Source organism: Pinus tabuliformis, chromosome 4_2, assembly GCF_031772625.1.
Source record: "Pinus tabuliformis cultivar Carrire ecotype Pingquan chromosome 4_2, CPIR1, whole genome shotgun sequence".
Classification (NCBI taxonomy): domain Eukaryota; kingdom Viridiplantae; phylum Streptophyta; class Pinopsida; order Pinales; family Pinaceae; genus Pinus; species Pinus tabuliformis.
The window spans coordinates 243,452,975-243,525,063 of record NC_142304.1 but is presented as its reverse complement, the minus strand read 5'-3'; the positions used below and the strand labels follow the sequence as shown (position 1 = coordinate 243,525,063).

Here is a 72,089-nt window from a genome sequence, read left to right as displayed (position 1 = left end):
TATTGCTTCTGTTGTTGTAGTTGTTGTTGCGATTGCTACTGTTGCTGCAGCTGCTGAAAGTTGCTGAAATATGCTGTGAAGGTCGTTACAACTGCTGAAAGTTGTTGAAATACGCTGGAGGAAATAGAGGCCGTATGAGGGTCCAACAGAACAGAAAGAGGGTGCAGCAAAACATAAAGAGGGATGAAGGACCAACAGAACAGTAGGCAGTCAAAGGGGAGAAACAGCCAGCAGAGAAATAGCCATGCTGAAGCATTCATTGTGACAATGAGAACATAAGCTTGAATAGAAAATTGTTCTTTATACAGAGTTTAGTGCAGCTAACAGAAGACTGACTAAAGCTGTGTGAAGACATTATCAGAGAGAGAAATGGCTATTGGATACTATGTGTTGGCAGTGTGCAAAGTTGTAAAGACTCATTCATAAGAAGACTGGTTGTCATTGATACTGTAGCTTGGAGACTACAGTGAAGCTGTAAATAGATAGAACTCAGCAGAGAAGAGTTATGAGAGCAGAAGGATTGGAGTCCTTGGGGTTGGTGCCTCAAAAGTGAGAAGGATTGAAGTCCTTGGGCTGGTGCCTCATAAGTAAGTAGGATTGGAGTCCTTGGGGTTGAAGCCTCAGAAGTAGGAAGGATTGAAGTCCTTGAGAGTTTGTGCTCCTAAGTCCAAGATTGGTGTCTTGACAAAATAGAGTTGGTGCTCTGGAGGTTGGAGACTCACCAAAGTCCAAGTTGGAGCTTGGCAACTGATTGCAACCATCTATATATTGTATTTATTTTACTACACAGTTTACATTAATAAAAGCATTTATTCTTGTTGTTCATCTTGGGTTCTGAATATATATGTTTTAACTGGTAAAACAATAGTGAGAAAAAGAAATACTGATTCACCCCCCCTCTCAGTATTTCCAACAATTGGTATCAGAGCCGACTTCTTCATTCTAGCCTAACAGCTTGAAGAAGGATCAACAACCATGATGAGAAATCATGAAGCATCAAGAAAACATCCTCTGTTTGATGGCACTAACTTTGGGTTTTGGAAGAAAAGAATGACTTACTATTTAATGTCCCTTGGACCTGAAGTCTGGCATTTTTGTCAAACTGAATACCGAGCGACTTCCACTCTTCCAACAGATCAAGACAAGAGGAAAGCCTACATTGCAAATGCAAAAGCCATGAACTCTATCACTAGTGGAATCACTGATTCTGAGTTTACAAAAATCATGCACTGTAACTCTGCCAGAGAAATGTGGGAGAAGCTAGTTAGTTTGTACGATGGAGACTCAAAAGTAAAAAAGGCAAAGCTTCAAACTCACAGAAGACAATTTGAAAGTTTGAAGATGGAAGAGGAAGAAGATATTGCAGCATACCTCCTCCGAGTAGCTGAAGTGGTAAATTCCCTGAAAGGATTGGACGAAAAGGTTGAAGAAAGTACTATTGTACAAAAGGTATTAAGGTCCCTTCCAGACAGATTTGACTCCAAAATAAGTGCTATAGAAGAATCAAAGGATCTTGACACCCTCAAAATGGATGAACTCCATGGAATTCTCACTGCCTATGAAATGAGGAAAGGTGGACCTAGCTCCAAAGATGCAGCATTCAAGGCCTTAAAGTCGAAGAAAGGGAAAGAAAGGAATGACTGTAGTGATGAGTCAGATGTGGAATCTGAATTGGCTCAATATGTACGAAAGCTGAAGAGAGGATCTAAGCTTAAAGGCAAGTATCCTCTTATCTGTTTTAAATGTGGTAAAATAGGTCATTATGCAGCAAAATGTCCTCATAAACATGACAGTGATGATGAAAGAAATTCTAAAAGAATGACATATAAAAAGAAAGGGTTCAATAAGAAAAACCTTCTCTCTAAGCAAGATGAGTCTGATGAGGATGAGTTTATGGTCATCAAAAAGAAATCAGATGAGGAAAGCGATCATGATGAAAGCCAAGAAGCACTATTCATGGCACTCACAGATGATGATGACTCGGGGCAAGAAGGAAATGTGGATGAACTGTTAATAAGTGCCATTGAAGAGAATGACAAAACTACGGAACAAAATTATCTCTCTCAAAGTGGAAAACGAGGAAATAAGAAGGAGAGAAGATCTCTTGAAAACAAAGCTTAAGGAAAAAGAAGAGACTTGTGAAGAACGTGAGGCCGAAGTAGTATCTCTAAGAAAGGAGTTGGAGCAAATTAAAAGGGGATGTAAAAGCTCTCTCATACTTGATACTATTCTGAAAAATCAAAAACCTCAACATGATAAGTCTGGAATAGGTTTCAAGGGAGAATCCTCAAGCACTAAGAATAGTGCGAAAAGCTATGCCGATGCACTTTCCTGCAACCCAAAAGATGAAAAAGTTTCTTATCAAAAGTGCATCCCTGATTCCAAGAATCAAGAAAGAGTTATTCCAAAGAAGAATGTGGAGTCGAATCATGGACACTACAACAAATACAAACGTGTACTCCACCAAGGGCCCATCAAAAATCCAAAGGACGAGGGAGGAGTAATTCTCAGAAAGGAAGGCGAATTAAACCGTGGTTGCTTTAAAACCATATTTCTTGGACACTGTTTTCACTGTAAAAACTTCGGTCACCAAGCTAGACACTGTATCGCTCGCAGAAGTGAAAAGACAATGCAAAATGACCGAGTAATCAACTCATATGCTCCCAAAAGACAGGGACAAATCAAAATCTTCAACTCATTCGATCCCTTAACTAAATTTGATCTCACTTGCTCTTTTTGCTACAATAATGGACACTATGAACAAAACTGCCCACTCAAAGGAAGAAAGACGAGCAGCAAGATCTCTGCAATGGACAAATGCGGCCTGGCTCTATTTGCGCAAAATAATGGAAACCAGTGGTTTGTGGATAGTGGGTGCTCCAGACACATGACAGGAGACAAAAGGAAATTTATCTCACTGAGCAAAAAGGAAGGGAATGTGTCCTTTGGAAGCGGAACTGGCAAAATTGCAGGAAGAGGAACAGTTACTTTGATCAATGGAAAAGGAAAAGCTCAAGATGCTCTGTTGGTTGACGGACTCAAACACAACCTTCTGAGTGTCAGCCAAATTTGTGATCAAGGACATAAGGTTGTCTTCAGCACCAAAGACTGTGAAATAAGGAACTCTATCTCTGGAAAACTTGTGGCAAAAGGAGTAAGAACACCAGACAATATTTATGTTCTGAACAAGATTCAGGAGAACAAATGCTACTTGAGTCAGGCAGATGAGAGTTGGTTGTGGCACAAGAGACTTGGACATACCAGCTTCAAACATCTGGTCAATATCAGCAAAATCAAAGCTGTACAAGACATCCCAAGGTTGTCCAAACCAAAGAAAGCAGTGTGTGTTCCATGTCAACATGGAAAACAGACCAGAACCAGCCACAAGACAAAGGAACACTGTACATCAAAGCCCTTGGAGATCATCCATGCTGATGTGTGTGGGCCAACTAGAAATCAAGCACTCCAAGGAGAAAGGTACTTTATGTTATTTGTTGATGATTATACTAGAATGATGTGGATATATTTCATAAAGTATAAATCTGAAACTTTTGAGTGTTTTAAGAATCTAAAAGCCCTTATAGAAAACGAAAAAGATTCAAAAATTAAGTGTCTCAGAACAGACAGAGGAGGAGAATTCACATCAAACGAGTTCAGTGAGTTTTGCAATATTCATGGAATTAAAAGGGAATTCTCGGCTGCCAGAACACCTCAGCAAAATGGGGTAGTTGAAAGACGAAACCAAACTGTCCAAGAAATGGCAAGAACCATGCTGTTAGCAGCAGACCTACAACCTAAATTCTGGAGGGAAGCAGTAGGGACAACTGTCTATACAATGAATCAAACTCAATTAAGACCAAATTGTGATAAAACTCCTTATGAGCTATGGAAAGGGAGACCTGCTTCGGTGAAGTATTTCAAAATATTTGGAAGAAAGTGCTTCATAAAAATAAATGATGGTTCACCTGGAAAATTTGATTCTCGGGTTGATGAGGGGATATTTCTTGGATACTCTCCACGGAGCAAGGCTTACAAATGCTACAATTTTCGACTGAAGAAAATAGTGGAAACCATCGATGTTAAGGTTGACGAAGATCTTCCAGAAAAGGAAATTGAAGAACAGGAAGATGACTTTCTCATTGAAGAAGAAGAATCTAAAGAAGAAGAGATAGATGATGAAGAAGAAGAAGAGGAAAGAGAACCGGCTTATACTCCTTCAAGGATGAAGTATGTAGAAAGATACCATCCAGAAGAACAGATCATTGGCGATAAAGTTGAAGGTGTGTAGACCAGAAGAAGGATAACAACCTCAACCAAGAGAAAAGCCATTGCCCTCCTATCTATGATAGAACCAGAAACATTCACAGAAGCAAGTAAGGATCCTCATTGGGTAAAAGCAATGGAAGAAGAAATATTCCAAATTGAGAAAAACAAGACATGGGAACTGGTACCTCGTCCAAAGGAGAAAAACATAATAGGAACCAAATGGGTGTTCAAAAATAAAATGAATGAGGAAGGACAGGTTATCAGAAACAAGGCAAGACTTGTTTGCAAAGGCTATTCGCAAATTGAAGGAGTTCACTTTGAACAGACGTTTGCACCAGTGGCCCGTATGGAAGCTATCAGGATGTTTTTAGCATTTGCTTGCTCGAAAGGATTCAAAATCTATCAAATGTACGTGAAATCAGCATTTCTAAATGGGGAACTCAAGGAGGAAGTCTACATGGAGCAGCCAGAAGGTTTTGATCTGACAGCAGGAAAGGACCTAGTCTGTAAGCTGAAAAAGTCTTTGTATGGGTTGAAACAAGCTCTTAGAGCTTGGTATGCAAGACTGGATAACTATCTCCAACAACAAGGCTTCAAAAAGGGAGTGGCTGGAAGCAATCTATACATAAAGACAGATCAAGGTAAGTTACTAATTTCTCTTGTTTATGTCGATGATCTGATTTTTGCTAGTAATAATGATGAAATGAGCCATGAATTTTCTCAAAGCATGGCAAAAGAATTTGAGATGTCAATGATAGGAGAACTTTCCCACTTCCTTGGACTTCAAGTATCTCAAACCAGAGCAGCATTGTGTATATCTCAAGGCAAATATCTAAAAGACATGCTCAAAAAATATGGAATGGAGGACTGTGCACCCATGAGCACTCCCATGACCACAAACTGCAAATTGAGCAAAGATGATGACTCCCCTCTAGTAGATGCAACTCATTACAGGTCAATGATTGGAGCCCTTTTATACTTAACAGCTACACGACCAGACATAATGCAAGCAGTAGGAATGGTGGGAAGATTTCAATCGGCTCCCAAACAATCTCATTTATTAGCTGTAAAAAGAATTCTCAGATACCTGAAGGGAACTTCTGATTTCGGTCTTTGGTACCCAAGGAACTCAACACTGACTGTAACTGCATACACCGATGCTGATTGGGCTGGAAATATAGATGATCGGAAAAGTACTAGTGGAAATGCATTCTTCCTAGGAGACTGTTTGGTATCCTGGCTCAGCAAAAAAAAGTCATCCATATCATTATCCACAACCGAAGCCGAGTATATCGCTGCAGCAGACTGTTGCTCTCAGATACTTTGGATGAATGAAGCACTAAAAGATGTCAACATATGTACAGATCAACCAATTACCGTTTATTGTGACAACACTAGTGCTATCAGTCTCAGCAAAAATCCAGTGATGCACTCAAGAACCAAACACATACCAATCAAGTATCATTTCCTCCGTGAGAAAGTAGCTGAACAAAACATCGCTCTGGAATATATCAGTACTAAGGAGCATATAGCTGATATTTTCAGAAAAACCTCTTCCTCGGGAAGCATTCGAACATCTGCGACAAAAGATGGGGGTTATTTCTTTATCATCACTCAAGTTCATTCATAAAGATGCAGCAGGACAGGGGGAGCAGCTTGACAGGGGGAGTTCGTAGCATTCTTTTGCCATTGATGTCAAAGGGGGAGAAGGCAGGAGAATATTGCCATCAATAACAAAGGGGGAGATTGTTGGACACAGATTGTCATTGATGTCAATATGGCAATATTCAAGAGGAGGAGACAGAGCATATCGGAGCCAAGAGGAGCAAATGGACCGAGAGGAGCAGATGGAGCAAGAGGAGCCAAGAGGAGCAATATATATAGAGCCATCGGTATATGCCAAAGAGAAGGTGCACACAGAGCCATCGGTGGAGCTGCAGGAGGAACCATATAGCAAGGAAGCATATCAGAGTCATCAGGAGCTATCGGAGGAGCAATGGATGCGTTTAAAAGCAAACAGAGGACGCAGAGAGCCATCAGAGCAAATAAGAGCAAACAAAGCCATCGGGAGGATTATAGTGTATATGGTATCAAAAGATAATTATATATATATAGCAGGCGGAATACACCATTGCTGAAACCGTTGTTGAACACTGTTGAAACCCCTGGAGAAAAGTTGTTGAAACACTAATTTCTCCGTTGCTGAAACACTGACACTTGTCAAAAATTTGCTGATACACCAGTTTCAGCGTTGCTGCAACACCAGTTTCAGCGTTGCTGTAACACCAGTTTCGACGTTACTGAAACACCAGTTTCAGCGTTGCTGTAACACCAGTTTCGGCGTTGCTGAAACTCCAGTTTCGGCGTTATTGAAACACCTCCGCGACGACATTATATTTCCGCGTTGATAAAACACCTCCGCGACGACATTATATTTTTGTGACACCATCAATCGAAGGTAATCATGAGGAAGATAAAGCGAATGGAGGAGGGAAGCCGGAAGGTCAAGCGAGTGTTGAGGAAGCCGAAGCTCAAGCGAGCGAGGAGGAAGCCAAAGAGCCATTGAGTAAGTGGAAATGAACGGACAAAGGCATGAGAATGTATAAAACAGTAAAAACAGGGAATTGTTGGGTGAGCTGCTATTGCTGTTGTTGCTGTAGTTGTTGTTTTTGTTGTTGTAGTTGTTGTTGATGTAGCTGCTGTTGTTATTGCTTCTGTTGCTATAGTTGTTGTTGCGATTGCTGCTATTGCTGCAGCTGCTGAAATACGTTGTGAAGGTCGTTACAACTGCTGAAAGTTGCTGAAATACGCTGGAGGAAATAGAGGCCGTATGAGGGTCCAACAGAACAGAAAGAGGGTGCAACAAAACAGAAAGAGGGATGAAGGACCAACAGAACAGTAGGCAGTCAAAGGGGAGAAACAGCCAGCAGAGAAATAGTCATGCTGAAGCATTCATTGTGACAATGAGAACATAAGATTGAACAGAAAATTGTTCTTTATACAGAGTTTAGTGCAGCTAACAGAAGACTGACTGAAGCTGTGTGAAGACATTATCAGAGAGAAAAATGGCTATTGGAGACTATGTGTGGGCAGTGTGCAAAGTTGTAAAGACTCATTCATAAGAAGATTGGTTGTCATTGATACTGTAGCTTGGAGACTACAGTGAAGCTGTAAATAGATAGAACTCAGCAGAGAAGAGTTCTGAGAGCAGAAGGATTGGAGTCCTTGGGGTTGGTGCCTCAAAAGTGAGAAGGATTGAAGTCCTTGGGCTGGTGCCTCAGAAGTAAGTAGGATTGGAGTCCTTGGGGTTGAAGCCTTAGAAGTAGGAAGGATTGAAGTCCTTGAGAGTTTGTGCTCCTAAGTCCAAGATTGGTGTCTTGACAAAATAGAGTTGGTGCTCTGGAGGTTGGAGACTCACCAAAGTCCAAGTTGGAGCTTGGCAACTGATTGCAACCATCTATATATTGTATTTATTTTACTACACAGTTTACATTAATAAAAGCATTTATTCTTGTTGTTCATCTTGGGTTCTGAATATATATGTTTTAACTGGTAAAACAATAGTGAGAAAAAGAAATACTGATTCACCCCCCTTCTCAGTATTTCCAACATGGTGAGCAGATGCTTGAGCTATTCAATTTTTTTTTGGCATTTTGTGGTCCATTTAAAAGTTTTCCCTTTCTTTTGTAAGGAGGTGATAGGGCAGGCCACTTTGGAGAATCCTTTCACAAACCGTCTGTAGTAACCAACTAACCCCATAAAGGATCTTATATCCGCTACGTCCTTTGGTACTAGCCATTCAATTATGGTCCTAATATTCTCGGGATCCACCGCAATTCCATCCTTCATAATAATATGTCCCATGTACTGAATTTTTTCCTTAAATAAATCACACTTGATGTACTTAACGTACAGTTGATGTTCCCGGAGGGCTTGCATCACTAGTCTAAGATGTTCCTTATGCTCCTCCAAATTTCGGGAATATATCAGTATATCGTTAATAAATATTAATACGAATTTATCCAAATATTGATGCAATATGCTATTCATCAAACACATAAAGGTCGCAGGAGTGTTGGTTAACCCAAAGGGTAATACCACAAACTCATAGTGACCATAGCGAGTCCTAAAAGTAGTTTTGGCTATATCCTCCTCTCTGATTCTGATTTGGTGATATCCCAAACGTAGATCAATCTTTAAAAAAACGGTTTCCCCTTTTACCTGGTCAAATGATTCATCAATTTGGGGTAAAGGGTACTTGTTCTTAACTATTAACTTATTCAACTGGCGATAGTCCATGCACATATGAAGGGTACCATCCTTCTTTTTGACAAACAGCATGGGGGCTCCCCAAGGCGACACACTAGGGCGGATGTAATTTTTATCCAATAATTCCTCCAATTGCATTTTTAGCTCTGTAAGTTTTGGTATGCTCATACGATAAGGAGCTCGGGACACTGTAGCTTCTCCTGGCATCAAATCAATAGTGAAGTCTATATCTCTCTTAGGTGGAAGCCTGGGTATCTCTTCCAGAAATACATCTGCATATTCTTGAACAACAGGAATACTATCCAAGGTGGTTGTCTTGTCCTTTCGATTGGCATACCCAACTTGAATAGCATAAACTTGATACCATTTCCTGATACATTTTTCCAGGTGAGAAGCGGTTATTGGCTGAACCTGCATAGGCCTCGGAATGTCTTGCATCTCCTGCATTTCTCCTCGCTCGTCCTTGTAGTAGATAGATTTTGTTTTATAGTTTATAATGGACTAATGTTTCTCCAACCAGTCCATACCTATCAATACGTCATAAGATCCAAGGGGAAGTATGTTTAGGTCTGCCACTAAAGGCTGACCTGCTATTTCCAGAGGGCAGTTATTGACCTTGGCCAACACCCGCCTCTTTGCCCCTGTTGCCAACTGTACTAGCCAAGGGTTTTTAAATTTAACAGACTGTAATTTACAATGCTCCACAACCTTAGGACTAACATAATTTAATGTAGCTCTAGGATCAATTAAAATAGATACGGTGTGATTAAAAGTCTTACCTTCAAACTCCACCATAGTCGGTTGGTATTCTGCTTGATGGTCCTCGAGAGTAGCATCAATTTTTGGAATGCTCTGGGCCACATCACCTACTATTGATGCCTCATGGATTTGTGAAACCTGTTCGATGCCTTTACGATGAGGACAATTTTTTAACATAATGTGGCCCCCCACATCCCCAACATTGTACTGGGGGTCTTGTTATTCCTTCATTATCAAATCTACCAGATTGCTCGCTGATTTTTGATTCAGATGGTGGCTTAATTCTGAGCTGGTTTTTGGCAGGTTTATGTTGTTTTGTCCCTTGGAAAACCCTTTAACAACACTGCCTTGATTTCCCTTATTGCCCATAGCAATCCTATTATTTTTCTTATCAACCCATTTCCTGCCTAGAATTTCACCCTTCTCCTTGCTTTGCTGATAGCATATCCTAGCCTTTCGTATAACCTCGTCCATTGTTTTTGGGTTATTAAACTCAATTCTCTCCCTCATTTCCACAGGTAAACTTGGGACGAAACGATGTACCTTGGCCTTTTCTTCACGTGTGCAAGGTACATATCGAAGCAAAGAGGTAAAACAGGTGATGAACTCATCCATGGTTTGCTGTCCAAGCCGCAGGTCATGAGATTCCCTTGCTTTCTCATCGTAAAATTGTTCCATCAAATATCTATCCTTAAAATATGTTGGAACTTCTCCCAAGTTATATTTTGTTCACTTACCCCGTGTACAATCTTGACCGCTTCCCACAACAAAGTGGCCTTCCCCTATAGTTGGAAGATACCCAATCGAGCCTTTAGATTATGATTGTACTCATATAATTGAAAGTATTTATTCATGTTAATTAACCAGACTTCAACTGCTTCTTCCATCTCTCCATCGAAGAGTGGCAGTTTTATTTTCCTGAATTCCCCTTGTAATTCCACTCACCGCCTTTTTTATGTGGGGTTCTTTGAAGCATTATCTGACTTCTCTTCCTGATTTTATTCCCCTCCTCTTGTTCCTTCAAGTTCCGTATGGTAGCCCTGTTCCTCTGACATTCGGCCCTGCTCAAGGCTAGGAATCGGCTGGCGCTAATTCTGCTTGTCAAAAAAGCTTTTCATAATTTTATCATGTTCCATGGTTAGCCTTGCATTGTCCTCCCGTAGGCAGGCCATCTCATTCTTTACTTCCTGAACTAGTTCTAATATTGTAAGATTAGTGTTGTGTGCCTCTTCTCCTAAATGTATCCATATTTCAAGATTATTTCAAGGGAATGTTGGAGGTCTTGGGCCAGCCATATTTCTATGTGGAACACTATCCGTCCGTCTCACAACCTGTTATTTCCTGTTCTCCACACGTTAGTGGGTTAACAATAATCAAGAAACTTCATGAAATAATAATTAATTGATCTTTACTTAGCACAACTGATAGAGGCCCCAACTTCGTAAATCTAGGCTCTGATACCACATGTCACACCTCGAGATCATACACTCAAAGGATAAAAGTAAATGTAATTTTTTTTACTAAATAAAACATTACTTAAGGTATCGAAATATCATATTATAATATGATAATAATAATAGTGAAATTATCATTGGTGTAATTACAGTTTCCTGTTAAATGGAATGTCACAACACTTATTTTCTGGGTTATCGGTTCTGATTAAAGGTCATCGATTAAAGGATTGAATTAATGTTACCCGTACCTTGGGAATTTCAACAATTCCGCATGTTGTCTGTCTTGGTGCTTAAGCGCTTAAACTGTTAGGATCACTTAACTTGCGGTGTGGTTTGTGGTTAGGACATTAAACTTGTTGGTTCGTCCTGGTATGTGGCACAACAGACCTGTCACTCCACTATAGTGCATCTCTAGCTCCTCGATGCTTCAACGGTGGAGATTTGGGTATGCAATACTATGGTTGGCTTCATTTGGAGGTTTACACATCCATACTGTCAGGTGTTTTGCCTCATTTACCACTTCCTTTCGTTATCAACAGCTCCACTTTTCCCTTCTCTACTTTGCGGCTAGCATTTGTCTACCGAACCATGGCTTCATTTGGGTAGGAAGACTTTCTGGAAATACAGTCATGGCTTCTCCTCTATAGAGAATTTCTTAGGTAATATGTTTGCAGCCACTTTCAGTTAAGTTTTGCATACAATCGTTGTTTTTATTAGCAGTCATTTAACAATTTTCAGCTTAATTAATTATGTTGCTAACATTGCTCCCATTTCTCTGCTACTGTAGGAGTCACAGCTACGGGTTGGATGTCCAAAAGTTTCTTCCATTCGGTGGTTACCCTACAGTCTCTCTGAATGTTTTCGGGTATGAGTTAGCTTCATCTTGTGTCTTATTGACAGGGAAGAAATCTGTCAGTCTTTTTTTTTGGGATTAGAGGCTCAACTCTCATAGTGTAATTGATTTCTTCTAGATTCGGTGAAAGACGTAAGCTCCAGGGTTTTGTAATGATTTTCAGGCGAAATGCCTTGTTAGTTTCTTTTAATTTATATGAACAGATATTACCCCCTTTGGGGAAGTTGACTACCAAGCAGCGAGCCTTGAGGTCATGGCCATGCCGGCGAGGTCTTCATTGCTTAGATTTTTGAAAAGGGGCTCCAGTCGTGAGAATTTAGTTTGGTCTGGTTCCATGGTGTATGGGAACTTTTTTCTATTTGGATACAGATCCATACAAATGTAATTTCAAGCTGCTGTTTTGTTGTAAGAAATATTTTAACAGCTTTTTCCTGAATTTTATACAAGTAGTCCTTGCTTCAGATTACAGTTATGACTTCTGCTTGGAATATGGAAATTTCCCAAGTTTTTCTCTCTATACATTTTACTTGATATATTGTTACAAATTTGCATTTCAATTTTCTATTCAAAATTAAATGTATTCCCAAATTCATTACCTGTACAGTTTTTATGGTAATTTCTTTCATGGTTTTGGGTACAGAATGATATGCTAGTTCTATACTATATAATCTCTATTTTCACGGTTTCACTTATTATGTTAATCTCCACAAGTCTTGCGACTCTGTGTTAATCACCACATCCTTGACTTGTGGGTTTAGAATGTCTACCTTTGCTTTTCTTTTGTGAGTTTAAATAACTGATATTGTTAGCCATATTGCTCGAGATTGTCCCTGTCGGTGCTAACCCTAAGGGGTTCCACCTCTGCACAAGGTTTAAGAACTCTCACGAGTTTAAATTTATATAATTGTAGTTACACTAGAAGGTTATATCTACGAGATTCTAGGGCACATACTCTTGTTTCACCCGGCTACTTCAACCCTTCCCATGATTCATACTTCAGCTCTCGGGTTCAAACCCTGATTACCGAGTACACGGTTTTCAATTACGTTACACCCAAGGGTTTGGCATTGGTTTAATCTTTTAAATATTTTCATTTTTGTTCTCCATTTTCATGGTTAATACTTCCAGCATGCGTTATTTACTTTACAAAGACGACAAGTAATTCTTACCAGATTTACTACTATCGTGGTTCTATCATAAAAAATTCACAATATTGTTTAAAGACTAGTACAAGAATTTATTCCATAGCTTGTGCTACCCCAGAAATGGGGTTTCTCCAATTCTAAATAAATGCAGACCTTACTGTAAACTTTTACTAGTATCTAAGGTAATCGCCGATTCGAGCTCCGCCTTCCAGCTTCTTTTTAGGTTTAAATAGAAATATTAACCTACTGTTAACTTGCTAGATACATTTTCAACATCTTTTCCAAACTCAGAATAACACACTTAATTTAATCTACGCAGCAAATGATTTCCAGTGGTATGACTTACCTATGCAGTGTTTTAAAGGAAAGAACACTAGTGGAAGTGGTCACCTCTATTTCCTACTGCCGGTTAGCCTCTCGTCCATGAGATTTTTTTTTCGGGACCAAATATCCCCACAAGTTTTCTTACAAGACCACAATATTCTGCAAGTTGCTTGCACACCATGCCTTTGCTATCTAGTCCTCACCAGACTTAGCAGTTCCTTTTCCCTTACCGCCAGACCTATTAGCCCAATTTTTCCTCCCCTACACTCCTTTTCTTTGGAGCATCACCCAGTTAGGGGAGGTAGTTAGGTTTTTTGGGCAACTGTCTTTTTTCACTTCTTTCATGAGAAGTTACAAAATCTGTTATTCCTCAATCATTTTCTAACTTTAGAAAATTAATAATATTATTTCACTAAACAGAAAATAACAATATTGTCCAATTTGTTTTCTTACAATGGTAAATAAAATATTTACAGTTTTTCTAGGGACATTACAAAAAGTAAATGCCATCCTGCTGCTCTTTCTACAGAAAAATACGTTTTAAGCAAAGAAGAACTTTTTAAAGCATGCTTTGATAGACAAGTTTTACTCATGTGGAGGATTTCCTTCATATATATTTTCAAATTCATTCAGGTGATAAAAATTGGCACTGGAAAATAAATAATGTTCTTCGATTAAGATACATTAGAATTTTTCAATCTCTATTTCTTAATTTTGAAGGGATTTATTTATTGTTTTGTCAGATAACTGTAGTCGCTACATTGGCTATGAGCCTTTATTTACATACAAATATGCATCACAGAAATGTGGGACAACAACATCCTAAGGTATCAATCAATCAGTTTCAGATCTACTAGCTATACACATTGCATAGATCTTGTGATCTAATTCGAAAAATTCAATAAATGGAGAGAATATTTTGCATATTTTGTGGCCGTATATCTCATCGGGCATTAGTATTACTTCAAATTTTGAACTATAATCATCAACAAAAAAAAAATCTTAAAAACATAAAACAGACCTAGGGTTTTTGGGAATATCAAAAAAGAAAGATGACTAAGCCTTAAAGGGTAATTCAATACATCCACAGGTAGTGGAAGTATCTCAACGATAGAATCTTCATTTTGGATAATCAAAATCTTGAACCGTTCGTAGTAGATTCATGACGCTTCAACCACAAACAATCCATCAACATTTTATGTTTGCACAATCCAGTCATTAAAATCATACAACTTTAACTTCACTTGAGACCAACCCATCATAAGAACTTTTCCTTGAACTCTCCGAAAAAGGCAAGTAACCTGCACATTTACTATTTATATCCACAGGGACAGATCAAACAACAACCATCTATACCCCTAATCATCTTCAAAGTAGTCCAGATTTTGATATTTTGAGAATCGACCAAATTGAAAATTATCTATCTGTTCAAGTGACTAAACAGATGTGGAACCATTATTAACAACATAAACAAGTTGATTCTTGTATAACCCTAACGGCATAAATTGTATGTAAACAATAGGAACAAACGAATAATACTAATTATTTCTATTCAGTTGCAACCAATAGATAGTGTAACCATAAGTAGGGTAATCTTCATAATCTATGTCTTTATATACCCAATAAACCATTTCTTGAAAGAAGATGGCCTCCTTTGGTGGTGTTACACCACTGTATGGAAGCTTCTTCCTCTTCGAAGCATTGTCAATAGTAGTGCCAGTGAAAATTTCTGAATCCATGTTCTTAGAAACATGTTTCAAAAACACCCATTCATATTTTGTGGCCTACATTTGTGCAATAAAGAGAGGAATCCTCACTCCCCAACTGTAAGAAAACCAACATTGCTAAATGTATTTGTAAATGGGTTGACAACGAAATAATTTTTTGTATGCAAATAACTTGCATGTCTGCTTAATAGAATCATTGATCCTACTGTATATTCAATTATGTATGCAAAACTAAGAAAAGGGAAGAACGTGGCATTATGCTATTAAGCAACCATCGGCTAAACAAGCAGGTAAACAAATAAAACTAAACTCTTTCTCATGGAATCGATCACAACTCAGAAGAAAATGCTTGTTTTCCAAAAAAATACACCACTGTTTACAAACCAACTTAAGTTTCATCAAGACCGGAAAAGGAAGCCAATGGAAGAGAAGCACAATAATGTGAAAGGGGAGAAATTTCCAAATAGCAAGATCCATAACAAAAGCAACAACTTTTGCTGCAAACAAAGGAAAACTTCCCTTCTAAACTGCAAAAAAAAAAAATGTATTAATGACAATAGCCACAACAACAATCCAAGACAAAAAAAATCCATTTTCATTATTACTTCATTGCTATAAATTTCAATATTACAACAAATAAATTAAATTGTCCAACATAAAAGTTGTGAATTAAAAAAACGATAGAATTTTAAATTAAATTTCAAATTCTTCTGCTAATGAACCTCTAAACTATTCATATACTCCCTACATAGAAAGTGATCAAAGCATTACTTAATAAAGCAATAAAAAATCAATTAGTTAGTATAAAACACTTGGATGGGTATTTTTTTTAAGATATTTCATAGTCAAAATATAACAATGAGCTCGAAGCCATAATTGAAATAAATAAGGAAAAAAAAATTATTTATATTTGTTATGGTGAAAAAAATTGATATTAATTTAAATTATTTTTTAAAATAATTAAAAAAAAGTATTAACATTTATTTATAATAAATAATATAACTATTAAATGTAGTTATCAAAATTATGTTAAAATATAAATTATATAATAATTGATTCTATTTTGAATATAAATTTGATATTTTAATAATTTAACTTTTATATTTTTATTAGTTATAAAAGTCATAATTGGAATAAACAAGAAAAAAAACAAATTATAATTTTTATTTATAATTGTTATGGTTAAAAAATTAATATTAATTTAAATTATTTTTTAAAATAATTTTAAAAAAATATTAATAGTTATTTATAATAAATAATATAATTATTAAATTTGTATTTCTCAAAGCTATCTTACCATATAAATGATATAATAATTGATTTTATTTCGAAAATAAAATCGATATTTCAATAATTTAGTTTCTATATTTTTATTATTCACAAACGTAATAATTAACTAAATAATAAATATATATATATATATATATTTGTTATGGTTAAAAAAATTGATATCAATTTAAATTATTTTTTAAAATAATTAAAAAAATATTAACATTTATTTAAAATAAATAATATAATTATTAAAGTTGTAATTATCAAAAAAATCTTATAATATAAATTATAGAATTTATAAAATTAATATTTGGGGTTTGGGGTTGCAACATCTCCAGAGAATCATGAAGAAAGATTGCATTTTATAACTTATAACTTGAAAATTAAAAGTCTCAGCGTTTTATAACTTATAACCTGAAAATTAAAAGTCTCTGATAAAAGGTAAATTAAACAGAACTCACCCAACCGAAAATTTGTATTCAACGAAATATAAATTTGTCTCATTATTATTATTACACAAATCACAACCTAAAACCTGAACGCCATGAAATTTACTGTCACACCTCTACTAATTTTTTTTTTAATATATATATATATACCTAACATATAAACCCGCAGGTACATTTGATTTCCATGAGGTTATATATATATATGCCCGTGCTATTAAGGAGAAATCACAAACTTATACTTTCGTTCAACATTAAAATATTACATCATTTGTTTGTTAATCGAATACATTGAAGGTATATGAACTATACAATACGTTATGGGTTCCGACCGGAGTTGTGTGTACATCCTACACCTATGTTTCACCGACCTGGCTATAAGTCTAACCCACAGCGTGTATTAACTTGGCGCGGCCTTTCATGGTCCTGCCGCAGATTACACAGATGCCAGCTCACCCTGATCTTTAAGACACTCGTCCTTGCGGGGGTATGTGGCATGATCTGGCTCTCATGGCCATGTGACACTTCGGAGACGGGAATCTCGGTTCTGGTGCATTGGGTTCCCACCTTACTTCGACGGCTGAGATCTCATCCAGAGATCGGAGGGTTATTATGTTTGCAAAGGTTTGAGAGGGTTTATAATCACCCGCCTACAGATTCGGGGTTCATTTGCGCGTTAAACCTCTCGGCTCTGGTCCATCGTTTCTCCTCAGAGTTAATGTCACCTGCAATTTTTCTTCATCCGGCAGAAGCATCCGAGACTAAGACTCTTCCTGTCCTCAAATCGCCACAGGTAATGCTTCGGGTTTGACACTTATATTGTTGCTTAGTCGTTTGGTTTTCTGATTACAACAATTTCGCTCTGAATTGATTTCTCTGTTCCTTTGGTTGCAGCCGTGGCCTGCAACTCTTCGGATGGAACTGGAGTGGCTTCTTCCTACGGTTCCACCTCCTCATTTACAGGTGAGTTATGTCTATTCTATTACTCTTTCGTAACAGAGATTCAAAGCTCGGCTTTTAAGCTATGGCATGATTTCATATGGTTGCAGACCGCCATTCTATTGCGGGTTTCCTCCTTCCAACTTCTGAGGTATTTCCCGTAGAGGGTCTTTGCGGTTACATCTCTGTTACTGTCGGGTTTTAGCAGAGAGTCTTTGATTATGTTCCGAGTTATTTTCAGAGTTATAGCTGGTTCTTTTCTGTTGTCTTTTACTATGGCTGCCATACTGGCATGCCGAGTTAAAGGGTTATCTCTGTTTGTGTTACGGGGTTGCGAGTCTGGCCTCCATGCCCCGACTGGTAACAAACCCCACGAGGTTAATCCTCAACCCATGTGTACATTTGGTCTTATTTTCAAGGTTTTACCGCACATTACTGTAAATTTAAGTTCATGGCGTCGTAGACTGGTTAAGCCTTCAGTGCTCGCACTTATTTATGATACTGTGAGACTGTGTAAGCCTCGGTGATTTATGGTTGTTTAATATAAGTTTGTTTTCACATGTATTTTAGTACCAATGCGAAATATGGGGTTTATTCAGCATTCTATTTTGCTTATAAATATATTTGTATCCGAATTGTCAATCTAGGTTATGATATTGACTCAGATCTTGAACTCCACTTCCACTATGAGTTTACTGTTTTGTTTACTGGTTCGGCATGCTTGTATATGATGGTGACCTGTGTTATATTCTCCCTTGTTACGGGAATGCCGCATAGATGTAATTTGTCTTACATATATAGTCTCAGCATTTTGATGTTTAAAAGATACAGGTCTCGCTCTCATTTGTATATACAGAAGTACATGTATGTAAATGTAACCCCTGTTCAATATTACAGGCTTCAGTTTGAGTTCTCAGACGAATAACCCGTATTCGCTTTTATATGTATAGAACTTTGCATTTTAGCTGTAAATCTCATTTGAGACTACATACACAGATCTTTATTTAAATGTAATGAACATTATTTTCCGGTTATCGTTCAAGGAACTGGGTTTTGCTACCCTAATGGTCACTCTCTGTCACATATCTAGACAGTGACTCTGTTTATTGAGAATCTTCGTCTATTCTGTTTTTGTCCTCATTTATTTACTCAAATAACGTTGGTAAATAGTCGCACCCGACTTCGGTCAGTGCTCCTCTATTCTCATTCAGGGTCCTAACCCTCATTTTCATGGACACATTGAAGTATTAAAAATGTTCTTTTAAAACTCAGTATCGTTTTTGTTTCGATATTACCAATACGACTGTTAAATAGCTTTCAATATTGTTTCGGTTTCACTATCAACGTTACAGCTGTTAAATAGCTTCCAATATTGTATTTGCTTCACTATTGCAATACGGTTGTTGAATAACTTTCTAACCTTGCTAGTGAAGTTATATTCATCTGATATTACAGAACCAGATTTCTTTTACCCTTCCCGGTACCGGTATTCGGTCTTGGCCGAATAGCTAGATGTAGCTCTGTTTTACAGTAGCGTATCTCAGACCCCGGTCTGCTATGGACAATCTGTCCCCTAACTCCTGGTCTACATTTGTGCGTTGATATTAACACTGCTACAGTATCTAGGAAAATGCTAAACATGTTTTCCTGTTTAAATTACCGTAATCATCTGTGCATTTATTTCTAGTCAGAGACTTCACAGTTTGAAACGTACCTGGTTCGCCAGAGCTAGGAATGGTTCTCAAACAAGGCAAGTCACCTGAACATAATACTGCTCGTCCACCCAGCCATGAGACCCATCCCACAAATGGAAGTCTCCCCCCAAGCCATCTTGCAGACCTCAAGCCCTCAACAAGACTCTTGCACTCTCAGTGCTTGGTTATCTGGTCCTAACCAGACTTAACCAGTTCTTTTCCTTTCATGTTTCTTTTCCTTTTTGCTTCCAAAAAGGTTTTTCCTCCTCTACCTGTCCACACAGCACCCCATTCTCCATCCATCTTCTCTCCCCCCTGTTAGGGTGCTCGCTGATCCATTTAACCAATGCCAAGAATTAGTTGTAACTGATATGTAATTTAAAATTACTTTTACGCAGGTTTGATTAACTGATTGGTAATTTAAAATTACCTTACGTGGGGTTAATCACAATAGGTATATTACATACTCCCCCCCTTAACAGGAACACCGTCCTCGGTGTTCATCTTTCGTCGGAACTTGATATTTTACTCGTGGTATTACCATCTAATCCACACAAAATGTGATCCTTTCTTTTTGAAATCAACGATTTCATTCCAAGAAAAGACGACAAACAAAATAGTAATGATATAGTCTTAAGAAATATCATTAGTTATAAGCATCAATAGTCATAATCATTCGTAATTGCAAAAATATGCAACTTCTAATCGCCACCACCTGGCCCTTATTCATTCATAATAAACAATTCTCTGTGTCAACTTACCATAACTTACCATCTTATGCTTGAAAATCATGAATACTTTCATGTAAGCCTGTTAATAGAGAGTGGACAATTCTTCAACCTTCCATGGTAAGTAGTTCCTGCAATATATGACTAACAAATTCAACCACATTAGTCACTATGTTTTGAGTCAAATGAGACACTTTTGACTAACAATCCATTGTGCAATGTTAGATGCTTTCTAAATCACAGTACTTTTACAAGTACTTAAAGAGCACTAACACTAATCATCAAATGATAAATCACTGCTCACGTGCACACTGAACGAATTCTCACTAAAGACATCCGTAAAGTACTTCAAGAAGTGCCAAAAGAGCACCTAGCTCTCTAATCATCAAAACAGTCAATCACTGCATCAAGCAAGAATTGTCTTAGCTCCCACTAAGATGTTCACAACATTAATAACACAATAAAGGAATTAACATTTCCATTTATTCTTTATTGAGCACTAAGCTCATTTCTTATTAGATGTGCATAACATATTTTACACAACTATATGTAGAATTCATTTTTAACATAACATATAGCTGATTAGTTAATTCCTTCAGCCATGAGTCCACAATGGACTAAAGAATTCCCAACCCATGGAAACTGGTTCTCACAACCAAATCGAGTCATTTTCACATCCAGACAATTTCTTTGATAGAGACCTTACCAGGTCTAACATGGAATTCCACTGGCCAACCAGCTCAAGAATTCCAGGGAGAGGAAATCTGGGCAGACAAGTACCATCAACCCCTCCGGGCAGGTAGCTGCCATCAACCCAATTCCGGGCAGACAAGTACCATCAACCCCTCTGGGCAGGTAACTGTCATCAACCCAAGGCATTCCAGCCTTTCACAATCCGGGTAGACAAGTACCATCAACCCCTCTGGGCAGGTAACTGTCATCAACCCAAGTATCCACAACTGTCTGTCATGTTAAATTTCTCTTTTATTACTCTTTCTCATAGTAATTTACACAATGAACCATATGAACATTATCATTAGCATAACAAACATGCATGTATACCACGCATTTACACTTAACCCCGACATGGGTCCACAACATCAAGTTTGATGGGAACATATCCATCATCCACGTTGTATGCATGCAAATTTTCCAAATAACATAATTCATGCATATCATATAACATCATTCTTTCTCATTTATAACTGCATTTCACATTGCAGCAATTTATGTGATGAGTTTTCTTGTTGCCATTAAGCTACCACTACTTAATCCCATCAGCAACGTTAGTTATAAATATGCATCAGTTAACACGTATTCCATTTCCCAGAATGTTTATGCATACAATATTGTCATGTATAAAAACATATGCAAATACTCATTAATGTATAAATGTCAACAACAGTTGAGTTAATACCCTCAACATTCCCAATTTTTCCATAGTCTGTTGTTCCAATTCAAATCATCATTAACGGAGTATTATCTTACATTTACTATGGCTAGCTTTAGTCATGCATCGTTAGTGTAATTAAACATAATTTCTCTAACATACAAGAACATAACTCTTATGTCACAATGACTAATCTTTGTGCATACTATTGCTTATCATATAAGCCCTTCTTTAATGTATGCAACACTTATTCCCTTCACTTAGAAGACCACCATCATTTCATACGACAAACCACATACCCCTTTCTTAAGGAAGTCATTTTAATCCTCATTTCTCTATCTTCCGATGGGAGGATTTCTCAAGATTCCCTTTCAAGAAATTATTAAAGATGTCTATCTTTCGGCATAAAAACCAAGATACAAAAACAAGGTTTACTTATCCTTTATGCATCAAATCAAGCAATCAACACAGCTCTTCCAACAAGACAATCTCTCCAAGAGATTATTATTTTCAAGGAAGCTATCATGACCACTTTCTCTAAGTACGCACAGTCTCATAATTCCAAAGTCAAAATAGCTACCAATATGCAACATGTGTTCTCCTAACACAATTACTTTACTTTAATGCACATAGTTCTTTTCATGAAACAAGTAAGGATTTTGGTTCTTGTATGAACACTATTCTAATGTGTCTTTAAAGGAAAGAACCTCTATTTCCATTTTCAAGAACTCTCATAAAATCCTTTATCTTCATACATGAAGTATGCATACTCTTAGGATGAGACTATATTTATGTATATATGTAATATACTCTTTCCTCAAGAAATTAGGGATAAATATCTATGTGCCTAGAAGCACATCCTTAGTTATCTTTTATCATGCATGTAATGCATAATCATTTCACTAGAACTTAGAGACTAACTAGAATCATAATGCAATTAGCATATATATATATATATATATATATATATATATATTTCAAGAAGCTTTTATCAAATAAAGATACATATTTTAATTCAAGCAAACTTGGCCACCTTCCATGCTATGTTCTCAGGACATTTATATACCTCATCCTCTTTCTCAAGAAGATACTTGGCTATATTTAACAAGGATTTTATAGACCAGAGACAAGCATTTCACACACAAGACTCACGTGGAGTCTTTCTAATAGGAACTACCTATTTTCTTTACCAAGAAAACATACAAGATAATCAATCTTTAACTGCATGCCTTAACACATTTTCTTTACCAAGAAAATCTATAAAAGAACCATTCTTTTATTGCATGCATTCAAATACTTTCTCTACTAAGAAATCATATAAAACATTCATACGTGTTCTTCAAGTAAGTGAACAAGACACTTATCTTATCCTTGGATCAACATGCATAACTAACAAGTTAAACCACCCCTACCGGAAGCAATTGCTCTACTTATGCAATTAGAAGCATAATCTCCTAAGTGTCACACATGCACTAGAGCTACCATTTGGTGCTATATGCAACAACTATCATAACACTACTATGTGACCATTTCAGAATAATGAGTTCAAGGAGACATTATGAAAATCATTAACATCAACACTCTATAGTTATCATTTTCCAACTCCTTAAGCATGGTCAAAGGAATACTCACATGCACATCGAGCGCTTATCTAGTCATCCCAAGACTTAGAGTCTTCCGCAAGATTCTAACACTCAAAGCTTGCTTTATCTGGTCATCACCAGACTTAGCGATTTCTTTTTCCCATCTCCGTCTGTCCCTACAGCACGGTCTTCTTCCTTCTCCTTGCTTCCTTTTCCTTTGGAAGCATCTATGGTTGGGGAAGGTAATTAGAGTTTACTGACAACTGTATTAACACAGGTAGTCTATTTATGAATAATTATCACATGTAATTATACCATGAATGGGTCCTAGAAATGTTACCCACTGAACATGCCTCTACCCTTAACTTCACACTGGAATGCAACATGCATAAGAAATCCATCATTCCCATAGTAGAGATAAATTCAACCATCATTTAATCGAGGCTCCAATGGTTTTTGTCTCCCAACAAGTAATGATTAACATCAGCACATACCATGCTAATGGATTTCAGTCAATTAGAAGGTAATCATCATTAAAACTATTAGGACATAAGCATATGTTATTCATCATGCATTCTCATGGTGAATAAAATTAAGACTCTTCTCATAAACAACTAGAACTATAGCACAGAGAGAGTAAGAATCTTCACACACACATTCCATGCATGTGACATCAATCAACTTTACTTGTTTACGAATTGTAGCAATCTTAGTCCAATTCAATTAATGCATATAAGTTCTATGGGTTAGTCATACAACACTAACCAATCTCAACTACCAATCATCTTCATGTATCCATGACAAGGCTAAATCAAAAGTTAGTTATGACACTCAAGTCTCGCTGCTTGACCCATTGCATGTTTTTTTTTTCCAATATCTAAAGGGGTTCTTCCAATGTTTTTTTTTTTTTTGTAAAACAATTTTTCATCCTATTCAAGGATTTTCCCCCCAATTTATATTCATGCATTGGCCTATTAAGTTTTGTTCATTGTAATTTCAATCTAGTTCAATATATGCATTGTTGTTATTGCCATATGTGCAAATCAAAAGTTGGTAGTTGATCGTCACTTCCTCAATGAGTGTTCAATATTGTTCTTAAGTGCGACAAAAGTTTCATTGTCTTTTATCCTCATCAGGAATCCAACGTTATGAACGTAGTTATGCAACAACTTATCACCTACTTCTCAAAGAAGTTATAAACATGAATCACACCTGTCATGCCAAAAGTAGTGTATGACATAAATGAATATGCGAATGATTAAACTCATACCTGAGTTAATGCCTACTGATGGCGTACTTCACTATCCTTTCCCAAAGGCGCCAGTATTGCAACCTTTAGCTCTGATACCAATTTGTCACACCTCTACTAAATTTTTTTTTAATATATATATATATACCTAACATATAAACCCGCAGGTACATTTGATTTCCATGAGGTTATATATATATATATATATATATATATATATATATATATATATATATATATATATGCCCGTGCTATTAAGGAGCAATCACAAACTTATACTTTCGTTCAACATTAAAATATTACATCATTTGTTTGTTAATCGAATACATTGAAGGTATATGAACTATACAATACGTTATGGGTTCTGACCGGAGTTGTGTGTACATCCTACACCTATGTTTCACCGACCTGGCTATAAGTCTAACCCACAACATGTATTAACTTGGCGCGGCCTTTCATGGTCCTGCCGCAGATTACACAGATGCCAGCTCACCCTGATCTTTAAGACACTCGTCCTTGCGGGGGTATGTGGCATGATCTGGCTCTCATGGCCATGTGACACTTCGGAGACGGGAATCTCGGTTCCGGTGCATTGGGTTCCCGCCTTACTTCGACGGCTGAGATCTCATCCAGAGATCGGAGGGTTATTATGTTTGCAAAGGTTTGAGAGGGTTTATAATCACCCGCCTACAGATTCGGGGTTCATTTGCGCGTTAAACCTCTCGGCTCTGGTCCATCGTTTCTCCTCAGAGTTAATGTCACCTGCAATTTTTCTTCATCTGGCAGAAGCATCCGAGGCTAAGACTCTTCCTGTCCTCAAATCGCCACAGGTAATGCTTCGGGTTTGACACTTATATTGTTGCTTAGTCGTTTGGTTTTCTGATTACAGCAATTTCGCTCTGAATTGATTTCTCTGTTCCTTTGGTTGCAGCCGTGGCCTGCAACTCTTCGGATGGAACTGGAGTGGCTTCTTCCTACGGTTCCACCTCCTCATTTACAGGTGAGTTATGTCTATTCTATTACTCTTTCGTAACAGAGATTCAAAGCTCGGCTTTTAAGCTATGGCATGATTTCATATGGTTGCAGACCGCCATTCTACTGCGGGTTTCCTCCTTCCAACTTCTGAGGTATTTCCCGTAGAGGGTCTTTGCGGTTACATCTCTGTTGCTGTCGGGTTTTAGCAGAGAGTCTTTGTTTATATTCCAAGTTCTATTCAGATTTATAACTGGTTCTTTTCTGTTGTCTTCACTATAGCTGCCACACCGGCATGCCGAGTGAAAGGGTTATCTCTGTTTGTGTTAAGGGGTTACGAGTCTGGCTTCCATGCCCGGACCGGTAACAAACCCCACGAGGTTAATCCTCAACCCATGTGTACATTTGGTCTTACTTTCCGGGTTTTACCGCACAATACTGTAAATTTTAAGTTCATGGCGTCGTAGACTGGTTACGCCTTCAGCGCTCGCACTTATTCCTGGTACTATGAGACTGTGTAAGCCTCTGGTGATTTATGGTTGTTTAATATAAGTTTGTTTTCACATGTATTTTAGTACCAATGCGAATTATGGGGTTTATTCAGCATTCTATTTTGCTTATGAATATATTTGCATCCGAGTGGTCAATCTAGGTTATGATATTGACTCAGATCTTGAACTCTATTTCCACTATGAGTTTACCGTTTTGTTTACTGGTTCGGCATGCTTGTGAAAGATTGTGACCTGTGTTATATCTCCCTTTGTTACGGGAATGCCGCATAGATGTAATTGTCTTACAGATATAGTCTCAGCATTTCGATGTTTAAAAAGATACAGGTCTCGCTCTCATTTGTATACAGAAGTACATATATGTAAATGTAACCTTTGTTCAATATTACAAGCTTCAGTTTGAGTTTAGATGAATAACCCGTATTTGCTTTTACAGGTATAGAACTTTGCATTTTAGCTGTAAGTCTCATTTGAGACTACATGCGCAGATCTTGATTAAATGTAAGGAACATTATTTCCCGGTTATCGTTCAAAGAACTGGGTTTTGCTACCATAATGGTCGCTCTCTGTCACATATCTAGACAGTGACTCTGTTTATTGAGAATCTTCGTCTATTCTGTTTCTGTCCTCATTTATTTACTCAAATAACGTTGGTAAATAGTCGCACCCGACTTCGGTCAGTGCTCCTCTATTCTCATTCAGGGTCCTAACCCTCATTTTCATGGACACATTGCAGTATTAAAAATGTTCTTTTAAAACTCAGTATCGTTTTTGTTTCGATATTACCAATACGACTGTTAAATAGCTTTCAATATTGTTTCTGTTTCACTATCAACGTTACAGCTGTTAAATAGCTTCCAATATTGTATTTGCTTCACTATTGCAATACGGCTGTTGAATAACTTTCTAACCTTGCTAGTGAAGGTATATCCATCTGATATTACAGAACCAGATTTCTTTTACCCTTCCCGGTACCGGTATTCGGTCTTGGCCGAATAGCTAGATGTAGCTCTGTTTAACAGTAGTGTTATCTCAGACCCCAGTCTGCTATGGACAATCTGTCCCCTAACTTCTGGTCTACATTTGTGCGTTGATATTAACACTGCTACAGTATCTAGGAAAATGCTAAACATGTTTTCCTGTTTAAATTACTGTAATCATCTGTGCATTTATTTCTAGTCAGAGACTTCACAGTTTGAAACGTACCTGGTTCGCCAGAGCTAGGAATGGTTCTCAAACAAGGCAAGTCACCTGAACATAATACTGCTCGTCCACCCAGCCATGAGACCCATCCCACAAATGGAAGTCTCCCCCCGAGCCATCTTGCAGACCTCAAGCCCTCAGCAAGACTCTTGCACTCTCAGTGCTTGGTTATCTGGTCCTAACCAGACTTAACCAGTTCTTTTCCTTTCCTGTTTCTTTTCCTTTTTGCTTCCAAAAAGGTTTTTCCTCCTCTGCCTGTCCACACAGCACCCCATTCTCCATCCATCTTCTCTCCCCCCTGTTAGGGTGCTCGCTGATCCATTTAACCAATGCCAAGAATTAGTTGTAACTGATATGTAATTTAAAATTACTTTTACGCAGGTTTGATTAACTGATTGGTAATTTAAAATTACCTTACGTGGGGTTAATCACAATAGGTATATTACATTTACCTAGTTATTATTATAGGATATGTTTCTGTGTTATTCAATGAATAAGCTAATCGATCTCTTTTTAAATATTATATACATCGTTTTCAAAATTAAGTTTGTTATTATTACAGGATATGTTTCTTTTTTATTCAATAAATAAGCTAATCGATCTCTTTTTTATATATATATATATATATATATATATATATATATATATCATTTTCAAACTGCCACATATATAGTATTGTTACAAATATTTTCTGCATATAGAATATATATTAGTCGACAGATATATAGTAACGTTACACATATCTTCTAAAGGACACATATATCTTTTTTAATATTTGTTTTAACCTAACGTTACCTGACAACATCTCCTTGATATTTTAAGCTCTATAGCACCTCTCAACCCAAAAAAAAAAAACCTATTAACCATTTATTCAATTTTCTTTAATAAAATTACATCATATTTATTCAATGCCAAGTTATCATCTTTAAACATTCACACTAAACTATTCGATTTCATGTTATTAAAAAAAAAAAAAATCGAATCGTTATGATTATAAGATTCATCCAATCAAATTTTAAATTTTTTATAATTTTAAAAAAATCAATAAAAAAATATTTTTCCATATTCAAAATGAAAACATTCCTAATCCTAAACGCCCCTGTACTGTTTATTGAATATTATTAAGTTGCATTATATTTGTTCAATGCACAAGAAGAAGAAATTGCATTGTCAACTAACCATGCTATAGAATCTTCCTGTAACACCGATGATTACATTGATGAGTCACACCCATTGTTAATTCGATTTCTTTGGATATTACTTGGATCCTACAGAATCTTCCTGTAACATCGATAATTACATCATCTGATAAGACGCCCATTGTTAATTATGTGTTGTCACTTTCTCTCGAAAATTTTGGATTCCGAGCTAAGTTAGCTACGCAAGCGTGATGGTGGGCGACGATGGGAGATGTGCGAGTAGGTTAAAATGGCGGATTTATGTATGAAACACGGCCAGGAAATGCTGTGGCAACGATGTCAGCGATGGTGTCGTAGGAGAATGTGACATTCTCCGCCTTAAAAAGGTAAGAGATGTATATAGTATATTAAATTGGTAATCTCTGAGAGTGAAACACTCTCCGTGCTATACGCTGAGCGATGTATATAATATATTAAACTGGTAATCTCTGAGAATGAAGCATTGGTTGCAGCTGTCTGTGAAATTGAAATTAGTACCATTTGCAGGTCATGATTATTCAGAGAATGGAAGGAGGAGATGGGAAGCAGAGATCGATTCCCCAGTCTGGAGAAAGGTCTGGACTCTTAAAGCAGCGATCGATCTCTCCACACGTTTTTCATATCCCTGCCTTTGTGCAATAAAGAGAGGAATCCTCACTCCCCAACTATAAGCAAACCAACATTGCTAAATGTATTTGTAAATGGGTTGACAACGAAATAATTTAACCAACATTGCTAAATGTATTTGTAAACGGGTTGACAACGAAATAATTTTTTTGTATTCAAATAACTTGCATGTGTTCTTAATAGAATCATTGATCCCATCCAATTACGTATGCCAAACTAAGAAAAGGGAAGAACGTGGCATGATGCTATTAAGCAACCATCAGCTAAATAAGCAGGTAAATAAATAAACCCGAACTCTTTCTCCTGGCATCGATTACAACTCAGAAGAAAATGCTTGTTTTCCAAAAAAAATATACCATTGTTTACAAACCAACTTAAATTTCATCAAGACCGGAAAAGGAAGCCAATGAAAGAGAAGCTCAATAATGTGAAAGGGGAGAAATTTCCAAATAGCAAAATCCATACCAAAACCAACAAATTTTGCTGCAAACAAAAATATACTTCCCTTCTAAACTGCAAAGAAAAAAAAATTGTATTAATAACAATAACCACAACAACAATCCACGACAAAAAAAAAAATCCATTTTCATTATTACTTCATTATTATACATTTCAATATTACAACAAATGAATTAAATTGTCCAACTTAAAAGTTGTGAATAAAAAAAAAAACACATTGGAGTAAACATTCCAAATTCGACTAATAACAACTAAAACGATAGAATTTTAAATTAAATTTTAAATTCTTCTGCTAATGAACCTCTAAACTATTCATGTACTCCCTACATAGAAAGTGATCAAAGCATCATGTACTCCCTACATAGAAAGTGATCAAAGCATTACTTAATGAAGCAATAAAAATTAATTATTTAGTAGAAAACAGTTGGATGGGTATTTTTTTTAAATATTTCATAGTCAAAATATAACAATGACTTCCGAGCCATAATTGAAATAAATAAGAAACAAAAAAATTTATTTATATTTGTTATGGTTAAAAAAATTGATATTAATTTAAATTACTTTTTAAAATAATTAATAAAAAATATAAACAATTATTTATAATAAATAATATAACTATTAAATATGTAGTTATCAAAATTATCTTATAATAGAAATTATATAAATAGAAACAGGTCTTTCCCCTATTGAGAGTCTAGCTATGCTTAGGTTTCTGTTGTACAAGCACAAAATCAGTAATATAGACAATCATAGACTTCCTAAGCTAGCTTTAAATTGTAGCCAAAACCACCTAAGGCTCAATCGAGGGTGGCATAAAGACACAAGGGCCTGGTTAAACTATTGGGAGATCAACGAAAATGATGCATTGCAAAACATAAATAACATTAAAGATATTGTTACTTCTAAGTTCAAAGAAAAAATGTGGTGTGAGAAAGATTTATCGGCTAAAAGAAAATTAAGTTATTATAAGAAGGTCATCAACCCCACCCTAGAAGATCAAAAGTATCTCTATTTTAACTGGCTCAAAGAAGAAAATTAATATAGCAAAGATTAGAACGAATTCTCATGAGCTCCATAGCGAAACAGGTCGTTGGCAGTTCCTATGTGAGAATAGGAACATCGAGGATGAAAACCACTTCCTCTTAGGGTGCCCCGCGTATAACCACATTAGATCTCACTTTCACAATCTTTGTTACAATACTGACCTTCCTAGCCTTTTACAATGTCAAAATTATAGTGAGCTCAGGAGGCTTCTCTCCAAGCGTTTTGAGAATAGGAATAAAATCTTAAATCAAAATAAATAATTTGTTTCTTTATGTCCGATAGACCATTATTTGGTCTCAGCGGACGTTAACCACCATCATCATCATCATCATCAAAAATCATAATTAGAATAAATATAAAACAAAAAAATATTTATAATTGTTATTGTTAAAAAATTAATATTAATTTAAATTATTTTTTAAAATAATTTAAAAAAATATTAATAATTATTTATAATAAATAATATAATTATTAAATTTGTAGTTCTCAAAACTATCTTATAATATAAATGATATAATAATTAATTTTATTTCAAAAATAAAATCCATATTTTAATAATTTAGTTTCTATATTTTTATTATTCACAAACGTCATAATTAACTAAATAATAAATTAAAAAATATTTATATTTGTTATGGTTAAAAAAATTGATATCAATTTAAATTATTTTTTTAAATAATTAAAAAAATATTAACATTTATTTAAAATAAATAATATAATTATTAAACTTGTAGTTATCAAAAAAAATCTTATAATATAAATTATAGAATTTATAAAATTTGTAAAATTAATATTTGGGGTTTTGGGTTGGAGCATCTCGAGAGAATGATGGAGGAAGATTGAAGCGTTTTATAACTTATAAACTGAAAATTAAAAGTAATACACCCTATCCTATTCTCCTTATAGAAGCAGGTCTTTCCCCTATTGAGAACCTAGCTATGCTTAGGTTTCTGTTGTACAAGCACAAAATCAGTGACATAGACAATCATAGACTTCCTAATCTAGCTTTAAATTCTAGCCAAAACCACCTAAGGCTCAATCGAGGGTGGCATAAAGACACAAGGGTCTGGTTAAACTATTGGGAGATCAACGAAAATGATGCATTGAAAAACATATTGTTACTTCTAAGTTCAAAGAAAAAATGTGGTGTGAGAAATATTTAGTGGCTAAAAGAAAATTAAGTTATTATAAGAAGGTCATCAACCCACCCTAAAAGATCAAAAGTATCTCTATTTTAACTAGCTCAAAGAAAAAAATTAATATAGCAAGACTAAAACAAAATTAAGTTATTATAAGAAGGTCATCAACCCCACCCTAGAAGATCAAAAGTATCTCCCTATTTTAACTAGTTCAAAGAAGAAAATTAATATAGCAAAGATTAGAATGAATTCTCATGAGCTCCATAGTGAAACAGGTCGTTGGGCACTTCCTAAAACGCCATGGATGGAAAGGATCTGCCATATATGTGAGAATAGGAACATAGAGAATGAAAACCACTTCCTCTTAGAGTGCCCTGCTTACAACCACATTAGATCTCAGTTTCACAATCTTTGTTACAATACTGACCTTCCTAGCCTTTTACAATGTCAAAATTATAGTGAGCTCGGGAGGCTTCTCTCTAAGCTTTTTGAGCATAGGAATAAAATCTTAAATCAAAATAAATAATTTGTTTCTTATTTTGATTTAATATTTTATTCCTATTCTCAAAAAGATTGGAGAGAAGCCTCCTGGGCCTATATAAATATGATGTGATTAGTTTATTTTTTTTATTATATTTCAATTTCACAACTTTAAAATATTTTTTCAAAATAATTTACAACTTGTGGTTTAATTAATAATGATATTAATAATTAATATTAACAATAAAAAATAAAAGATATTATATTATAACGTTTATATTAGCGATATTAACTCATCATTATTAATTAGTGATGATATGGAATTTAAATAATAATATTACCTTAAAATTTAATAATTAATTGGAATAAAATAAAAAATAAAAAGATATTATATTATAACGTTTATATTAGCGATATTAACTCATCATTATTAATTAGTGATGATATGGAATTTAAATAATAATATTACCTTAAAATTTAATAATTAATTGGAATAAAATAAATCGTTTATAGCTTTAATTTAATTTTATAAAATATTTTTTATATATAGTCTTTTTAATGAGAACATTTAAATTTCATATTTATAAAGTGAGAATGAAACTATTTTTAATATATTTATTAAATTTTTAAATTAATATAAAAATATAATTAGTTGTAAAACATTAAATCTATATTTCTAATCAATAACATTAAAGAAAATACAATAATAAAAGAATTAAAAGAATCACGTACTATCTTTTCTCTATCATTATTAGTTACTTTGCTTTCTCACTTGGCTAGGATCTTTGGTTAAGATGATATATCCTAGTTCATTATAATATTATTTATATTATATAAATTTGACATATGTATATATAAAGTATTCCCATTTTTTAATTTATTAAAACTTCCATTTAATCTCTATGAAAATATTGTTATTAGTCATGAGGATGTAGGGCTTAGATATACCTCAAAAGTAATTATAACATTTTTGCTCTTAGATTTAATTAAAAAATGTTATAAAATTAAATTAAGACATGGTATTGACCCATGGTATTGTAATAATTAAAATCCTAGATGCATAGCATAATAATCACAAGTCTAGTTGGCCCTTGATATTTATAAACCATGGTATTAGTTCATGGTATTATAATTTTTTCCCCTCCTCTCCCTCTCTATCTTTCTCTTGTGGGTATTGGCCCATGGTATTGTAAGAAAACCTATTTAGAAGTTAATAATATCCATGGTAAATATTCATGATTAAAGATCTTGTCATATTGTAAATATTGAGTTTTTATCCGCTTATTAATTAAATTTATAGATGAAACACATCGATATTAATTTTTAGAAATATATTGATTACATAAACCCCAAAATTTAAGGCCACTCGTTATTATTATTACAGAAATCAAACAAAGGTCATTATCATTACATAAATCACACAACACCTAAACGCCACTAAATTGATTTAGTTATTATTACACGACAAATGCCACGAAATTAACGTGGTTATTATTACACCTGAGAAGTTTATAGATGGAACATATCTATATTAATTGTTAGCAATATATTGATTACATAAATCCTGAAATTTTGATGATTATTATTATAGTTACGGTAGAAATCACACAACCCAAAACCCAACCGAAAAACTCACACAACGGAAAACTTTTTATAGTTACCGTAGAAATCACACAACCCAAAACCCAACCGAAAAACTCACACAACGGAAAACCTAAACGCCATGAAATATAAATTTAGGGTTATTATTATTACACGCCACGCGAAGCCACGAAATTAACCTGGTTATTATTGCAGGACACACAGTAGAGATACATGTGTGTAGGATGATCCGAGAAAAAAACAAAGGCGTCATCTGAAGCTTCTTGGTGTAGTCTCTGATTTGTCTCATTATTATTATTATACAAATCACAATCTAAAATCTGAACGCCATGAAATTTACCTAGTTATTATTATAGGATATGTTTCTTTGTTATTCAATGAATAAGCTAATCGATCTCTTTTTAAATATTATATACATCGTTTTCAAAATTAAGTTTGTTATTACTACAGGATATGTTTCTTTTTTATTCAATGAATAAGCTAATCGATGTCTTTTTAAATTATATATATATATATATATTTTCAAACTGCTACATATATAGTATTGTTATACATATTTTCTGCATATACAATATATATTAGCGACAAAAAAATATATAATAACTTTACACATATCTTCTAACAAACACATATATATTTTTTAATATTTGTTTTAACGTAATATTAAGTTAAGTAACAGCATCTCATTCATATTTTAAACTCTAGAATACCTCTCAACCCAAAAAAAACCTATTAACCATTTATTCGATTTTCTTTAATAAAATTACACATATTTATTCAATGCCAAGTTATCGTCTTTAAAACATTCACACTAAACTATTCGATTCCATGTTATTTAAAAAAAAAAATATCGAATCGTTATCATTATAAGATTGGTCAACTCAAATTTTAAATTTTATATAATTTTAATCTTAATTTAAAAAAATCAATAAAAAATATTTTTCCATATTCAAAATGAAAAGATTCCTAATCCTAAACGCCTCTGTACTGTTTATTGAATATTATTAAGTTGCATTGTATTTGTTCAATGCACAAGAAGAAGAAATTGCATTGTCAACTAACCATGCTATAGAATCTTCATGTAACATCGATGATTACATCTGATAAGTCACACCAATTGTTAATTGTGTGTTGTCACTTTCTCTCGAAAATTTTGGATTCCAAGGTAAGTTAGCTACGCAAGCGTGATGGTGAGCGACAATGGGAGATGTGCATGAATTTGCGAGTAGGTTAAAATGGCGGATCTATGTATGAAACACGGCCAAGAAATGCTGTGGCAACGATGTCAGCGATGGTGTCGTAGGAGAATGTGACATTCTCCGCCTTAAAAAGGTAAGAGATGTATATAGTATATTAAACTGGTAATCTCTGAGAATGAAACATTCGTTGCAGCTGTCTGTGAAATAGAAATTGGTCCTATTTGTAGGTCATGATTTTCAGAGAATTGAACGAGGAAATGGGAAGCAGCATATTGGGCTCTGGCAGATCAAATATGTTTGGGGGCAGCGATGGATTCCCCCGTCCGTCAGCGGGCAGAAGCGAGGAGGAGGAGCTGGCATGGGAACGTCTCAGAACTTCCATACTGAACGACCTCCTAAGAAATCACTCCATCGGCTCTGGTCACCAGCGAATAGATGTCACAAATATCAAACCTGAAGCTCGGAAGCAACTCATTGAGAAACTCTTGGGAGTTTCGGAGGAGGATAATCAACGCTTTCTGCTCAGACTTCGTCACAGACTCGACAGGTTCTCAACATTTTACACTCCCTGCTTTTCCTTTTCTTCTATCGAATTTGCTTCAGTTTGTTGTGCCCGTATTTATGTGTAATGCCATCATCTTGTGCTTGTGGTACTCAGAGCGGGAATTACCTTACCGGAGATTGAGATCCGTTTCCAGGATTTGAATATTTCCGTCGATGTTTACGTTGGGAGTCAGGCGTTGCCAACCTTAATTAACTGGACAGTCAATATGGTCGAGGTAATATGTTCAGATACAGAATACAGAATATCTAGGTTTTTATAGTTGAAAATCATTTTGTTGATCAACTGTCCTTTTGGAAATAATTGTAAAGCGTAGGAAAAGTTATCGATGATTTAGTTATTATCAGGGACCAGCAAAGCTTTCAGAACGGATAGAATATGTAGTTTTTCACTGTTGGAAATCATATTGTTATTCGTCTTTCATGATTTTTACAAATAACCGTAAAGAATCTAGAAAACGAATTGATGCTTAATCATCGTTACAAATGAACAAAGTTTTCGAAATGTCCACTCAAAACCCAAGACATTTCCTACACTTTACATAACTATTACCTACACTGCATATTTATTTTTCATTTCCTACACTCTACCTAACTATTACCTACACTACATATTTATTTTTCATTTCCTAAGCAAAATAATTATTTTTCATTTTCCACACTACATAAATATTTCCACACTACATATTTATGAAGAAACTTCAAACATTTCTATATGATGCTTTTAGGCATCATCAGGGACAAACAAAGCCAAGCTTTCAGAATGTTCACTTGAAACTTTGGAAGTTTCTTATACACAATTATTTCTAAAAGATTTCTACACCCTTTATAGTTATTTTCCAAAAATAATTGATTAACCATCCTGATCTATGAAAATTCAGAAAGAAAAAATATTTGCTAATTTAAAATTTGACATGTTTAAAAAATAATAAAAAAGACAAAAACTAAAAAATAAAAATAAAAAATTATTGATTTATATTTTATTTATTTATTTCCAAAAAAAATAATAAAAAGAAAATAAAGCACAGGGAAACCAGTTTTAGTTGATTTCAATGTTTTTAATTACCTCAAAGATGTCTCATTTTTATTTAAAAAAAAAACCATATATATCTCAACAATGCCTATTTCAGGTCAAATTACTTTTTAAATATAAAATATAGACGGCAATAATTAAAAAAAAAAATCACTTTTTTTAGTTAATTAAAAATGCCTCACTTCGCATATATAAAAAAGAAAGATGTCTTTGTAACTTAGTATCATAAAATTTTGTATTATAAATAAAATAATTTGTAGTTATTTGTTTGTAAAATACTTATATGGGAGGGATCACATATTTTATACTGGTTTTTTCTAAAATCTATAATAGTATGAATCATTATGAGATCTCCAATTAGTTATATTTTTTTTTAATATTTATAATTTATCAGAATTAATTTATTTTATATATATACTTAAAAATTATTTTGATTATATGAATGCAGCTTCATTTTTTTATAAGATCTTTAAAAAAATGTTATAACTTTTTATTTTTAATCCATTTTATCTTTTCGCAATGTCATTTTTATTTTGAAATGCAAACTTATTTTGCACTCGACCATTCTTGTCTGTATGTATAATTGACAAGTGTTAACATTGTTATTATTATGTAGACAAATCTGTGCAAAATACATTATTTTATATATTTATATTTATTATAATAATAACGACCGGGTTGCAAAACCGCGTTGTGTCTTATTTTTTAACATAAATGTGCGGAATGTTTATCGTAGGATGCTTTAGTAGCTCTTCGGTTGCGAAAGACAAAGAAGAAAACTTTAACAATTCTTCACAATATCAGCGGTATCGTTAAACCCAGCAGGTAAATATCCATCTTGAAAGACTATTAACTTGAAATTTATTCCGATGCTCGAAGCTCTGGGTTGATCAGTGGCTTATAAAATTAAAATCGTGAAGATTGACGCTGCTTCTTGGGCCTCCTGCGTCGGGCAAGACTACTCTACTCTTGGCACTTGCCGGAAAGCTTCAAAGCACAGTAAAAGTAAGTATGCTTCCAAATCTTAAGTTCATGGGGCTATTTTGAATGAAGGAGATTAAATGTATTTTGTATGAGGTTTTTCGTTCAGGTTGAAGGAGGAGTTACGTATAATGGACATGCCCTCAACGAATTCGTACCAGAGAAGACTTCTGCTTACATCAGTCAGCATGATACCCACATTGGAGAAATGACTGTTAGAGAAACCCTCAACTTTTCGGCTCGTTGCCAAGGCGTTGGTTCAAGATATGGTATTTTTCTATTACAGGCGTTTAAATGTTCATTGTTTACATGGTTGAAATGGTAGAGTTTAGAATATTTTGGATGTCTTTCTTATTGGGCAGTTTCGAATCAAAATATTCCAGAGTCGACAACAAACATAAATGCAAAAATTACTCATTATTAATGTATGATTATAGAATTGTTTATAAAATTTAGGATATACGATTCCTTGCGACTATTTACATTGTTGAATCAATGTAGATTTTAGAATATTTTGGATATCTGACCAGTAGCCTTACTCAAATAGACCTTACTGGTTTACAGGTTAAAATATTTTAAAAATCCCAATAAACATAGTTATATAAATTACCCTTCTAAAATTTACAATATTCTCAAAACTGTAATCAAGCCAATATTTCATTATTAATATACCATTATGAAGTCGTATGTTGATGAAACTTCACTACATTATTACAGATCCGAGTTTCTATAAGTTGGTAGAAAATCTCTATATCTATCAGGAAATATCTCCATCTGTGTTTCATAAAAATAGTTATACTTCAAGCTTTTATTTCTCAGGAATAAGATGAATCTATTCTCAATAACCGGCCTTGGCTGCAGATGTGCCGACCGAACTTTCCAAAAGAGAAAGAGAACTCGGAGTGAAACCAGATGCCGATATTGATGTTTTCATGAAGGTATCGACTTCAAAAATGACGCGGTTTTGCATTTAGATAATGGTTTTTAATGATAAATAGTGGAGCTAAAACAAATACCATGAACGATTGAATATATATATATATATATAGCGCAGGCCACCGCAATAGAGGGACAAGAAGCCAGTATTATGACGGACTTTGTTTTGAAGGTGAGTTCTTTAATTTGAGTCTCCTTTAATTATAGATTTAGTTTTAGCATTTAGAAAATGTAATGTGTAGGAATATTTTGTTAAATTTTCAAAATATTCTAAAATCTATAAATTTTTAGAGAGGGAAAATTTTTACAAATTCATCATAGAAATCAATTAACATTTTTATGTCACGCGATGGGAGTTGGAACGTCCTGCAGTCCCACCCAGTTGTGCAATGCGGTTGGGCGCCGGGCAACCCGGGCGTGCGCACGGGCGAGCTGCAGTGATGCGACAGTTTGCGACAATATGCGACGAAATGAAGTAACAACGATATGCGATGGCGTTTATACCCTCGGTTGAACGACTTGCGATGTGGTTAGAGACCGACTTAACCATGGAGAGATTGGGCGTTGGAGAGGGGTGTGCAGGCATTGGTTGGGCGATCGGCTGGGCAGCCCACCCACACGTTATGGTTGATATATATTGTGAATGCATTGAAGCATTTCAAACATTGAAAATCATTCGATCATGTAGACTTCGCACAAGTGAGTAGTGCGTAGGTTCTAGTGCGTATTTGGAGAAGGAGGAGGCGCAGTTCTCATGCGCCCATCCTTGGGCTAGTCGCACGATAGAACATTGCACTTGGTGTTTGGCAAAGGTGCGGGCAAAGGTGCGCCTGGTGATCGGGTCAGGCATGCACAGTGAACGTGTGGCATCCGTTTGTGCTAAGTCTTGGCGTGGGTGTCTTGGTGGCTCGGGTGAGCGCCCGCCTATCGCGCAAATGTGCACGAAGGTGAATGAAGGTTGGAACCGAATGTTGTAGAGTTGGGCAGGCGGTACTACGTGTTGTTCACATGATTTGGGCATTTGTCAAAGGTTGGTGAGTGGGAATGCGTGTGGGCAGGTGTACACGGTTTGGGCGTTTGCGACCAAACGAAGAGCGAACCGGCGAAGACGTGCAACAAGATGAACGAAGAATTGGTGAGTCATTTGGCGACCGTGTGGAGGTGCCGACGAGCTAGGCAACCGAGTTTGCCGAAGTTGGAAATTTTGCTAAGTATAAATTTGGGGTTTCCCAAGGACTTAGCCTATAATTTGTAAAAGTGGAAAATTATACATATATTGATATTCGGGCAAACTCATATTACAGGGAATTCCGCTTCCCTTTATATTGTTGTGCATTTCTCTTGTTTATTGTTGTTGATAATGAATGTGTATGGGTGTTCATTGGTATAAAGGCACATTAATAATACTTGGTAACAAAAAATAAAACTAAGTATGGAATGTTAAGGCGTAGTCCACGAACATAAGTATTGGTGAAAAGAAAGTGTTTGGTGGTGCCGCACCTCTCTATAAGCGGTTGAGAGACTACCGCAGGTGTAGGGCCGTGACAGTTGGTATCAGGACTGGTACGTGACGAAGTGCAGGTGTGGATGCATTTAACAGTCAATGACAGTGGAAGCAGGTACTTGCAGGTGAAGGAAGTTGGTTTCACATACAAGCGGAACAATGGCCGGGTCAAGGTTGCACGGAACTTGGTGAAGCTGGTTAATGATGAAACAGGTTTAGCAGAGGTGAAGCTCAGTGCTTGGACCAAGCTGAACGACAAGGCATGGCAGGTTTGGACGAATGCGGAGGGAAGCTCTTGCTTAACTTATACAGGTTGAAGCAGATGAATGAAGAGAATTCCCGGATTCAAGAGAAGCTTGAAGTCTTGGAAAAAAGTGTTGACGATGAACTTCTTCAACTTGGTTGTACAATGGAGGAAGGTGAAGTTGCAAAGGAAGAGGAAGCCGTGATGATTGAGGATGTTGCACATGTGACAACAATAGAGGATGAACTTGAGATCGAGTTGGACTAGGATCACGCAGTTTGCAGACATGGATGGATGAGGATACTCACATGGAGGAGCCTCATGATGATGATGTAAGTACTATTGATACTTGTGTTTCACTTGAACATTTGGTAGATGGACCGTATGCAGGGAAGGGCAAAATCAGTTTTCCAATGCAAGGGAGCATCTTACCATGGATGACTATGATGAGACCTTATATGGAGAAGCAAGGATTGTTGATTGTTGCAGGACTTGTTGGAGTTGTTTGTGACCTTATAGTAGAAGGTACAAGGGCCCGTGGCAAGGGAGGAACATGATGATCGTTGTGGAGAATTGGGTCATGCTTTAGCCACTTTGGCTAAGTGCCCGGCATGACTCATGGACAGAGTGGAGGGCACACACTTGAGGTATGATGATGCTTGGGTGGACTTCCCATGGCCGAGACCAAGAGATAGTCTTGGTGGAACCTCCAGTGGGGGGAGCTATGATGGAAGGGACTCGTGATGATGATGATATGGTTGGGTGACCGAGTTCACTAGACCGAATATAGCAGGCTTGGGTGAGGATGACCGATTGTTGTGATGGGTCTACTTGGTTGGACTACATGAGAAACTTAGTCATGGACGATCAGGTTAGAGACATGAAGCATGGCAGCCTTATGCAGAGACATTGTGCAGGAGCACTTGTAGAGGTGTCACTTAAGAGAATCCAATGAGGAGTTCCAAGGTAGGGATGTTGTGCAGATGGATTTGCTAATGTGACATGGAGACTTATTACTTATGAACCGATGGAGAGGTTGTGCACTCTTGTACAACAAGGCCATGGACTTGGATGGAGTTGTGAGCAGACTATGGAGCATTCCTACTACATGGAGAGATGAGGCATCTTGCAGAGACCTTTGGGTCGAGACTTGTATGCTTGCTGAGGTGTTGGTTGGGGATGGTTTATGGAGCTCATGATGACATGAGATTGTTGTGACTTTTAGGGACTTCATATATGGTGGACATGGGGGATCTAATGCATTGAGGAGCTGAGGTCATAGACTTTGATGCAGGTGCATACTTTCAAGTATATACATGGGTATGGCTTGAAAGAGTGACTTGATGTAGAGGATCGATATGAGACACTTTGGAGTGATGGAGTTACAATGATGATGATGCCTTGGTGGAAACACTTGGGCATGGGTTGAGCCGAGAGTCAACCGCCTTTTGACATGAGAGCTAATTGATCTATGATCATGGGCATCACATGGATAGATGAGACAGGTGTATACTTGTTTTTATGGCAGACTTTAGGAATGACAAATTGCAGATATGATGGAGGTTGCGTCATGGACCTAGATGTGGCACACTGAGAGTTGGAGATTGATGAGATGGTCTCTTCATATGGAGGAGATACACATATGGATGATGTTGGGATAGATGTGGCTGATTTCATGTAACACATTGACACCAAACATCATGGACAACATGTTGCAGATGAGATGAGGACTACTTCATGGACTTGAACATGGCTTATACTTATATGGAGATGGATTCTTGATCGAGTTTAGGATGTGGCACGATGTTTTGAGAAATAACTGATGGTGGCATGAGGATGTGCATTCTCATGGTTTGGGCTTGACGATTGGATTAGCTACCCAACTAGTTCAAACATGGGGACTAGTAGTGTGCATAGATGTGTTAGCATTATGTTAGAGTATCATGGCAGCAGTTCACATGATGACACATGATGAGGTCGACACGAGATGTTGCAGTGAGCATGTAGCTTGAGATTTAGGGACCAGCCTTCCACGATGGAGAGCAGCATGTGGAGATTGTGACAGGGTGATTGATAGTCATGGATTGAGATGATCTCTGACGTATGACATGCCGATGAGGTGTATACCTTGGTATGGTGATCTTGGTGACAATTTGTTACTAGGGCAAGACATGGTAGAGACAATGGGTCTACATATGATGCTGAGATGTTCGCAGTATGTGAGGGAGTTGACATCATGGATATTGGATGATCTTGATGGATGGCTACCAGGATGATATGTTGTCGAGGACGAAAATGACTTCAGGTGGAGGAGTGTCACGCCCCTACACTTGCGGTAGTCTTTCAACCGCTTATAGCGAGGTGCAGCACCATCGAACACTTTCTTTTCACCAATACTTATGTTCGTGGACTACACCTAGCATTCCACTTTTCCTACTTAGTTTGTGTTTCGCAACCAAGTATTATTAATGTGTTCCTTTATACCAATGAATACCCATACACATTCATTATCAACAACATTATACAAGATAAATGCACAATATGAGTCTGCCCAAATATCAATATATGTATAATTTTCCACTTTTACAAAGTATAGACTAAGTCCTCGGGAAACCCCAAATTTATACTTAGCCAAATTTTCAACTTCCGCAAACTCGGTTGCCCAGCTCGTCGGCACCTCCGCACGGTCGCCGCCGGTTCACTATTTTTTTGGTCGCAAACGCCCAAACCGTGTATACCTGCCCACATGCAGTCCCACTTGCCAACTCTTGACAAATGCCTAAATCGTGTGAATAGCACGTAGTACCACCTGCCCAACTCTATGATCTCTGGTTTCAACCTTCGTCTTACGGTCGTGTCATTTTCCCAACTTGGGCATGCCTCCAAGTCGCCACACACAGGTACCTCTATCCGAAACACACTTATGTTCACAACCCAACACACTAACAAGTCTTCGTGCACACTTGCACGCCGAGCGGGCGCTCACCCGAGTCACCAAGACACCCGCGCCAAGTCGTCGCACAATGTGGGCGCCACACACCCGTGCACACCCTTTACTCAACCACCGGGCGACCCTACCCGCACCTTCACCCACAACCGAGTTAAACACGTCTTCTTCGTGCAGCCTTGCCCAAGGATGGGCGCATCTCAACCTGTGCCTTCTTCTCCTTAGAACTGCGCACTATAGACCTGCGCCTACTCCTTTACATGAATGAAGAGCGAATGAGTTGATGATGAATGAGCTCCATGCTCATCGCATATATACCAAGTGCAGGGCGTAGTCTGGCTGCCCAGCCGACTCGCCCAACACCCCAAACGCCATCGCAAACTTGCCAAAACACCCTGTCGGCTTCGTGCGATGTAGGTCGGCCTCCATATGAGTTTAATCGTGCCACCACGCCATATAAACAGCTCGCCCCTTCTCTCATATGCGCATAAGTATATCGCACACTTCAACCAAGAGCTCGCACATCGCACCGCAGTCGCACTTCCTCCGTTCGTTCACTCCAACCACGCGCACGTTGTCCACCCGCGGTCGCACTTCATCCGGCGGGCGTGCCAAGGACCGCAGGTCCTTACATCCTCCTCCACCTAAAGTTGTTGTCGTCCTCGACAACATACCATCCTGGTAGCCATCCACCAAGATCATTAATATCCATGATGTCAATTCCTCCACATACTGCAAACATCCCTGTTACATATGTAGAGCCATCATCTCCATCATGTCTCGCCTCGGCAACCATCTATCAACAAGATCACCATACCAATGTATACACTTCATCGGTATGTCATACATCAGAGATCATCTCAATCCATGATCATAGATCACCCTGTCACAATCTCCATATGCTGCTCTCCACCGTGGAAGGCTGGCCCCTCCATCTAAGCTACATGCCCACTGCAAAATCTCGTTTCAACCTCATTATGTGTTATCATGTGAACCGCTACCATATTACTCCAACATAATGCTAACACATCTCTGCACACGCTGGCCCCCATGTCTGAACTAGTTGGGTATCTAATCTAACTGTCACACTCAAGCCATGAGAATGCACATCCTCATGCCACCATCAGTTGTTTCTCAAAACATCCCATCACATCCTCAACTCGATCAATAATCTATCTCCATACAAGTGTAAGCCATGCTCAGGTCCATGAAGTAGTCCTCATCTCATCTGCTACATGTTGTCCATGATGTTTGGTGTCAGTGTGCTTGCATGAAATCAACCACATCTATCCCAACATCATCCATATGTGTATCTCCTCCATATGAAGAGATCAACTCATCAATCTCCAACTCTCAGTGTGCCACATCCATGTCCATGAGGCAACCTCCATCATATCTACAATGTGTCACCCCTAAAGTTTGCCATAGAAACAAGTATACACCTATCTCATCTATCCACGTGCTGCCCATGATCATAGATCAATCAGCTCTCATGTCAAAAGGTGGTTGAGTCTCAGCTCAACCCATGCCCAAGTGTTGCCACCAAGGCACCATCATCGTTGTAACTCCATCACTCCAAAGTGTCTCATATCGATCCTCTACATCAAGTCACTCTTTCAAGCCATACCCATGCATGTACTTGAAAGTATGCACCTGCATCAAAGTCTCTGACCTCAGCCCTCAATGCATCAGATCCTCCAAGTCCACCATATATGAAGTCCCTAAAAGTCAGAACAATCTCATGTCATCATGAGCTCCATAAACCATCCCCAACCAATACCTTAGTGAGCATACAAGTCTCGGCCCAAAGGTCTCCGCAAGATGCCTCAGCTCTCCATGCAGTAGGAATGCTCCATAGTCTGCTTACAACTCCATCCAAGTCCATGGCCTTGTTGTACAAGAGTGCACAACCTCTCCATCGGTTCATAAGTAATAAGTCTCCATGTCACATTAGCAAATCCATCTGCACAACATCTCTGCCTTGGCACTCCTCATTGGATGCCCATAAGTGACACCTCTACAAGTGCTCCTAAACAATGTCTCTGCATAAGGCTGCCATGCTCCATGTCTCCAACCTGATGGTCCATGACTAAGTTGTCCATGTAGTCCAACCAAGTAGACCCATCACAACGATCGATCATCCTCACCTAAGCCTGCTATCTTCGGTCTAGTGAACTCGGTCAACCAACCATATAATCATCATCACGAGTCGCTTCCATCATAGCTCCCCCCATTGAAGGTTCCACCAAGACTATCTCTTGGTCTCGGCCATGAGAATTCCACCCAAGCATCATCATACCTCAAGTGTGTGCTCTCCAATCTGTCCATGAGTCATGCCGAGCACATAGCCAATTCTCCATATGGCTAAAGCATGAACCAATCCTCTGTAATGACCATCATGTTCCTCCCTTGTCACGAGCCTTTGTACCTTCTACCATAAGGTCACAAACAACCCCAACAAGTCCTGCAACAATCAACAATCCTTGCTTCTCCATACAAGGTCTCATCATAGTCATCCATGGTAAGATTCTCCTCAGTATCAGCGAACTGACTTTGCCCTTCCCTGCATACGGTGCATCTACCAAATGCTCAAGTGAAACACAAGTATCAATAGTACTTACATCATCATCATGAGTCTCATCCATGTGAGTATCCTCATCCATCCATGTCTGCACACTGCACGATCCTCGTCCAACTTTATCAATCTCAAGTTCATCCCCCATCGTTGTCACATCTGCAACATCCTCAATCATCACGGCTTCCTCTTCCTTGATAGCACAATCTGCAACTTGCCCTTGCCCCATTGTCCAAGAAGTTTGTCTTCAACATTCTTTTCCAAGACTTCAAGTTCCTTCCGAATCTGGGGATTCTCTTCTTTCATCCGCTTTACCTTGTATAAGGTAAGCAAGAGCTTCCCTTCGCATTCTTCCAAACCTGCCATGCCTTGTTGTTTATCTTGGCCCAAGCATTAAGCTTCACCCCTACTAAACCTGTTTCACCATTCCCCAGCTTCACCAAGTTCCCTGCAACCATGAACTAGCCCTTATTCCCCTTGTATGTGAAATCAGCTTCCTTCACCTACAAGTACATGCTTCCACTGTCACTTTGTCACGAGCAACCTTGCTCTGATACCAACTGTCACGCCCCTACACCTGCGTTAGTCTTTTAACCGCTTATAGTGAGGTGCAACACCACTGAACATAAGTATTGGGGAAAAGAAAGTGTTCGGTGGTGCCGCACCTCCCTATAAGCGGTTGAAAGACTACCACAGGTGTAGGGGCGTGATAGGAGCAATACCATAGGGTAAGTTCATATAGGAGGATATTTATTGAAGAAAAATGACATAGTATATTGGGTAATATATAAGGGTAAAGAGTTTTTATATTAGAAGGTATAGAAAATAGAGCTCAAAATATGAAAAATTACAAAAGTGTAATAAAATTGTTAATGGAAAAATAGAGACTTACAATATCTAGTGAAAGTAAGAGTTTCTTAATTGGGAGTTGTATTGGGTTTGTATTGATAGAGGTTAAATAATGTGATTTTTTGAAATATTTTCCAATGTGTAGTTAAATTAAAAGTATTACTTAATATGTCACAAACTCACTTGATATGTGATAGATTCATTGAATGAAACCCTGGTAATTTGTATAAACTATCTGAAAACTTGAAAACTTGTTCCAGGTACTGGGGTTAGATATATGCGCGGATACGTTGGTAGGAGATATTATGCGGCGAGGCATTTCTGGAGGTCAGAAGAAACGACTCACAACGGGGGAGATGATAGTCGGCGGTGCCAAAGTTTTTCTGATGGATGAAATTTCGACGGGGTTGGATAGCTCTACCACATATCAGATTGTCCGATGCTTCTCCCAGATTGCTCATATACTGAAGGAAACAATGGTCATTTCACTTCTGCAACCTGCCCCTGAAACCTACGACCTCTTCGACGATGTAATTCTGGTGTCAGAAGGTTATATCGTCTACCAAGGACCTCGCGAATTTGTTCTGGAATTCTTCGAGAGCATGGGATTCAAATGCCCTGAGAGGAAAGGCGCCGCAGATTTCTTGCAAGAGGTAGGCGCTCCGATGTCCGAACTGTCGATAGAACGGACTGGACTATCAATTTTACCTCCCCATTTTTTAATTAAATGTTTTTATTACATGTATTTATTTCTTCCAATTACTACAAAGTCCATTGGTTAAACATATTTTTAAAACCATCGGTTTTGACTTCCTTTCTGAGATTCAACCCATCGTTATGCCGAATCATTTTTAACATTTCTTTGTACAAATTCTAGAAATATTTTTATTCTTTTCCGTTCATTTGTTCCATACTAAATGTTTTTTAACGTTATGACTTTTAGTTAAATATTTTTTATTTCAGATTGAAGAATCCTCTTTTTAAAAGTTTATTCGTAAGACTTATTTATTATTTACTACAAATTGTAGAAATACTTTTATTGCAGGGCAATTATAATTTTTATTGTTTTCAACAAGTTAGAATATTCTTCTTTTATGATCCTTTATTCTATACTAAATGTCCTTTTTTAAAATTATTTTGACATAACGTTATGGCTTTTAGTGAAATACTTTTAATTTGACAATGAAGCACTCTCTTTCCAATTTTTATTTTTTTAAATTTATTTATTATTTGCTGAAAAAAATTACATTTTATTTCATATTTATATTAATTTTTATAATATTAAAATAATTTTCAAATTTATAATTTTTTTAAATAAAAATTATATTATATTAAATTTATGTAAATAAAATTTAATTTTAATAATAATTAATTGAAAATAGAAACCCGTATCGAAACATCCTCTACTGAAATCATTTTGTAATCAGCAAACGTATGGAAGGGTCCGCTGGTCTACGTCGAGTTATTTCAATACAACTTTTCTTTGGAAGTATGGAATATTGGGTTTATGTTAAAGTCGTATGGTAAAATTTTATATCATTTGACTAGACGTAATAATTAAGAGTATGCACATTTATTTAAGATATTACAATTTTAAATTAATAAGGAGGTTTTATATGGATTGTAGATCTTTTGATTTTCTTTACAGAGAGGTCCTTTATACCAATGCAATATTGTTTATTTTGAATGTCTATGTAAAATATTCATTAAACTAAATTAAGCACTCTGCAGCTTATAAAATATGGTACAATAATATTTTTTGCCCCGGCATAGGTGACTTCGCGGAAAGACCAAGAACAGTACTGGAGCAGGACACAGGCATACCACTACGTTTCAGTGAAGGATTTTGCAGATGCATTTCAATCTTTTCACGTGGGGATCAAACTAAATTCAGAGTTGTCAGTTCCCTACGATAAAACTAAAAGTCATCCTGCGGCTCTTCTTACAGAAAAATACGGTTTAAGCAGAGCAGAACTTTTCAAAGCATGCTTTGATAGAGAGATTTTACTCATGAAGAGGAATGCCTTCATATATATATTCAAATTCCTTCAGGTAGTAAAAAATGGCACGGAAAGATACATAGTGTTCTTGCAACTGAAATGCATTAGATTTTCATCCAATATTTCTTAGTTCTCAAGGGATTTAGTGGTTGTTCTGTCAGATATCTGCCGTCGCTATTCTGGCTACGAGCATTTTTTTTCGGACAACTATGAATCACAGTAATATGGACGATGCGGAAATTTACTTGGGGGTGCTATTTTTGGGTCTTACCATGAATATGTTCAATGGACTTCCAGGAATTGCGATGACGACTGCAAAGCTTCCGGTGTTTTACAAGCAGAGAGATTTCATGTTCTACCCTGCATGGGCATACTCGCTTCCAATATGGATTACTGGAGTTCCTTCTTCGTTAATAGAATCTGCAGCGTGGGTATCTATTACGTACTATACAATTGGTTTTGCCCCAAATCCGAACAGGTAAAATACTTTGCTACTCTTGCTATTTCCATTCTTCAACAAAGTTAAAATTGTGTAGTTCTCCGCATCTTCAATTTTCCGCATAACTGAGCTCCATTTTTACAGTTTAGGAATATTTGATGAACAGAAGGCACACCAAACACAGGAATTATGTAGTGTTGGAAAGGTAGAGGATCTTAAAACACAAATTTACACACAAAATACATTCTTAAACACAAATTCACACACAAAATACACGAGTTGTGGCTCTTTTATTGATCACATAAAACTTGATGATTACAATAAATCGGGTGAAGGGTATTTAACATTTTCCAACTAGTGGCTGGACTAAAATATCTTGACAAGCAACCACACACTGAATTCAACTATGACTTAAGCTTACAACACCCACTTTTTTCTATGAATCTCAAATACATATTTTGCTAATGATTTAGTAAGTAAATGCATCAACCAATTGATCACTACATTTACAAGTTTTCAAGTGAACTTCTCCAATGCTCATAAGTTCTATAATAAAGTGATATCTAGTATCAATAGGCTTTACCTTTGCATTAAACACATTATTCCTAGATAGTGCAAACAATGAGCTATTGTCACAATATATTATTGTTGATCCTTGTTGTTTCTGCTTGAGTATATCAAATACTAGCTTGCTCCTTTGATGAAACACATTATTTTTGGATAGTGCAATCAATGAGGTGTTGTCACAATATATTATTGTTGATCCTTGTTGTTTCTATTTGAGTACATCAAATGCTCTTTTTAGCCAGACTACTTGACATGTTGTTGATGTTGATGCTACATATCCTGCTTCTGCTGATGAAAGTATCACAATGGACTACTTCTTAAATTCCCATGAAATCACACATGATCCAAGATGAAAGTATCACAATGGACTACTTCTTAAATTCCCATGAAATCACACATGATCCAAGATGGAACACATAACCAGAAGTGTCTTTCCTATCACCCAATTTTTCTGAAAAATCACTATCTGTGTATCCAAACAAATCCTTATTTTTTGTGCTTGCATACATTATGCCACAATCTCTAGTTCCTGCTATGTATCTCAGAATTCTTTTTCCTACACTCAAATGTGTGTCTTTTGGAGTCTACATATATTTGGAAATCAAACTCACTCCTTACATAATATCCTGTCTTTTAGTTATGAGATACATGAGGCTGCCAACTGATCTTTTGAATAGAGTTGGATTGACATCCGATCCTTCATCATTCTTGCTTAACTTTTTCCCTATTGCAACTGGTGTAGGGACAGGTTTGCAATTTTCTATCGTGAATATTTCCAACAATTCATTGGCATATTTATTTTGACAAATAAAAATTCATTTTTCATATTGCTCAACTTTTATGCCAAGAAAATATTTCATGAGACCAAGATCTTTCTCTCAAATTCTTTCATCATGGCTACTTTAAATTCATCTAACTCAAAATCACCTATGAAAATCATGTCATCAACATATAAGAAAACAACCAAAATTTGTCCATGCTCATTTATCTTTCTGTACAAGGTAGGCTCAATGTTTCTCCTACAAAATCCACTCATAATCATGTAGCTGTAAATTTTGCTATACCAAGTTGTAGAAACTTTCTTTAGTCCATAAAGAACTTTCTTCAACCTATAAAATTTATATTTTTTACCTTCAACTTCATATCATGGAGGCTACTGAACATAAATTTATTCTTCTAGAATTCCATTCAAGAAGGTTGATTTCACATCCATCTGATATATTTTCTACTTGTTCTGAGCTGTTGTGGCTAAAAATGATCTTGCAGTATCCAATCAGGCTACTGGAGGAAATGTTTCTCCAAAATCTATTCCTAGTTGCTGCAAGAATCATTTTTCTACAAGTTGTGTTTTAAATCTGACAATTTCACCTTTCTCATTCATCTTTGTCTTGTACACCAATTTTACACCAATGAGGTTTTTGTTATTTGGTAAATCAACCAAATCCCATGTATTATTCTTTTCAATAGCTTCAATTTCTTCATCCATGGCTTGCAACCAATTTTCAAATTTGATTGCTTCTTCAAACGAAGAACGTTGGAATGATAACAATGCAAAATTTGAACTAAGATCTAAATCATCATAAATATCTTTTAGAATTCTTATATTTCTCTTAGAATTATTTGATTCATCACGTGATTGATTTTTAGGAGAACATCGATCTGTTGATCTGCTTGAAGATCCATGATTTTTAAAAATATTGGAGTCCTTGTTGGTGTGTCTCTATTTGGTGTATTCACTTGTGATTCTTGTTGCCCATTTTCTAGAACATCATCTTCTTCCATCAGTGGCACGTGTGCATCAACTGTTTTGTCTATAGTCTCATTCCATGACTCTTGTTCTTTGAACACAACATATTTGCTAATTATGGTGTTCTTGGTGACAAGGTTATATAATTTGCTATCTTTCGATTGCTCACTATAACCAGTAAATATGCATTTTTCATTTTTATCATCCAACTTGCCTCTTTGTTCTTTAGGTACATGTGCATAAGCTACACATCCAAATAATTTGAGATAAAATACACTGCAAGACATAACAGACCATGCTTGTCCTTGTACTCTGTTTATCACACTCTTTGTAGGAGATTGTTGATCACATAAGCAGCACATGCTACAACTTTTGTCCAATACTCATTAGACAAGTTTTGGTCTTTCAACATGCTTCTTTCCATGTTCATAATTCTTCTATTCTATCTGCTACGTCATTCTGCTACGTTGTGTACCTAGTTGTTAACTATCTTCTGATTCCATGTTGTTTGTAGTAATCGTGGAATGCCTTTGAATCATATTCTCCACCATGATCTCACCTTAATACCTTGATCTGTCGATCACTTTGGTTCTCTACTAAGGATTTGAATTCTTTAAACATTGCAAAAGTTTCAGATTTCTTCTTCAACAAGTAAACCCAAGTCTTTCTACTATAGTCATCAATGAAAGTGAGGAAGTAACTACTCCACCAATCGACTGTGTCCTTATAGGTCCAAACAGGTGTGTATGCACTACCTCAGGAGGTTGCTTTGTTCTATATGTAACTCCCTTTGGAAAACTCTCACGGTGTTTCTTTCCCAACATGAAACACTCACAAGTATTAGTAGGTTATTTGATGGGCGGTAATCCTCTGACCATCTATTTCCGCTGTAAAAATCTTAAACCATAAAAGTGCAAGTGTCCGAATTGAAAGTGCCATAACCAATAATCATTAGAACATGCAACTGTAAAAGAATTGACTTGATCGTTGTAATTCATAATTAGAGGAAGAGTATGTTCCTTGTCATCTGCACCTTTTCTATCAATGAATTTCCTAGCGGCTTGTCATATATAACATATTATTGACCTTGAAAGATAACTTTGTATCCTTCCTATCTCAATTGACGAACACTTATCAAATTATGTTTGAGACTAGGAACATAATATACCTCTGATATTTTTTTCGACTCCCCCACTTGGTAATATTTTTGACCACTCCTTTGCCATCTACATCCACAGTCTTTTTAATCCCCAATTTTATCTATGTTTTCACAGATTGATTCAAATTTGCAACCAAATTCTTGTTGCCTATCATGTAGTTCCTGCAACCACTATCCAATAGCCACACATTATCAGAATGTGCATGCATTGTATGGCAAGCTAGGAACATGGAGTAGGTACTCTTTATAGTGACATTAGCTCACTCGGTCCTTGATTATCTATGTTTTTAATGCAATCACGAGCATAGTGACCAATTTATTGCAATAATAACATCTCATCTTTGAGTTGTCAAATCTTTGATTATTGTTGAAGTTTCTACAGTTGCTTCCACTTTCATATTCATGCTCTTCTCATCCATCTCTCTGACTATCATATCTTCCGCCTCGTCCTTTGCCTCTCGATCTACTTCTGCCTCGACCTCTGTCTCTTAAAATAGAACCCTGACTTTTGAAAGCGGTTTCTAAAGTGGAATCCTTATTTCTGTCTATCCTTGCCTCATGTGATAGAAGTGATCCCATCCACTTATCAACTATTAATGATGCCAAATCATTAGTTTCTTCTATGGCTGCTACCACAACATCAAAATTGGTAGACAAAGATCTGAGGACCTTTTCAACCACTATTTGATCTTTAATTTCCTCACCATAAATTTTTAACTGATCTACGATAGTCATGACCCGATTGATGAAAGAATCGATGTCCTTTGTCTCTTTCATCTATAAACTTTCAAAATCTCTCATAGTATTGTGCAACGTAGCAGTATTGACTTTGGTCATACCTTAATAGTTTGTCGTCAAAGTATCCCATGCTTCGTTTGTTGAAGATGTGATCATAATTTTCTCAAAAACTACTCGGTCCACTCCTCGGTCCACTCCTTGCTGTATAAGCTTCAACGCTTGTGCATTCTTCTTGTTGTCCTTTTCCCATTGTTCCCTCTCTACATTAGTGAGAGCTCGTTCTTTTTCTTCATCTTTAGGTTCCGAAAACCAAAATTAGACATAATCTCAAGCATCATAACCCTGCAATGTGGTCGCCATCTTAATGGCTCACACATCACAACCCACTATAGTTTTATGAGTTTGTTAAAAAAATCAAAACTGCTATGAAACCAACTCACAAAAAGATAGAAAAGTATTATAGGGATCTAACAAAAACCACGGGACTTTCTCGAACCCATGCTTTTCTGACTTTCAAAAAGCAAGCGATAACTACGTATTGAGTCACAGCTCCATGACGTTTATTAATGGCCTTGCATAAAAAGTGTGCACATAATTTGAAAGGTTGACATTAATTGCGTGACTTTTGTATTGTGTGAAATTTGAACGTTTTTTAATAGGTTGACAAATTTGTAATTTTTTTTTTAAATGGTTGTTCTCTTTTTTAATTGGCTCTGCAGTCACCACGAATCTTCTCATCCTCTACTCATCCTTCTTTAATTCTGATACCAATTTATTGGAAAGACAAATGAGCTTAAACACAAATTCACACACAAAATACACGATTACGGTTCTTCTATTGATCATACAAAACTTTATTATTACAATGAGTAAAAACTAACCACTTACCCAAAATATCTTGAAATGCAACCACACAATTAATTCAACTATGACTTAACTAGTCTTGACGCAATGATTCAACACTCAACACTCACTTAGTCGCAACTCCTAGTACTGAAGTAATTAGCTTATTTTAACATGAAGTAGGTTTCGTTATATATTGTCAAAATCTTATCGAAAAATAAAGGTGATCCCTCAACTTTAAAGTGTTTTTTTAAGCATCTCTGATCTGCTTTATAATTTACTACGCGATATTTATTGAATGGTTGTGTTATATTTCATCGCAGAATCTTACCAAAAAACCATCTGATCCATGAAATTGGAATTTAAACGAGTTGTTATGTAGGTTTTTCGGACAGTTTTTACTGTACGTCGCCTTACATCAAACAGGTCTGGGACTCTTTGGCTTCATAGCTGGTCTGTCACGGAATCTTATAGTAGCAAACTCCGCGGGTGTTTACGGGCTCTTGTTGACGTTCGTCTTTGGTGGATACATTATATCAAGAGGTATTTGTTTTTGAAAACTAATAGATTATATGTTCATCGTCGGAAGCTACTCGTGTCGAAATTTATGAGATTTGGTAGACGCATGAAATAAAGAACATGAGAAGAACATATTAATGAAATAAAGTTGTAAAGTTGAAGTGTTTCCTATTATGATTGTCTCACCAAACGTACAAAAATGTTTCACAAAATTGACATCAATTCAAAAATCTATGATTTTTCGTATTTGTATTTAAATAAAATTATAATTCTTTATTTTATTTAAAATAATTAATTTTTATAAATAAAAATAATAATATAAATTAATTTAATTCAATTTAACTTTTATAAACTAATAATATTATTAAATTAATTAACCCTTCAATTAAGCTAACTCTTCAATTAAGCTAACTCTCTAGTACATGAAATCTTTTTTCAAGAAAGGAAAAAGTTTTCATTATAAATAAAGAAAATAGAGATGCATATTCTTTTCCATTTATATCTTCATACTTCAAAAACTGATAGATCACGAATATATAACCTTCTATTATTCTTTGGTCATTTCGGTTCTGTATACTTACTTTTATTTGATTTATTTATCAAAGTTATGGGTTTTCTCTTAAAAATAAAAATACAGAGCACAAAACACAAAGTATATATCTGATCAAAGTTATTACTGGGCTCATTGTATTTTAAAGAAAATAGAGATGCATATTCTTTTCCATTTATATCTTCATACTTCAAAAACTGATAGATCACGAATATATAACCTTCTATTATTCTTTGGTCATTTCGGTTCTGTATACTTACTTTTATTTGATTTATTTATCAAAGTTATGGTTTTTCTCTTAAAAATAAAAATACAGAGCACAAAACACAAAGTATATATCTGATCAAAGTTATTACTGGGCTCATTGTATTTTTATATAATTATGTTCCAAACAATCATTGTTTATCTCTTTTGGTTATGTAACAAAATATATGTCATCATAGCATGATGCGGTTAGACTTTTGTATACTTCCTTAACCAAAAGCTGATTATTGTCTCATTCACACGGTAGCTTTTTGTCTTTTTTGACAATTTGTGCAGCTCATTTTTTTTTATCTAAATATGTGTAATATGGAAATCTTTCTTACCTCAATAATCAACATCATGATCTTACTTTTCTAGTTGGAAAACACATGACTCTCCAAAGTATTCGTTTCATTAGCCCAATCTATTACAATCTTGCAGCTTCCACGGACTACAATTTCCTCTAGAATAAGCGTAGTATAGGACACCCCATAATCCAAGTTCTAACATTGTATTTATTCCTTTACCACTATACCAATGCAAACAGAAAAACAACTCAGACACCAAGTATATGGCCATGTCACTCCCACAAGACTCCAATGATGTGGCCTAGTCGAAAAAGCCCAGTAGATAGACTGCCCATAGATCCATAGCACATTGGATGTTTTGTGTTTCCTTGATCACATGGAATCCATATTCCTTGTATTATGTCCAAATCCTAGTGCGATGTTTTATGGTTCCTTGATCACACTGGATCCATATTCTTTCTAGTATGTTGAAATCCTAACTTTGATCCTCTTGACATTTGGCTGCACCTACTTAAAAAATGCAGGCCTTTCATTCCCTCCGAATTCCCCAAAGGTCAAAGGAAGGCAAAATCCTGTGTTTCTTGTATTCCACACACCACTACCAAAGACATAACCAACCCAATGTCTGTCCTTTCCCAATTTTCTATGATATTCAACAAGTTAAGCAACCCAAGCCAAACCAAAATCGAAAAAAGCAATTATAGGAAAAAGTGATTTACATCTTCTCTTTCTGCTTGGAATAGTCTACACCTTCATTAGCCATGTATTCCCTCTTAATAAGTTTTTCCCAAATCAAACTTATGTTGTATGTCACAGCCCATATGAAATATTTGAGTTTTTGTAAAGTTCCATCAAATCAAATTTAAAGTGTTGTGAGTTAAGTCCTATATTCAAATCCCTGCATTCCGATAGGATTTTTGTTGTGAGTTGGCTTGGTCTGTTTAAAAATATAGTGGTAACAACATGAATAGAACCCATGTAATATTAGCACTCTTTTTGTAATAAAAAATTATATATATTAAATTATTACTACTATTTATATTTATATTTATATTTATATATATATATATATATATAATTTACAATATAAAATATTTTTGGAGAAGGTTTCAGATATAAAATAGTTTGCAATTTTGGATTCTGTTTCTTAAAATAAAACATAATTATTTATGTATAAATTTCAGAATTTTTTGAAAATGGTGGATAGAATCCTGAATAAACGATTTTATTCTTTTAGATTTTGTAATTTGCAATCTAGTTATTTTAAGTAGGGCATGGCTCTTTGCGATTTTTTTTTTAAGGTAACAAATTTGATATCCATATAAATAAATAAATAATCGATTAATACTTACTAAAACTATAATCTTATTCACAATCCTTCCGTAGAAAACTGTAATCTTATTCACCATCTTTTAACAGAAAATCATCATTTCTGTTTACTAAAACTAACATCTTGTTCACACTCTTTTGATACAAAATCTTCATGGTCTGCTCCCCGCCGCTAAAACCTTTGAAGTTATTAAAATCTTATTTCCTGTCATTTTAAACTAAGACTTTCTACGTCAGCAAATGAAATCCAATTCTTTTTCACTACTCTCCCTAGCTGAAAAAACCTTTGAACTTAATAAAATCATACTTCTTCACTTTAAACTATTTTTTCTGCCTCGCCATTTTTTTTTAATGTTCTTTTACTGTTACCAATTTTAAATTATAATAAAGGTTTTTTAACTTGTACTAAACAGAGGATATTAAAGGATGGTGGATATGGGCTTATTGGTCGTCCCCTCTTGCCTACGCTCAAAACGCCGTTGCAGTAAACGAGTTCCTGGCAATAAGGTGGCAGCAGGTCTGACATTATTTTATGCAACATCCTTACCGGACGCAAATCACTTCGCCCGACCAAAAAGTTCATTTAATTTGTGTTATGTTCTGATGCAGCCCAACAACCCTATCGGAATGGAATTGTTGAAATCACGGGGACTTTTTACCAATACCTACTGGTATTGGATAGGAATTGCAGCGCTAATGGGGTTCACTATTATGTTTAACATCTTCTTCACCCTGACATTGCATTACCTGAACCGTACGCTATATTCAACTTCGGTCTTTCCCAATAAAGTTCAAACATGTAGAGCTTTATCTTAAAATAATTAATTAATCAATTTACTCTCTCAATTTAAAGCTTTAATGTGGTTCACTATTCTCCAAATTTTCACATATTTCGTTGCAGCCATTGGAAAGCCGCAGGCCATAGTTACTGAAGACGAATTAGAAAAACATCAAGAACGGGAAATGCAAAACCTTCCAGTAAATAGCTTAACTTCAGTAAATAGCTCAACTTCTTTGTGGACAGAGCGTTATCATGAAAACCAATCTACTGGTAACATTTCAGTAAATATCTCAACTTCTTTGTGGACAGAGCGTTATCATGAAAACCAATCTACTGGTAACATTCTTCTTGAGATTGAATTTTATTTTTATTAGTTGAACTTTTTCAATTACAAACTTTGAAAATATTTTAAAATTTAAAGAATCAGAGTGAACACAATTACATTAAATTTCAAAATATTTCCAAAATCTGCCTATTTTTGAGTTCTCTGGCTTTTTTGTTATCAACTTATCAAGAAATTTAAAACATTGTGCTAAGAAACAGCATCGTGCAGGGAAAAGTAGAGGGATGATTTTACCATTCCAACCATTGTCATTGGCATTCCACAACGTCAACTACTATGTAGACATGCCTGCAGTATGCTCTCTTGGCCCCTAGATTCATGAGTTCAAAAATAATTTAAAAAGTGAAGTGATTTTGCTTTATTAATTTCATATCAAGTTGAAGTTATGCGTACAGCATTTATTACATTTGTGTGTAGTTATGCATACAACATTTATTACATTCGTGTGTATAACATTAAAGGTTTTTTATTTTGACGTTTCTGAATGAAATTATTACTGGTATGAACAATACAGGAAATGAAGACGCAAGGAGTCACGGAACAAAGACTTCAGTTATTGCGGGACGTGAGCGGATCATTCAGGCCTGGAATACTCACTGCATTAGTCGGCGAAAGCGGCGCCGGGAAAACCACACTGATGGATGTTCTTGCAGGGAGGAAAACTGGAGGATACATAGAAGGATCAATTACAATCTCTGGATATCCTAAGAAACAGGAAACTTTTGCAAGGATTTCTGGTTACTGCGAACAAACTGATATTCATTCACCATATGTTACAGTTCATGAATCTCTTGTTTACTCTGCTTGGCTTCGTCTTGGCGAGGAGGTCGATGCTCATACAAGAAAGGTATTTTCATATATATCAATTCCATATCAGTTTGGATCAATTAGTTGAACTATTAGTTTTTTCACGATTATGGACAATATTTCTGTGTGTGCAGATGTTTGTGAATGAAGTAATGGAACTTGTAGAGTTGAATAATTTAAGTGGTGCTCTGGTGGGATTCCCTGGAGAAAATGGTCTGTCTACGGAACAAAGAAAGAGATTGACAATAGCAGTTGAACTGGTAGCGAATCCTTCAATAATTTTTATGGACGAACCAACATCTGGACTGGATGCAAGGGCTGCAGCTATTGTTATGAGAACAGTTCGAAATACTGTTGATACTGGGCGAACTGTGGTTTGCACCATTCATCAGCCCAGCATTGATATATTCGAGGCCTTCGATGAGGTATTTTTATGATATTTACGAGACGATCGACACACCTCAAGTTTTTAAAAAATTTATTCAAATTTTAAAAGGCTTTATATTAAGTTTTAAGCATTTTTTCATATAGTGAAAATAAATTAACATGTTAAATGCATTTCTTCTCGTGGAAATGCAGCTGATGTTGTTGAAACGAGGGGGACAGATGATCTACGTTGGACCTCTTGGTCACCAATCCCAAGCACTTGTGGACTACTTGGAGGCAATTGAAGGTGTACCGAAAAATAAATCTGGTTACAACCCTGCTACATGGATGTTGGAAGTGACCTCTGTCACTTCATCAACTCGGCTTGGAGTTGATTTTGCAGAAATCTACAGAAATTCATCCCTGTATCTGTAAGCTATTGTTTCGGTGTTTTCTAATTATTTTGAGTTTTTTGGTTTTTTTTTTCGAATTGTGTCATACATTTGTGAGAGAGAGTGCGATTTTGTTCAGAGTATGATCTCAGGTTGTTTAACACGTATTTTGGCCTGCCCAGATAGATTCAACACTTTAATTTGTAATACTGGGATTAGGTAAATTACACCACTTAAACTTGTAATTTTAATCAATATATTCTATTTCCCACAAAATTATCGTAAAATTAAGCAAGGAAGAACCCAAAGTACCCAAAACTTCAAATAATTAAACTGCAGTGCCCAAAACATAGAATAACTGAATTATCGCCATTGTTAATGTTATATATTGACGTTATGAGGTTTTTTTTAATGGTTCAATACCGCGGAAAGATAATCGAATTAGTTTCTGTGCAGACGTAATGAAGATCTAATTCAGGAAATTAGCAAACCTGCTCCTGACTCCAAGGGTTTGAGCTTCGAAAGACAATTCGCTCAACCCCTTGCAATTCAAACCATGGCTTGTCTATGGAAGCAGCATCGGTCTTATTGGCGAAATCCTCAATACAATTGCGTTCGATTCTTCTTGACCTTGGCCTCTGGTTTGCTTTTTGGCACCGCTTTCTGGGGAATGGGTGGCAAAACGTAAGCATTAATTTCAGGACCCGAGAGCATAACATTTAATAATATCAATTATAATTAACCTAATTTCTGATGTTATGTATGGGTGGTTGTAAATTTTTCTACAGACACAGGCAGCAAGACTTAATGAATGCAATGGGATGCATGTTCGCATCAATTCTCTTCCTAGGCTTCAGCAATGCTGTCTCAGTACAACCAACTGTCGATTTCGAAAGAACAGTCTTCAATAGAGAAAAGGCAGCAGGAATGTACTCCCCTCTGCCCTATGCCCTTGCTCAGGTAAACACTCTGTCATCTACCTTGTCATTATTTGAATTTGATATTTACATAGCCACACTTTACTTCAATCTGATACACATACAAAAAAACATTTTGAATGCAATTCAGATGGTAGGGTTTGGAATTTTCTAGAAAATTTGACAGATACCAGGGAATTGTTTGTTTAATTTCCCAGTGCCTTCAAAATATTTTGAAATCTGCAAAGTAATTACCTTATTATACTCAGCACAAACGTTAAAATTATCTCCTGCCAAGGCTGATTTATCTCGTTCAGCGGATAGTGAAATTATGTTTGTGATGGTTAGGTTTTGATCGAAGTACCATACGTATTTGTGCAAGCAATGGTGTATGGTCTGATCGTTTATGCGTTGGTCGACTTTCGGTGGACAGCAGCGAAATTCTTCTGGTATTTTTTTATGATGTTCTTCACGCTCCTTTACACAACATATTATGGGATGTTGATGGCGGGTCTCAGTCCGAATGCAGCAATAGCTTCAGTTCTCTCCTCCGCTTGCATTGCAATGTGGATGGTTTTCTGCGGTTTCATAATTCCACGCCCGGTGAGATTTTCTACCTACTTATAGCATATTTATGAGGTTCTTGATGATTGCTTATTTGGAAATCCTAATTGCACATGTTGAAAATATTTCTCTGAACCTGACAGTGAGTTTAAACCATTAACTTCGTTATTGAATTCAAACAATGGCATTCTTAAATCCCCAAGCAAATAAAACTCACGACAGAAAACCTTCAGATAATCCAAATCTACAATAGGTTAAAGTCAGTTCTCATGAATCAAGCCACTCGCTCGTATTCAAGTTTATTCACTTGGAAGGGTTTTCTTTTGGGACTGTTGCAGCGGATTCCAGTGTGGTGGAGATGGTATTATTGGGGTTCACCGTTTTCATGGACTCTATATGGACTTATAGCGTCTCAATTCGGCGATAACTCAGAAGAGATGGTGTTGGCCGATGGTACAAAACAACAAGTGAACAAATTCCTGAGGAGCTACTTTGGATATAGGGACGATTTTATGGGACCAGTAGCGGTTGCTATGATGTCATTCGCAGTATTGTTTGCACTATTCTTTGCCATCAGCATCAAGATTCTCAATTTCCAAAAGAGATAGAATAACATTACATTTTGAATTATATTTTGTTTTTGGTCCCAAAAAAAAGGTCAACCAGTGTTGTCGATAACCGACGGATTAGACTGCTATCTTATTTTAATATCTATTTTCTTCCCGATTCCAGGCAGAATTATGAAATCTGTGTATAACCCCTAACGTAATGGGTTTAGTAATGTTGGACAAATAATTATTATGGCAGGGGTATGAACTTTCTATGTATGGTCCTTGACATGTTAAATTTAATTTGCTCGTAGATTTTGGAAAATATTTGAAATTTGAGAGACAGAAGTCTCCATGTCAATTGTTTGAAGTCACAGTTGTTCACTAAAAATTAAAATATTTTCAATCTACAATTTAAATAACCATCATAATGCATAAATATTTCTGTAAATGAATCTTAGTTCTGAAAAAGTTCTTGTAAAATGCAATCATGATGCAGATTTATCTTTTTTCTCAGCCGAGCACTCTATAAGTTGTTTGGAAATAATCAATAAGTTTGATAATTTGGAAATAGATATCGGCGCACGACCATTAGAGAATTTATTTGAGAATATGATTGGACTGTATGACCGTTCGAGAATTTATTTGAAAATATGATTGGACTGTATGATGTGTCATATGAATTACCGAAATTAGCTACGTAGACCTTTTGAATGGTCAATGTGCCCACGGCGTTTCTTAGGGAATATGTGCATCATAGGGTCTAAATTTTTTTAATGCAAAATTTGTGGATTTTGAGTATTGAAAATAAAATAGTTGTTTCGGGTGTAGATTTTATTTTAGAATTTGTTGTTAATAATTTTAATTTAATTGTTAGGCATTATTATTTAGATTAAAGGATTATAGCTTGTTTTTGTTTTTTTTTTTTTTTTTAATATTAAATGTGAAAATTTATATTAAAAGTGATTATGTTTTTTTTAATGATTGATTAATTAAAAGAAAGTTTTATGAATAAGTTTGGTATTTAAAATAAGTTGTGGTTTCGTAGATATGTGGCATTGATAAAATATAGTATTGGTTTATGGTATTGTAACAAAGTCTTTTTATATATTAAAAATATTTATAACTAATTGGTGTTGAATCTCCATATAATCTTGTTACATATATTTTTTAAATGTACATATGTTTAACTCATTTACTAGTATAACCATATAAATTAAATGATTAATAAAACCTACAAACATTAATCCATAAAAATGATTAAAATACTTATTTTATATTACATTTCACATTACTAAAATAAAATAAAAATAAAACCAAAAACATTAAAAAACAAATAAAATAAAATAAAAATAAAACTAAAAACATTACAAAACACTTTTTGGGGTCACATTTCACATTAATAAAATTTAAAAAGACATTTAAACTAACTCTTTTATAACTTTATTTTAATTAAAAGAACATTTAAACTAACTGCCCTATGACTTTATTTTAAATTAGTGTTAATGAGAAAAAGAGGAAATCATATTTCTGTTACATTTCAAAATATTCCCAATAAGAACGAAGAATGATGATCAAGTTGTCAAAATTTTAAAACGTTGGCATTGGCAAATACTAAGGAACGGCGCAAGGAACGGTGAAAAGTAAAGGGATGGTTCTACCTTTCCAGCCATTGTCGTTGGCATTCCACACCGTCAACGACTGTGTAGATACACCGTCAACGACCATTGTCGTTGGCATTCCACACCGTCAATAATTTTCGTGGGCGAACCAACATTGGGACTGGATGCAAGGGCTGCAGCTATTGTTATGAGAATAGTTCAAAATACTGTTGATACTGGACGAACTGTGGCTTGCACCATTCAGCAGCCCAAGATTGATATAATCGAGGCCTTCGTCGAGGTATTTGTATTATATTAATACGACGATGGACACAGAGCAACCTCTTTAAATTTCTATTCAAATTTTGAAGCAATTTATATGAAGTTTTAGGCATTTTTTCGTATTGTGAAAGTAAATTAACATGGTAATTACATTCTTCTCGTGGAAATGGAGCTGATGCAGATGATCTACGTTGGACCTCTTGGTAACCAATCCCAATCACTTGTGGACTACTTGGAGGCAATTGAAGGTTAAAACCTTGCAACAGGGATGTTGGAAGTAACCTTTGTCACATCATCAATTCGGCTTGGAGTCCATTTTGAAGATCTCTATAGAAATCCATCCCTCTATCTGTAAATCATTGTTTCGGTGTTTTCTATTATTTTAATCTATTAGATCTCTCACAAAATTAGCTAAGAGCATATCCCAAACATAGAAAACGTAAGCATTAAATAAAATTTGTTAATATCAATTCTAACTTATATTGTTATGTATGGGTGGTTGTTGATTTTTTACAGACACAAGCAGCTGAAAGAAATAATACAGGCCAAAACGTAGCTGCCCCGGCTAAATTAAACAAGGAAAACTCAAATAGAGAGTGGGATATCCAACTTTGCCTGAACATATATTAGTTTTTCCCTTTTGAGTATTGATGAGGCCAGAGAGTGTTGGCCCTTCGAAATTTGGTGTGTTGAGACAGTGGCCCTTTGAACTTTGTTGCGTTGAGACGGTCACTGTGCAGGGTGTGAAAGCACTGGAGGCTCTGTGGGTGTCATGAAATCTTGAAATAATTACATATTTAACATTTGTTTTCTTAATTATTTTATTAAAAAAACTCACCAGCTCTCTAGGAACCTTTTTCAGTTACATGGTTCATCAATCATGTTAAACTCTTCTTGATTTGATCCCTTAAATTCTGATTCCATCTCACATTTTGACTTCTTTGATTACACATCTAAGATCCTTTCTAACATTTTTTTTCTTAATTATTTCACCCAAAAACTCACCAGTTCTCTAGGAATCTTTTTCGTTTACATGATTCATCAATCATGTTAAACTCTTACTCACTTGATCCCTTAAATTCTAATGCCATCTCACATTTTTACTTCTTTGATTACACATCTAAGATCCTTTTCACCTGCATGGTTCAATAATCATGTTAAACTCTTCCTCACTTGATATTTAAATTCTGATTCCATCTCACATTTTGACATCTTTGATTAAACATCAATTTTAGATAGAGTACACCTACCACCCTTGTATCTACCTAGTGGTTAATTTTACAACTTGTGATCACGTCCTCTCTCTTCCTAAGAGGAATAAACAATGTCCTGACTCAACCAAAGCTTATAACACACTTGAGAAATCAAATATGAAGTACAAGGTACAACCGATCATACACCCCTTACAACATAATGCCTTATTACAATAATCTCAAATGAGATATAATAAATACAAAGATCAATAATATTCCTATAGTTCAATTATCTACCCAAACAAATAAGCCCATTTACTCTTCATCATAATGCATTTCAATCTGCTTTACCTAACCTTCTTTCAACCTTCCAAAAAATTATATACCATAGGAATTTTGTTCCTCTTAAGACGACCACTCCATAATAAATATGAATGTTACATACACCTCTGAGCTCTAGCTGGAAAAACGTTGACACTAGCTGCTTCTCACAATTTCTTCAACCCATATGCCTTTAAATCCAATTTCACTTTGCAAATAATTTCACTAGCACAACTCTAAAGTGAGGTTATGTTGATGCCTCTAAAATCCTAGCACCAACATTGGGGGTAACCACCTGGTCCACACCTTAGTACAACTACTTTTCCGTTTGGTATGGTGGCTTCGACTGGATATTATGGGACAAGTTTTCCATATAATGAATGGTTTGATGGATGATTGTTTTATAATGTATAATAAATATGATAAGTGTTTTAACCTGTAACTCAAAAATATACAAATATACTTACCTAACCCATGTAATGTATTAACAATGTGATTTATGATTATTCCTAATGGACAAATAATCATATAGATGAATTATTGATCGATAGAAAGATGCATTCATATATAATGATTATTTTGTTTAAGAAATTAAACAAAGTAATTATAAAAACATATCACATTCATAGCAATGTATATCGTCGACATATATCTTTAAAGTATAACAATTCTAAATCTTCAGAAATGACATGGTAAAGAATCGTTTGAAGAGAATACATATATCAACAATAGCAACTTTTAAAAACAATGCTTCCTCACATAAGAAAGAAAGACAAAAGAATAGTGATACAAATACCACATGCATTTGAGTCTTTCCAATGCAAATAACACTCCAATTCCACTTTCTTATTTGACAAAACTTCTAGGAGATACAAAATTGCAGGTCTTGAAAAAGTTTCTTCACAAAAATGTAGAACCTTAATCCACTACTGATAAAAATACATTTAAATGTACAAAATTGTAACTTCTCAAGTCAAGTTTTATGCAAATTGACGACCCTTTCTTAAAAGACATAAAAGGGTTTAAATAATAAAATAAAAACTAACTGTCAATAAAAATCGCTTTGAGTTGTTGAAATTTCAAGCATGAAAATCTGGGATTTGATTTATTAAATTAACAATGCGATAGCCTTTGAACTGATTCATTGTATCTACTTCTTCTCTTGCACTTGCAGCTCACGGACTGAGAGAATTCACTAAATTTCCAGAGGATGACTCAGCCCGGAATGTAGTTGACTTGTGTATGTGGCATCTGAAAGCTCGAGAACCATGTGATTGATAATGTCAGTAAGGCATTTGCTGGCCATCTGCTGGCTGTGTAGCTTGACTAGGAAGAACCAAAATGCATCCCAACTCAAATCTAGCACTTTGCCGATTTGTTCTTCTCTACTGGCCAAATCCTGTCTCCATTGATTTCATAGTGGTTTTGCCTTTGGGAGCTTTTCTGGGGAGCAATTGGAGATCAAGTTAGCTCCATATAAGTTGTGATTTACCAACTCCATCACACTATTCATTGTAGCCTTGGCTCTGGAAGTAGCTCTTTCGACCTTTATTAACTGTGATTCCCACTCCGAAAACAAGACTTCTTTGTGCAATTTTTGGATTTTTGGTAGATTAGCAGCCATACCTTCTTATGTACTTTGCCAAGAGGGAAATGTTGTGACCTTATCGTTTGCATCTTCAAACTCTAACTTGGTGTTAACTTCCTCTTCAATGAGTGATGCAGTGATGATGCACAATGGGTCAACCAATGATATTTTTTGGCAAAGGATATTCAGTTGGCAAGATAAGGTTTCAGTCACTTCTGGGGATTCTTTATTGAATTCATCAATATTAGGATAACCTTTGAATTTCTCTACCTGTAATTATAGTTGTGCAATTTGTTCTTCTTTGGCCTTCTTTTCTCTCTGAAGTTCCACTTGAAGCTTGCTGAGTTCTTGAGACAACCTTGTTGTTTCTGGAGAGCCTGTTGATCGATCTTTTGTTTCTCCAAATTCTTTCAGTTGCTCATTTTGTTGTTTTTGCTCGACTAACTGTTGCTCAAGTTGATCGAGCTTTTGTTGTTCCACTGTCGTTTTCTCTTCAAGTTGGGTGATCGTTAGATCCTTTCTTTGATCAATTGGATAACTTCAGAGGCCTTGTCCATTGTAGCGGTTGAATAGACACCTGCATATTGAGACAATTTAGTTAAATCCTCAGAAGGATTGACTTTTGAGTCTTTCCATACCACATTCATCAGTTCAACTTGAGGAGTTTAGAATGGTCCCTGGTCAATTTTTCTCTTTTTGCTCTATCTTTTGATGACAACCCTATGCTTTGGACTGTAAAATACATCCAGGGGTAGTATTTCCTCCACATTAAATACAATATCTTCTGAAGGAATCTCTGGAATTGTTTCAATATCATGCTGAGTGTTCATTGTGCCAACTACCCCTTCAATTGTAATACTACCATCAATAGTCTCTTGTGTTGCGGGTGATTTTGGTATAATGATGTTTTGGGAGTCATTCTGGTTCTTGACCTGCTGATCGAATTGTTCCCATTCCTTGATTAAGTTGAAATAAATATGCACATCGATATCTAAGAGCTCACTAGTTTTTTCATTTGTCCACTCCTTTTGGGCAATCTTCTGAGTAGTGTGTTCTTCACTGTGGCCTTCTTGCTGCACCATAAGGGTAGTGTTCAATAAATCCAGAGGTAGTGTTTGTAACCTCTGTGTCCTGAACTGCATAAACTTATCTATCTCCCCTACTCCCAATTTGATCCCTGCTAGATGTTTTACCTTTGAAAATGAGTCAGCCGAAGCGAACAAGTCATTATAGTCATCTTTCTCATGTTCAATTTTGGCAATTTTCACTTGAGTGGTAAAGTTGTAAGCCACATTTTTTGGGTCATACTGTCTCTTGGGAATGACTACTAATTTCAAAATTTTTATCTTCTCTGCTTCTTTCTCAACATGTTTGAAGTCATGTAGTGAGTAAGTAACACAATAGAGGGGAAATGCAGTCCACATTTGTTTCTTGGACTCTTTGAGGTTCCTGGACATTCCTTTCTTCGTTATCTGGTAAGGTATTTTTCTGGCCAATAGCTTATCAGGAATGTACAATGGGAGAACATGTTGATCTGTGAGGCTGCCAAAAAGTATGCTATAGGTGAGATTTTCTTCACCAATCCAACTGTTAATTGATGTTAGGTCAATGCTAGCCTCATTGGATAACCAAGGAGCAGGTGTGTTGAATATGGCATGATGGACGGGTAAAACAAAACCATGAAAATACTATATATATGATCTTTATAATGGGCCTTCCACAAATATTTATGATAAATGTGAATAGGAGTTGGGTCTTGTGGAGTCCATTTCCAACCTAGAATGGGGAAGTTAGAATCGAGACAGATGGTATCCATAATGTAGGCGCTCATATGGAATGGGGATATTATCGGGGTAGTTACATAATATATCTTCTATAATCTAGGACTTGATTGGCCATTTTATATGATAAAATGGTTGTTCAATCAATGATAAAATAGTTAATTGTTGCTTCGATTAAAGGCACCATTTCTATGGAAAATCTAGCTCAATCAAACGCTCCAAAGAGTCTACATATCATAGCACCAGCATAGCAATAGGGAGATGTTAATGATTCCACTGAGTACATACCAGAGGATTCATGCTTATGCTTGTTTGGGAACTGTCTCCATTGCTTGATAGGGTTTGACTCTACCTCGTTCTCCTTGGAAAAAGCTTATAAAAATGCCTTGTTCTAATGTTTTTGGGTGTCCATCAAATCGTACATCTTCTTGACATCTTCTACCCTGAATGTCCCAAACATCTTTCCATCGGCTGTAAAGAATGCTCTATCAGTTATGTTTATACTTTCCATTACCCATCTCACCAGGTCATTGTATGGTAACTCTTTCGCATGGGCTGCTATTCTATGTAGGAAGGAGTTGGCTAAATCCTTAAGAGTATTTTCTGATTTATCACCTGAATCAGTCGTTCCTCCTTCCTCTTCAATCTCGGTTGGATACTCGGCTTCAAGTAGATTATATATGACCTCTCATGAAGTCTTGCCAAGGCCTAGATGGGTAGTATCACCTATGAGCACCAACTTTGCTGGTTCATCTTTTTCTATGATGGGGACCTTTGCTTTTTGAGATTTCTTAGGCATTTTTGTTGGACTTATGATTTAATATTAGCTCTGCAAGATGAAACAGGGGGGTGTAACAGTCGAAAAACTTGTTAAATGCTAATACACAATGCACAAGACTAAAATCAATTAAGCATAATAGATGCTATGGATCTATGATATATTAAGCCACCATGAATGAAATACTTGAATGATTCAACCATAAGTGCGTCTTAATGATTTCCTCGTAACTTCCAATGTGAAACTTTAATGTCGTGATGGTATGTCGCATCGCAAATTTATAACAGTCCTTGTTTAGAATGGTTATCTTGACTTCTTGATTGGCGATTAGCGATAATCACGTATCACAGATCAACAATCACAAGTGCCATGCTTAAATGGTTCCTTTGCATGGTTGCGATTGCGATCAGTGGTGAGTTGGCATGGGGATGCGACATGCTTCAAAATCGATAAATTGTTTAATTTTTTTTTAATTTACTTATAACTTTAAACCGCACATGTTCACAATACTTCATATTCTACCTTTACCGAAAGCACGATATACGATAGTGAAATTGCATTGAAGATTCCAAAGGAGATTCTGGGGTGTGTCTATATGATTTTAATGACGCGTGATTGCAATCAGCTTATTTCATTGGAGGTTTTCCATGGAACGCTTGGGACGTTTTCTTAACGAGTAGTGATATGCAATTTCCAATAGATTTATCGCATCAGCGGATCTTAATGGAACACTTTAAGTTCAATGTTGAGATAAAGGAGGCGTGCGATGTGACAATTCTCTTTTATAATTATTTCCTTTGATAAAGCTTTCTACGATAAGATTTTATTAAGACTCAAATCAAATCGGATTTTCTTAAAAGGACTTCCATGGGTTCAAAAGTTTTGTAAATTGCGATTGTGATCTAACCTAACTTAAAAGAAAAATTTTATATGACCTATTATAGAAATTTGCTTTCAAATGTTTTATTGATATTCTAGAGGGGACCCATTGCTTATTAAAGTCTTATATGAAAAATTTTGAAATGGGGAGGGCTGTTGTATAACACAACAATTGGCGATTCACCAGGAGAAACAATGATCTTTGAAAATAATGCAATATATAAAACTTTCTTAGTTTGGAAACAATGGAGGATAAAGAAAACCATCTAAGAATAAATAAATAAAAATTAACTTGGAATAAAATAAAAAAATATTGCAATTTATTTTACAATCCCTTAAAAATAAAAACATTGTTGGTTTCTTCAAGCTTTGATTGGTTGATAAAGATAAAGTAGGGGGCTCTTCCAACTTAGCTTTTAAATTTACTCTTTTTTCACAGGTAATGCCTCTGCTGCCAGCAAACATCTACAGTCTCAACAGGGTTACCTTTCGACCACCAATAATTCATTTTCCCATCCATCAACGAGTATAAGTTTTGAAAGATAAATCCATAAATATATGTTTAGATATATATTTTTTGATTTTATATTCTTTTAGTTTTTTTAAAGATAAAAAACCATTTTCCTAGTTTGGGAGCCAACTTATAACAATGTCATTCACTGGTTGTAATTGAACTTAACAAGATGGCTCATAATGAGACCCCTTGTCTTATGATTATAAGCCATTACCCTGTTTTGATATGTAGTATTGGTAATGTCAGTTTAATTACTTCCCTATGATCATGGTAAGCAGGCTATGATGAGACCTCTTATTTTTTATATCAGACATATTTTAGAATTACACTCTGAAAAATCATAAACTTAGTGGATCGGGTGAATGACTTTCTCCTTAAGAGTTTATGGCTCACAATTTTTAGAGTTATGGATGCTAAGTTTGGAAAAGCCTTTACTTTTTTATGAATAACCTTTCTCGACTTTATAAAACTTAGAACTATTTACAATATTCTCAAAGTTTTGGAAGATTTTACAATCTTTAAAGAGGTTCTGAGAGTTTCATGTTTTATTCAACTTTCCAAAACTGTAATCATTTCCTTAAAAGTTTCCACCTATTGAGAGCAAGTATTCACAATATTCTCTCAAAGAGATTTTCAATAGTAAAAGGCCAATGGAAGACTATTTACAACATTATTTTTTTATAATAAACAATCTCGCATAAAGAATATACACGGGTAAGAAGGGGTTACCTCGTTAAAAAAATATTTTTTTTAAGATGATCTCATTCATAGGAAGAGAATCTCTCTTTTCTGATAAATCTTGCAGTATGAATGTTGATGAGCCTATCTTTTCAATGATTTGAAATGGTCCAAGCCACATATTTTGAAATTTGGTATGTTTACCTTTGTCTTCATGTGCTTTTCCCCATTTCAACACGAGATCACCAATTTGTAATGTTTGTGAACCAATAGAACTTGCATCAAAACAAGATTTAATGACGTTGATTTTTAGCATGAGTGATTTTGGCCTTCTCTCTTTCTTCCTCCAATTTGAGGATTTGATCAAATCTTCATTGAATAGAGGAAGACAGATTTTCTTCAATAAATTCTACTAGGGCTAGAGATGGGAGTGCTAAGTTTGATGGTATTATAGCCTCTTTCCCATACACTAAGTTAAAAGGAGAAGTACCTATTGAGGCCTTCTGAGTTATTCGATCTACCCATAATGCAAATATTAAAGATTTAGGCCAATTCTTTTGATTTTGATCAACATTTATTTTAATAATATTAATGAGATTCTTATTAGTTGACTCTGCCAAACCATTACCTTGAGGATAGTAATCGGCAAAATATTTTATTTTAAAACCTCTCTTAACAGAAAATTAAAATATACTACTCCAAAAAAAATAAGATGCATTATAAAAAATAAGGGAATTAGGTACACCAAACCTAGTAATGATGAATTGATCAATGCATTCAATCATTGCATCAAAATTGACTACCTTTGATGGAAATGCTTCTACCCACTTTGTGAAGTAGTCTGTGGCCGTGAGGATGTATCTGTGTTTCTTAGAATAATGTGGAACAATCTCTCCTATGATATCAAGCCCCCATTGTTCAAGTGGTTGATCAATGTTTACTGGGTGTAAAGGAAAAGTTGGTTTCCTTTGTATCCCACTAGCAGTTTGGCATATCTTGCATTTCCTGACATAATCATGGGCATCTTTAAACAAAGTGGGCCAATAATATCCAACATTTATTATCTTACGAGACGTAGTATCTCCTCCAAAATGTCCACCTGATGGACCATCATGTAATTCCTGCAAAACCTTTTGTGCTTCAGTTTTTCAAGGCATCTTAATAAAATTGAATC

At 35.8% G+C, this 72,089-nt stretch overlaps 1 protein-coding gene across 1 annotated transcript; it reads left to right on the top strand.

The window, feature by feature from the left end:
* Nucleotides 1-34,683: 34,683 nt before the first annotated feature.
* Nucleotides 34,684-61,585, top strand: LOC149168940 (ABC transporter G family member 39-like). The gene is made up of 22 exons (XM_089426996.1): nucleotides 34,684-35,057; nucleotides 35,169-35,289; nucleotides 36,841-36,929; nucleotides 37,025-37,109; nucleotides 37,195-37,354; nucleotides 37,947-38,023; nucleotides 38,140-38,193; nucleotides 46,401-46,793; nucleotides 47,914-48,192; nucleotides 48,302-48,618; nucleotides 54,016-54,176; nucleotides 56,996-57,099; nucleotides 57,192-57,336; nucleotides 57,484-57,699; nucleotides 57,917-57,999; nucleotides 58,221-58,553; nucleotides 58,648-58,938; nucleotides 59,093-59,310; nucleotides 59,728-59,955; nucleotides 60,060-60,231; nucleotides 60,537-60,791; nucleotides 61,091-61,585. The coding sequence occupies exons 1-22, from the start codon at nucleotides 34,741-34,743 to the stop codon at nucleotides 61,358-61,360; spliced, it is 4,368 nt and encodes a 1,455-aa protein (XP_089283122.1). The 5' UTR covers nucleotides 34,684-34,740; the 3' UTR covers nucleotides 61,361-61,585.
* The last annotated feature ends 10,504 nt before the right edge of the window (nucleotides 61,586-72,089 follow it).

Excerpts from the sequence above, each read along its gene's own strand:
- LOC149168940 (XM_089426996.1), top strand. The coding sequence starts at position 34,741 with ATGATTTTCAGAGAATTGAACGAGGAAATGGGAAGCAGCATATTGGGC. Across the intron at positions 46,794-47,913 it reads CCGCAGATTTCTTGCAAGAG|GTGACTTCGCGGAAAGACCA; the intron begins GTAGGCGCTCCG and ends GCCCCGGCATAG. Across the intron at positions 58,000-58,220 it reads ACTATGTAGACATGCCTGCA|GAAATGAAGACGCAAGGAGT; the intron begins GTATGCTCTCTT and ends TGAACAATACAG.